The 72,089-nt window shown below is 38.8% G+C and overlaps 3 pseudogenes; all 3 read left to right on the plus strand.

Annotated features, from left to right (window-relative positions):
- The first annotated feature begins 28,148 nt into the window (after nucleotides 1-28,148).
- LOC121450744 lies at nucleotides 28,149-28,902 on the plus strand (annotated as a pseudogene).
- Nucleotides 28,903-31,969: 3,067 nt separating this feature from the next.
- LOC121450619 lies at nucleotides 31,970-33,055 on the plus strand (annotated as a pseudogene).
- A 16,389-nt stretch (nucleotides 33,056-49,444) lies between these two features.
- Nucleotides 49,445-54,932, plus strand: LOC121464739 (annotated as a pseudogene).
- The last annotated feature ends 17,157 nt before the right edge of the window (nucleotides 54,933-72,089 follow it).

Below are 72,089 nucleotides of genomic sequence, written 5' to 3' on the forward strand. Positions count from 1 at the left end.
CTACAGTCATCTGAGAAGAGGGAACCTTTTGAAAAATTTCCTCCATAAGATTGGGCAATAGATAATAATTTAGAGCATTTTCTTACTTAGTGACTTATGAGAGAGTTCTCAGCCCATTGTGGATGGTTCCTTCCCTGGGCTGATGGTCCTGGGTTGCAAAGAAAGCAGACTGAACAAGCTTTGTGAGCAAGTCAGAAAGCAGCACTCCCCCATGGCCTCTCTATCAGCTTCTACCTCCAGATTCCTGCCCTGTATCAGTTCCTGTCCTGACTTCCATTAATAATGAACAGCTATATGAAAGCATAACCCACATAAACATTTTCCTATCTAAGTTGTTTTTTTTGTCATAGTGTTTTATCATAGTGATAATAACTCTAACTAGGACAATACATTTATTGTATGGGTTTATGTGTGTATGCACATTCAAGCATTTATATTCTCACATGATACATCAGTGCAAGTCACAGCACACATGTATCTCTTCACATCCACCATTTGGGGATTGAAGTTAGGTCATCAGGCTTGGTGGAAGGCACCTTTACTAACTGAGTCATCTTACCGAACCCTAGTACTTTCCTTTCAAACTCCATTTTCTTGTACTTGAATGATTTTTTTCTTGTCTTTACCTATTCACCACAGACTTTTCATTTTATACCTTGTCTTAGTTAGAATGAATATTGTTGTGATAAAACACCATGACAAAAAAGCAAGTTGGGGAGGAAAGGTTTGTTTGGCTTAAACTTCCCCATCAATGAAGGAAGTTGGGACAGAAACTCAAACAGAGCATGAACTTGGAGATGGGTTGATGCAGAGCCCATGGAGACTTTATCTTCATGGTTTGCTCTACTTGTTTTTAAATTGACGTCAACTGAGGGTGGCAAGATCAACCACCTCTAAGGTTGATAACAGCCCAACCTTAGAGACATTTTCTCAATTAGGGCTCCTTCCCCTCCAGTGACTCGAGCTTGTGTAAAGTTGACATAAAACTAGCCAACTCCTACATCAACCATGAGTGTACAGTCTCTGGGTCTATTCTAGCTTATTCCAGCCCAGGACCATGAAAAGAGGACACAGTGGATGCTCTGTGAGTGTAGCTCAAGGCCAATCAATGCTACCATAATGCAAAGCTGAAAAGAAAGGGAGAGAAAACATGCTACTGTTCTTGTTCATTTTACTTCATCTTATTTCCAAGTTGTGGAAACAAGGAGTGCAGAAAATAAAATGATTCTATCAGCAACATTTTTCTCTTTCCATTAGGTATGGAAACTGATATTAAAAGTATGCAGTGTTGGAACCTTTTGTATAAAAGCAAAGTAAGTATTTAAGAATTATTATAAACAATTGGAAGATGAGTGAAGACATGTTTTCCACAGACCATGCATGGTCACATGGATCTACACTTTTCCTGAAAGGTCAAACTTGTCAATGTTTTAGACTGAACGTTCTGTGACTTAGCATCTGAAAGCATGACCTTATCACTGCATTATTAAAATGAATAGATTCCTGAACACAAATTTATTATCTGATAAATTTCAAAGTACAGCTACTTGGAGATGCCTAGTACATATATCCTTTGAGGAAATAAGGTGACTTAAGGGATTTTCTGTAGACCATGTGCAAAAATCCTTATTTGGCCACTCAAAAGGCCAGTAAAACTTAATACGGGAATCCTCTTTTGAATCTCTATGCTTCAGACCTATACATTAAAGCAATTATCAAGTAACTACTACAGGTGTGAACTGCATTGATAATATGCCTGCTTAACACTTGACAATATATTTGTTGTTTGTTTATACTGTCAGCATTTCTTTTGTATACATTTTAAAATTATTTTTTTAAATTATGCCATATCACCTTTCTTGCCTTTCATCCATTCAAAGCCCCATATTACTCACCCCCTTGCATTATCCACCTTTTGTGACTACAAAACAGAGGCAGAAGCCTCATTAAGAATGTAAGTAAAACTAGACGATAATTAAAGCTGCACAAAGGGGACTCAGCATGAGCCTCCACCCATGTTTTGATTTTCTAAAATTGGATACTCAGTCTTGCTTAAGTGGCAATACTCATCGGTGCTTTAACTCTGATACTGAGTCTCTTAGTTTTGATATTATAAATTCAGTTGAGGTTTTGATCTGCATTATCCCTTATAATTAATTGGTTATTAATTATAACTAAATTGATCTAATGGTATTACAGATGGAATCTTTAGTGTTAGTGTATTTCTCAAAGAAGCCAGGAAGGAGATTTTGACACTTTGATCTTACAAGGATCCAGTTAGATGGAGCCCTCCAGTGTCTAGAACATTGCCAGATTGAGCATCATCTACCTCATGCTTCAGACATGTTACAAAATAAAAAAAAACAAAAACACAAAACTCAAGCTTGGAAAGCATATCATAAAAGTAAACACGTGTAAGGGGAGAATATATCAAAATGAAAACAAACAAACAGAAAAAAATACTTTATAAAGCAGTATGATACAAAATAAATACATGAGTAAATAAATAACCCTCCAAAATGCCACTGTTACTTTTATGTTGGCCTTTTACTACTGGGCATGATGTCTCATCTTCAGAGTGGTTTGTTTATGCAATAAGACTCTAGTGGAGAAAGCTATTCTCTCTCCATCCCTTCTTCTATTGCAGCTCTATCCACCCTCCAGAGCTGTCCTATTGTAGTTCTACCCCCCCCACACACACCAGAACTGTCCTATTGAAGCTCTACTCCCCCGCCCCCCAGATGTCCTATTGCAGCTCTACCCTTCCGGAACTGTCCTATTGTTGTTCTACTCCTCCAGAGCTGTCCTATTGCAGCTCTAAGTATATCCTGGTTTCCCAGTATGTCAGGATATACATGTAACATTATTGTAACACAATTCCCTACACTTGCTAATTTAAGTTCCTTCATTCAGAGATTATTTTAAAATTACCAGCTGTCCTTCTATTTTTAAGGTCATTTTTTGTCTCTTGGAATGAGGTATTATTCATTAAGCAAAATGCTATTATCTGCATTTGAGAGTTAATATGTTGAGGTTCATCGATAATCTATTGATAACTTTAGGCCCCATGGAAAACTTTTCCATATTGAAGTAGAGCATAGGTCTCTCAGAAACTTCTTCTTAGAGTCAATACGCTCTACAGTATTGGGAGCCACCTTTTTGGTGTGCCTTCTGCCCTGATCCTAGCCACAGTATGTTCATATGTTCCAGGGTACGGGCATGAGGATTTGAAACATTAGGTAGGAGGAGCAGAGATAAGAAAGAAACACAGAGACATGCGATAGTACCAGGGAGGCAACTCAACAATCCTGAATGTTGAATTTCACCCAAGTTTACTTTGTAAATATTTTTATACCCCAATACAAAAGTGCAAGAGAAGGCAAAAGACAGCTCTAACATGATACAAAGGGCAAGCAGGACAATTACTTGCTCCAATACTTGAGCCATCAAGCAATTAATTCCTGAGAAAAACATTTGATGTCTAGAGTAGTGAAAATGCCCTAGTCCAAGTATCCTGCTGGCAGTCACTCCCTAAGTCAAACAACCTATTTTAAAAGAAGAAGCAGAGGAGTGCTTGAATTCTCTGACCTTTAGCCAGGGCAGAGCAGATCTATCCCTATGTGCCTCCTTAATGTCCAAAAACACCAACTAACCACACCCTAGGTCAGGGTATATAGCTACACTTGTTGTCAACAACTTTGAGAGAACAAAATAAACTCAAACTCTCTGACCTTCAGAAAAGGTAGAATAGGCTCACATTTTTAGATTTCCACACTACACTCACTGGAAAGTTTTCTCTAAGTCATGACAATGTGGACTTAGGGAAGTCAAGATTCCACTATGGATTGAGTATTAGTCATAAAACCAGACAAATTCTGGGAAGAGGACTTCTCATTTCCAAGTTTCACTTAACTACATCCTTTGATTGCTATCTCTGAATATAGTTTAACTGAGCATGTTAAGAAATACCTGGGAAAACCAAGCAGCAATTTCACACAGTGATTGACTTATGATGTATGGTTTTGGGAATCTTTTTAATTACATGAGGTCTTAAAGATGGAAGGAGGAAGAACCCAGCTAGCTGGTATGCTCCACTTCACCCTGACACCCCTTCCACCATCTAATGATGCAGGAAGACCCTCATTTCAGGTTGACAGGTACTAGCACAATGTGCTTGAACTCACAGGTCTCAGAGATAAACCAGGTAAATAAATTTATGACTTTATAGACCATTTCGTCTCCAGGAATTTGCACTGAGACAACACTGACACTGAAAAATAAGAGAAGGCAATAGCAATTGCTAGAGATGAAGTCTAATCAAAATGCACACAAAGACCATGCAGCAAGATCCACAAAACCTCAGGAGTCTTTATTTACCTCGTGGTGGCATCTATCAGCCCTCAACATTGTTTTATAAAGTAAACTCACCTCTTCTATAGGTGGTACTAGAAAACACCATTTTATTGCCTACTGATGTTATGGTTACTTCTAAACATGTAGAGGGTCTCTTTTCCCATTATCCACAATCATTGTTTCCTATTGTATTTTAGGCCCAGTGTCTTATCATTTTAACTGATGGTGCTCCCATGCTTCATTGGATATATTTCATTGGCCATTTTAATTTGGTCCATATAAGTAGTTAAATGATCAAGCATAATGTGTAGATATTGTGCAAGTAAGTATATGTGCATACATGTCTGTGTGTGTGTGTGTGTGTGCATGTGTGTGTGTGAAAGAGAGAGAGAGAGAGAGAAGAGAGAAGAGAGAAGAGAGAATGTGTTTGTGTTTGTATTCCATTCATTCGGAAAATTTGATATTAATTTTCAGGGCAAAAGCGAGTAGATGTACAAGGAAGCCCTGATCATCTCTAAGGAATGTTGCTCATGACCATGGCATACCTGTGGTTATCTCACATCTCTTCTGGACCTTCTCATATATGTATACATGTTGCTGACCTTCTGTGCTGTGTTTTTCTATCTCACTCATTTAGCAACAAAACCAGGTAAACCCATGCTCACCATATTTACTGATTAAGGCAGTATTTCAGTCCCCTGCCTACCAGCTCTTGTCTACTGTTCAGCTTCTCTAGTCACCCAGGAAGTACTGTGGTCATTGAGAAATCAAAAGCCACTGACGTTTCTCGCTCAGATTCCAAGAGAATATCTTCTCCAAATCACCCTGACCTTTATGATCAAGACAAGACTATGAGCAGGCATTTATGCTTCATTTTATTCATGTTCAGTAAAAAACAGATCCATCTTGTTTTAAGAAACATAGTATCAATAAGTTTACTGCAGAATGAAAGGAAGACTGTAGCAAGGATAATAAAAACCCAGAGACAGATACTGAGGTTCAATCTGAAGTTCACAAAGCAAAGCAGTCAAGCTACTACAGAGATCTTACCTTAATGAGACCTTCAGACTGAAAAAAGAATGAGTTCCTGTCTCATTCTGCCTTATATTCCTCTCTAATGCTGGTACTAAAGGCTTGAACCAACACTGCTCAGTCTCTATGGATAACTAGTTTGTCTCCTGGAATTAAAGGTGTGTGTAACCAGTGTCTGGCCTGTATGACTGACTAGTCTGGCTGCTTTGCACTGACCTTCAGGCAACCTTTGCTTATTAAAATACACATGAAATATCACCACATTTCCCTTTTTATCTAAAATAGAAAGGCTATAACTAATATAAGGGAAAACTATATACAATAAGTATAATAACTATATATAATATTTACAGGCAATAAATGCATCAACAATGTCTAATCCATTGGCATTTGACGAACTCAGAGAAAATATTCCATATCTATCCTATCTTGGTGAATCCAAAGTCTTGTACCTAATTTAATTTCTATAATAACTTGCTTTCTGCATGTAAAGAAAGAAAACTGTAACTACCCAGTCTTCAACTCCTTTAGAGTTCAAGAAGGACATAATATTACCTGAGTAAGCAGGAAGTACAAGCAACTTCTAAATAATGTGAGAAATGACATAAAGAGTTGATTTTTTGGACAGTCACCCAAAGCTCTTCTGCAACAGTGGAGCATTAATCTCTTGCCTACAGACCTATAATATCTTACAGACTTTTTATGAATCAGCAGGGCTTTTGAAGGACTGCCCCACCTTATCTGGGCAAGGTTTGACCGTCACTCTCTTTTGTGTCCTGCTTGTCATGTTAGGACAGCATACAGTCAGCAGTTGAGGAAAGGGCACTTTCTTGCCCAGTGTCTTACTTTTGACACAAAGAAATCAAACTCTATGTGGAGTTTTATCAATGCCAATTATTTTCTCTGAACTCAATTGGTGCAGCCAGGAACAGACATGACTCATCATCATAAAAAAAGAACTGATGTTATTTAAACATCTTAAATGCCATATTCTTTAGATATTGGAAGTGTTTGAAGATGATCTATTTAAAATATATCTCTGTTTGACCTTGAAAACATACCTAATGTGGCTTCAAGTTTGTTGTAATAGGCACCTAATGACTAACCTGCATTTTCTTCTTATCCTAAACAGCTGGTAATAATAACTTTCAAAAACTAGAAATTTGTATAACATTATTAAATGAACTGTGTATGTATGATATCTTGAACAAGATTAGAAACACATGTACAGGTATATCTTAACAAAATTTATCTCAAATCTGCATCAATATACAATTTATACAATTTATAAAAGTCCAATACAAAGTAAAATATTTAAAACTAGTAGCTGTTTTTTTTTAAAGTAGATTCAATTATCTACCTTTTATTTTTCAGATCTATATCCTCTTCTTTTTCTTTTCAGAGTAGATTCAATACTCTATCCTTTGGTAGTTGTTGTTTTGTTTTTAAAGACAGGGTTTCTCTGTAGCTTTGGAGTCTGTCCTAGAACTAGTTCTGGTAGACCAAGCTGGCCTTGAACTCACCTTTTTATCTTATCATATCTATATCCTCCCTTTTTTCTTTTCAGAGTAGATTCAATAGTCTAACCTTTTATCCTAGCATTTGTATATCCTTCATTTTTCTTTTCGAAGCAAGAACCTAATTCCTTTTGTTTAGCTTTTTTTTTGACCATTACCAATAATAGCTTATAATCAACACCCTGAAACAATGAAAAATATTCATAACCCATTGAATGACCAGAAACCACTCACCCAACCTCTTAGGAGTGTTGGTATTGTATTCTTAAGTCTACTTCCTGCTGTCTGGGGGTATTTTTAGGGGGTCATGAAAGAAGCAAAAATGGGTTAATTGTCAAGTCTTGGGAGAGGTAACTGTATCATTTTTTTGTCCAGTATTTGCACAATGGGAAAGTAAAGGGTTTGTTTCAAGTCTTGGTTAGATTAGTCTATTAGACTGGATCATCTTAGCTAGCCACCTTGAAATTGTTCTGAGCAGTTTATAGTACAAAGCCAATCTTTAACTGGTATTTTTCAGCTTCGGGGCATCATCATAGTCCTTGAGGAGTCATCATGTGGTGCCCATTCCTCGTTTTGGAGACTTCAAAAGTCACTATTAGGCATGCTCATGGTTCACTGCAGAGAATTGATAAAGACTCAAACATAAAATCATGTATAGGAAGGTAGATGAAATATTTTTTCTTGAATTAGTTAGTATTCTGTATGATCATTAATATCACAACAAAATCTTATAAATGTTATACCTGAAGAAAAGCTGTTAAAGAATCAGTATAAAACCAAAAGATTATGAGATTAGTAGAAATAAAATAGTCCTTAAATTGTTTTCTTTCTTCTGTCCCATATCAGGTGGCTTTTCTGACATGAGGCAGAGATTTTGGATTTCACTTTAATAAGGATGCTTGGATTTAGAGACCAGAGTCATACTCCAACTTCAAAGACAGGGTTGATTTTTAATCAGACTGGAGCTACAGGAAAAAGACAATTTGCATTATATGCCTGTAGAGAACAGCAGAAACAAACATTTGGGAAGATTTATAAAATTTTACATTTTTGGATGTGTGATATAACAATAGGCCAAATTACTCCTTTTTGGAAATACTTTTTCAGGATTATTTGTCCTTTTTCTTCAAATATTTCATTTGTCTAGTTATCTTCAGATTACTCAGCTGGATACCATTATTCTCCTGAAAAAAACAGAAACAAAATTTGTCCCCAACCCTAATTTTGGGGAGATTCCTTTTGGCAAGTTATTTCTGATCAAATTAAAAGCAGTCACTACTTTTATTGGTTAGTTTTGATTAAACAACTATCATGAATTATCATCTCTTATAATTAAGAGGTGTCTCTTGTTCAAATTGAATTTTCAGCAATTTTGATGGTATCCACAGCTTTTCCTCTCCCATAGAAACAAAAGCAAAGCCCCTTCCCCAATGTAACACATGTCCTGGCTTCCATTCTGAGGTTAGTGCATCTTTAACGTATATTGGCTGTTTTAACTTTCTAGTTTTTTCTACTATCTTCTGTCTCCCAACAGCTGTTATTCTTTTCTCATTAGCATTTATAAAATTCAAAGTTAATAAAGCATTATGAAATCTGTTTCTGGGGATATTTACCACCCCTTTTTGTTTATCTAACATAACCTTCAAAGTTTCATTTGATCTTTCTATTACTGTCTTCTATGTAGGATTATGTGATATACCTGTAATATGCTTCATATTATAGCAAGAAAACCCTTTCATTTTCATAGAGACATATTCAGGAGCATTGTCTTTCTTTCTTTCTTTCTTTCTTTCTTTCTTTCTTTCTTTCTATGCCTGATTTTTGACAAAGAAGCAAAAAATAGAAAACGAAAAAAGAAAGCACATTTAACAAATGATGCTGGTATAACTGGATATCAACATGTACAAGAATGAAAATAGATCCATATCTATCACTACACACAAAACTCAAGTCCAAATGGGTCAAAGACCTTAACATAAAACCGACCACACTAAGCCTCATAGAAGAGAAAGTGGGAAGTACACTTGAAAGCATTGGCCCAGGAAACCAATTCCTAAATATAACCTCAATAGCATAGACACTGAAATGATTCATAAATGGGACCTCCTGAAACTGAGAGGCTTCTATAAAGCAAAGGACTTGGTCAACAAGACAAAACAACAGCCTACAGAATGGTAAAATATCTTCACCAATCTCACATCAGACAGAGGTCAGTCTTTATTTCTACAGGTATATCCACAATGGTCAAAATGTCTAGCAAATGCACAATTACTGAATTAGCCTTTTTGGAACTCAAAGCAGTTTCCCATTGAAAACCAGAATAGGTATCAATGGTGTGTTGTACATATTTTAGTTTTTCAGATTCTACAAAATGAAACACATTCATCTGTCAGATTCCATTCCTTTGATTACCATTGTGCTACTTTCTGTAGGTAGTGGTGCTTGGTTGTATAAAAAACAAGTATTTCTTGTCCGGTTGTCATGTAATGGAAAAGCATTTTTAAATATTTTTGTTATTGACATGGTGTTTTTGAAATACTGAGACTTTTAGCATATTTTCAATCAATAATAGATCTATTTCTGTATTACCTTGTGCCAGAGGACCTGGCAGACTCATGTGGTATCAGATGTGTGTTATGTATATAGGATGATGCCTATTCCTGATTATATATTGTAACTGAATAAATTATGAAGTCAATTTTCTATCATCTGGTATAAATTCAGTGGTTTCAATATGAATAACAACACTTTCAGCATATTGCAATGGGTAATTATGTTGAGATGTTCTTTATAATCCCTTAATACCATCATGAGAAAAACATATAATTCTGACATTTTGACAGAATCATAAGGGCTTTTACATACTTTACTTAAATTTTCCGATTTGTAGTCTGCCCTTTCTGATTTAATTTAATTGTAGGGGCTCCAGTTAATGTTGTGTTCTGTACAATACAAGGAAGGATCCAGCTAGTTCTTTTTATATAAGATGAATTCTCTTGCTTTTGGGATAATTGTTGCTAATCTCTCCCCCCCAAAATAGTACAAGTTCTTTGTCAGGGTTCATTTTCTTTCCATAATTTGTTAATTCATCATTATTAAAAGTACTATAATTTATCCTGTTAATTGACAAATTCTCAGTTTTCCTTTTATAATTAACTCAGAGACCTTTTCCACACAAGTTAGTTATTTTTTACTCAGTTCATGTAGTAAAAAGATCCATTATCCCTTTGCATTAAAATTCTGTAGGGTAATGTTTGGAGGGTAACATGAGCAAAATGCAAGTAAGATTCTGGTCCAGATTAACCACATGTACCTTCTGTAATTTCTTTTCAATCAAAACTCTCTCAACTTCAGCTGATAATTCCCTAGGACTATTTAAGTCCTTGTCACCATATAAGGTTTTGTTTAAATTAACCAGGTCATCAGGACCTATCCCAATAGTTCATTGTAGATGGGAAATGTCTCCTTGCATTCTTTGGAAGTCATTAAGAGTATACAATTGATCTTTTCTAATTTGTGCCTTTTGGGGTCTAATGTTTTGTAAAACTATTTTATACCCTAAATAACTAATATAATCTCCTCTTTGTATTTTGTCAGGAGCAATTTGTAGTCTCCAACAAGATTTTTTTTTTTTGCTTCTTCAAACATTATTTCTAATGTATCTACATTTCAATCATATTGCAGAATGTCATCCTTCTAATGGTAAACTCTCAGTTCAGACAAGTGCTTACATATCATTTAAATGGCCGACTTACAAAATATTGGCACAGGGTGGAACTATTTGACATTCCCTGTGGGAGAAGATTCCACTGATATCTTTTAGTAGGCTGAGAATTATTATCAGTAGGCACTGTGAAGGCAATTTTTCTCTGTCCTTTTCTTGTAAAGATATAGTGAAGAAATAATCTTCAAAATCAGTAACTATTAGAAACCAAAGAGGTGACAGACTGTAGAGAGTCCATTGAAGGAATGAGCTTATTAGCAGCTTTTAGATACGTTTTTCTCATTTTTTTTCTTTTTAACAACAAATACAGGAGAATTACAAGGGATGGTTGATTCTTTAATATGCTGAGCATCTAGTTACTCTTGCACCATCTATTTTAAAGCCTGCAATTTTTCTATTGTTAAAGACCATTGCTTACCCCATATAGGTTTGTCTGTCATCCCCTTTAAAAGTAAAGCTGTTGGTGCCTTTGAAAAAATAAGCAGTTATTTTCATTGTTCTTGTACAACCTGAACTGTCAGTGATGATTCTTTATAATATTGTGTAATACTCTTCCTAGAAATATACTTTAATTTATGGTTTGTTTCTAAGATTGGGGAAATGTTAATTTAACTCATAGTAGAGTGAAAGAGAGAGAGAAGAGAGAGGGACAGAGAGAGAGAGAGAGAGAGAGAGAGAGAGAAGGGAGAGGGAGAAATCTGACTGCCTGAAAAATGCACAGGGGTTCAGGAAAAATTATGTGTCCTGGGGGGCTGCCTGAAGGCAGAGTCAGTCAGTCTATGGCCAGAGAGTCCTGTGTCATTTGGATCCCAGGTGCTTCTGGAGGTTTTTTTTTTTTTTTTTTTTTTTTTTTTTTTTTTTTAGTTTTTTCGAGACAGGGTTTCTCTGTAGCTTTGGAGCCTGTCCTGGTACTAGCTCTTGTAGACCAGGATGGCCTCGAACTCATAGAGATCCACCTGCCTCTGCCTCCCGAGTACTGGGATTAAAGGCGTGCGCCACCACCGCCTGGCCGCTCCTGGAGTTTTTGTGGCACCTGGAGTCTGTTTTAGAAAGGTTACAACAGTAAAATCCCAAACTTGCTCAGAGACTTTGGGAAAAAAAAAAAGAAAGAAAAGAAAGCCTAGCCAGGTGTGGCTGGAATGCCATGTGTAGCTCCAGGGGAACCTGCAGCTCCAGCCTGTGCTGGTGACTAAAATGCCACAAGCAAATGGCTTTTTCATTAATTCATACCCCAAACATTGGACTCCAAATATAGCATGAATAATAAAAACCACAACCGGATATTGGTTGTTTTAAAGATATGTTTGATTTTTAAGTGTGTGTGTGTGTGTGTGTGTGTGTGTGTAGAAAAGTATGTATGTATGTGAGTACAGACACCCTCAAGGTTAAGAAGTTTATATTAAATTTGTTAGAACTGTAGTTTCAGGCAGCTGTGAGCTACCCAATGTGGGTTTTGGGAACCAAGTCACCTGGAAGATATCCAAATCTGTTAACTGTTAATCCATCCTTTAGCTCCACACAGTGGGATGTAAACACTTGAGAAAAAATGATAAACTGAGGTGAAGGACTGAAAAAATATTCTGATTTTTCTCTTTGCACAGCCTATACCTGTATATAAACACTATACAGGGTGCCATTAATGTATATAAGGCATTTCAAATAAAATAAAATTTACTTGAGATGAAATGCACAGTGGATCATCAAGTAAATTCATAACCACATCCCTGTTCCTTTTTGGTATCTCAATGGTTTATTTTTTAACTTATGTTAAAAGTAAAACATATTTATGCATGTTTGAACTTATGAGGCAATTTTATCTGAAAGAGAAAATTACATTTTCCAATTTTAAGTTCTCTTCTTTAGGTTTTATTTTCATACTCTTACTTGAGCCTGGGATTTTTTTCCTCAAAGAAAATCAATCAATTATATTATAATATATAAAAAGGCATTCATTTTATTAACTGATGGAACATTGTTATAATCTAGCAGTTTTGTGTAACTACAATCATAGTTAAAATAATAACATTACAGTGCTAGTTGGGGCTTGGAATTTCATCCTCTCATGCAACTATGCTGATCAGGAAGACAGAAATATCTCTGGTCTTGGGGGTATTGGGAAGCATGCTCTATCTAACTTTTCCCCTCAGCGAAGCAGGTATTTACTGTCTCTGGGATTATGGTTCTAGAACCTCTTAGGATCCATCTTTTGCCTACATCCTGCTACTCATTCTCCTGTGGCCTAAGAATAGTACCATTATGATTTCTCACAGAAAGTCCAAAAATCTCCCCTACCTTGGGTTCAAAAGGGCAAGATGTCTAAAGTTTATTTTATCTCTTAGTCATGTCCTTTCTGTAGCTCAATTACAACAGTATACATTTTGATCTCTGTCTAACCCCTAACCCTCAAAAAGCCCACAAAATTATAACAAGAATCACAAAATTCCTCATATTTCTTGCCATTACAGGTCTAATGGTCACTTTCAAAGGCCCTTGTTAAAGTATTATTTTATAATAAATAAGAGTGGTAAGAAGTACAGTTGTTAAATGGCTTTAAAAGAGGTAGACATAAAGGCGTGAAGTATCACACTTCTCCACAGGGTGATGGACAGTGAAGCAGAGGTGGAAGTCTAGGTCTGGCAATATAAGACCACACTGTAGGAAATCTGAAGACTCCTAAAGTGCATTTGCGTAATTGAACTGAAGAGATGGCACATTAACTCTGAGAAATTAACAGGAAACCTTAGTTCTGCAGGTGAAGATTGTCAAGACTTTGACATTTTTGCCATTACTGAGATCTCTTGCCTCAAGGTACCCAAGGGCTCTGCTTCTCTCTAGACCATGGACCCTCATGCAAATAACCCACTTAAACTGAGGTAGGAAACTTTCCCCACATTTTCACAGGAAATTTGAAGAAATTTAAGAAGCAGTGTGCATAATGAGATCTTTGGCTGCCTGAGCAGCTAAGAGTCCTTCACAGCAGTAATGAGTTTTTAACATTTTTCTGCCTTTGTTATTTGCCTGGCTTGTTCTATATTAGCAGCTCTTTAGCTTATATTATAGTGGCCTGGAAAGCGTAGTCCCATTCATTCTGGTAAATATGCTCGCGGAGTAAGTCCAAGGGCTTTGTCATCATGCTGCTATGGTCCTCTACCTACCCTAAAAATCTAAAGGTCTTAACACCTAGTTTCAGCAGAGAAATTAGGTCAAAGTAAAGCACTGGTGAAATTGGGTTTTATCTTGAATCTCTGAAATAAAAAGTTTTAGCAACGATTTTCTCTTTATGTATAAGACAGTGATATCAAAGAAGGTTGTAGTAGGCATAGATAGCAGGAAATGAGCACAGAAGTGAAAGTTATTAAGAATAATTAACTAGACAAAATTGTATTTGCTTCATTTTGTCTCAAACCCTTGCAGCAGGAAATGAGCACAGAAGTGAAAGTTATTATGAATAATTAACTAGATAAAATCATATTTGCTTCATTTTGTCTCAAACCCTTGCTATTTACTGCTTAAAGCTTAGAGATGTGCAGTCATCAAGGCAGCTGTGTAGAGCTAAGTAAATATGTCAAAGTCCAATGTCTAAAAGTAAGGTGAAAGTCTGACCCAGTTTTAAGGAGCTTTTTCTAAGCATTGCTGTTGTGTCAGAGTGTATGGTGTTTGAACGAGCAAAGTTTTTGGAGGTATAGGTGGTTTAGGTTTGCTCAAGGAACAGCCTCTATGGGCTTTGAGATTAGAAGCTTGCACAGCTCTCAGTTCTCTCTCTGCTACATATCTGCAGTCCAAGATGAAAAATTTCAGCTCCCTGTTCCTGCTGCCATGCCTGCTGCTTGATGCCATGCTCCCCTGAAAGGATGGACTAACCTTCTGGAACCATAAGCCACAATATACTCTTTCATAAATGGCATTTTTTCATGATATTTTATCACACAAAAAAAGGTGTCGGATATCAGTATTCTTGGTAGATGTATTAGTTGGCATATTGACAGAGACATAATATAGCAAACAATAAGGTGTGGGATAAAGTTCTGACTGGAACTCATGAAATGGGCTAAAACCCTAAAGGTCAGGATAAATTCCATTCCCATGTCTTCCTGCCCATTCCTTTATTATGACTCAAATTTGATCCTGTCAAAATTGTTTTTTCTCACCCATCCTCTTCATTATTGTCATGTGCCTATCATAGTTGGACTAGGCAGTGCCCAATACGGTAGCATGATTAGTAAAAACCCCGAGACAGAAATTGGGGTTAAACCTGAAGGTCAGAAAAGCAAAACAGCCAGCCACTGGATCTTGCCTCTGTCTCAATCTGAAATGGAGATTCTTCCTCCTGGAACCTGGGATGAGACTGTGTGAGAGCTGTCTCCTCCCATCTTATATTCCTCTCTAGTCCTGGGATTAAATGTGTGCTTCACTACCACAGATTTCTGTGGCAAACTAGTGTGGCTGCTGGGATTAAAGGTGTGTGTCACCACTGCCTGTTCTGTAAGGATGAACAGTGTAGCTGTTTTACTCTCCGAACTTCAGAAAAGCTTTATTTATTAAAAATAAATGAAATAGCACTATACAGTATCAGCAAGATTTCTGTCCCATTGAGACTTGGTCAACTTGAAGCATGTAGTTTCATTCTTTTTTTTAATAAAACCTTTAAAAATAATAACATTTTCTCCAAGGAGTATGAATATAATTAAGAGGAATTTGAATTGGAATGAGACTTCATAAAAAGCAACTGGTTAAAAGAAGTCAGCCATTGTAGAATAATGGAGATTACCTTGAAACATAATTAGTGCTGTAGGTACAGAAACTTCAAGCAATTCAGTTGTCCTTGCAACTCCCCAATACACACTAAAGGAGACTGGAAACATATTCTATTCCAAAGAAAGAGAAGGATTTCATCCCAACTACCACTTTGGCGTTGGCCTCAGAAGACTGAATACCCCCTTGGTATCATGACTGATCACCCCTTAGGACTTGTTTTAATCTACTAGGACTGTGACAATTGCATGGAAACACTGTACATTAACGTCGGGTTGTGCTGCAGGATGAAAACTGTGAACTGGTTCTCCATGTGGCTGTACCATTCCTCTGATAATGTCTAAGAGTCTGGGTAGCTGGGTGTCCTGAGCAGGGCTGGGTGGAGCTTTCAGTCACTCTTTTCCTGTCTGTTTTTCTTTAAGATTGTCCTCTGTAGAAGGGAGATGTACAAGACCATATTCTTGTTTCTTAGTGGGGTTTTTTTTTTGACAAGATATCAATTAATGCTCTCTTCCTGTTTGTCATGGTGAATAATAAATGATCAGTTTCCAATAAGGACAGTGGGACAGAGTCAAGTTTGATAACAATGCTTGGGATATAAAAATAATGGGCAAATCATTCTGAGGAAAGACACATGCATAAGGCCTTCACCTGGAAGTTGAACAGTAAGAGTTGGGACTATGGAAGGAGTGGATGAAAGCCATTGATAAAGCATTTGTAACAGATGAGAGCAGTCTCCTGAAAATTCATGAGGTTCTCAACAGTAAAAATGGGAACAAATAAGAGCTACCAGGTTTAAGAAGAACAAAATGATAAAGTTACAATAATAATACTCTTTGATTATAGATTTGTGATATTCAAGTTATAATGAATCCACATTATCAAAACCAGATTCTCTCAAGAGTAATTCATTGCAAATGGCAATTCAGGTGCCAACATAATTGTCTGACAATTGAAATATGAATGAAAGATTTTAAAAACATAAGGAAGGAATTATTTTAAAAGTAAAATAATACATTAAATATTCCTCATTGCCTCTAAAGAATGCTATTGAGTACAGAAGAAAGTGTTTTGCATCAGAGCAATTTGAGCACATTGTGGAAGTGTTGCGTACCCCAAGTATCTAGACAATTACAAGAGCACCTTATGCCTGAGCGTATTTGATGCTACTTGGGCTACCGCACTTGCAAAGCCTGGGGGACTGTAGGGATAAGTCCTGCCCCTTAAGGGGCGTGTTCGCCTCGGGCTAATGTCTGCCTATAAATTTGGCGAGCAAGCTCCGAGCTCTCGCTTCTGCTTTCCTGGTCTCCGCGGGGAACGGTGGTTCTGTAAGTCTATTTCTACATTAAAGCTATATATGTATATATTTATACTCTGTCTGCATTCGTTTACGCCGCTACATTTTGGCGTCCAATGTCGGGCTATTTTGCCCCCGACTCAAGCGGGTAGCCCACTAGCTAACACAGCCCCCCCCCCCCCCCCCCCCCCCCCCCCCCCCCCCGCCGGGTGCTGTTTTTCAGTTCGTGACTCCGGCCCCAGTGCCGAGTCCGAGACACACTTGGCAACACAGGCCCATTCTGCCTGCCTTGGCTAAGTTTTGCAGCTGAACCCCACTGCCTGAATTAGCAGAAGCTCAAGTACTTGCGGTTTTGCAACAAAAGCTGCCACAGTGTCAGATTTGGTCTGTTACAAAGTGACTTGGCCGGTTGTGGTGGCGCACGCTGGTAGGATTTGCTGAAGGAGGCAGAGGCAGGAGGATCACAAGTTTGAGGCCGGCCAGGCAGTGGTAGAGCACACGTTTAATCCCAGCACTTGGGAAGCAGAGGCAAGCAGATCTCTGTGAGTTTGAGGGCTGCCAGGCCTTGGTAGTGCACGCCTTCAATCCCAGCACTTGGGAGGCAGAGACAGGCGGATCTCTGTGAGTTCAAGGCCAGCCTGGTCTACAAGAGCTAGTTCTAGGACAGGCTCCAAAAACACAGAGACCACCACTGGCAGGAACCGATCATTGCAGGTAAAAAAATTTTCTTTTATAAATAAAATGTCTGAACACATTACTGTTCAAGAATTTAATGATTTTTTTAATTGTACCATGTGGGAGATTTTACAAGAGGTGTTTATCACCCCACATATATGGATCCTTCTGGGATTCGTAGTTTTCATTGGCACCAAATGGTTTGATAATAGAAATATGATAAAGTCTTTACAAGACGAATCCAGGATTCTTAAGGTAGAGATTGAACGCTTAAAAACAATTGAGAATGACAACAATCTTCTCAAAAATCAGTTTGAAGTTCTCCAGGCTGATAACAATCTTCTCAAGAATCAGGTTGAAGTTCTCCAGACTGATAACAATCTTTTCGAGAATCAGTTTGAAGTTCTCCAGGCTGATAACAGTCTTCTCAAGAATCAGGTTGAAGTTCTTCAGGCTGATGTTAAGGAGAAATTCATTACTATGGAAGAGGGAACAGCTGATCTGGACCATAAGATTCAGTCCTTTTCTGTAGGAAATGAAACATTAACTGAGAGAATCAAAACTGCTGAATGTGACAATCGGATTTTGTCTAAAGCTTATGACAGATTGACGGAAAGATTGTCAATACAAGAAGGCACGGTTTATGCCATAAAAATTATGTCCAGAGATGAGATGTTATCTCTAACGGACAAACTTCATACATTAGAATCCTCAATGAAGGCTTTGGAACATAATTCTGGACAGGAGATTCAGACATTGCAGAAGGCAATGGTGAATAGAATTGAAAAGATTGAGGAATTTCTAAATTCTGATGAAGAAGAGCAAAGGGTAGAAAGGCAAATTTTAACTACATCTGTGGGTAAGTCTCTCCGGGACAATTTCCACAAAGCTCTACCTACAGCTCTACCTGCCTTTCCAGTAATAACAACAGAGAAGGTGATTGGTTCCAAAAACCCTAGGGTCATCAAGGAGGATACATGGGAGCCTGTGCGTATGAATGATCTCAAGGAAATAAAACAGGCTGTCATGACTTTTGGGATGCAAGCCTCTTTTGTTAAAGAGATGCTAAAATCTTGGGCCACGACAAGCAGAGCAACCCCCTCGGACTGGCTCCAGCTGAGCTCTGCGGTACTCGAGAGTGGACCGCAATTGAAATGGAAATGCTTATTCAGGCAAGAGGCTAGACTCTTAGAACAGCAGGAAAAGGCGAAGGGAATTGACATTTCCCTAGATCAAATTCTAGGTGAAGGGCTCTTTTCTGATCCTCAGGAACAAGCTAATTTGGATGAAAACACACTCTCCATGTGTACTACAGCAGCCTTAAGGGCTTGGGACAGGGTACAAGACCCAGGACAGAGAATGGAATCATTTGTCAGAGTTAAACAGGGTCAGAGAGAACCCTTTAGTGACTTTTTACAAAGATTAACTAAGGCTGTACAAATAGGAATATCTGACCCAGAAGCAAGACGTATAATGATTGAGTCTTTGGCTTATGAAAATGCAAATGTGGAATGCAAAAGGATTTTGGGTCCTTTAAAGCTCAGATCAGCGCCGTTGGAAGAATGGGTCTTGCATACACTCAATGTTGATACATTTGATTATGGCACTGAAGCATGGGTAGAAGAAGCAATTTCCAATGGTAAAAGGAGACACCAGAATACCAAATGTTTTAATTGTGGCAAAATGTGTCATATGAAAAGGAATTGTAGACAACGGGTTTTCAGAAATAATAATAATAATAATTATAATAATAATTATAATAATAATGCATCTTTCAGAAATAATAATAATAATAATAATAATAATGCATCTTCTAGAAATAACAGAAATAGGAGGACTCAGCCTTCAGGTTTATGTAGAAGATGTGGAAAGGGCAGACATTGGACGAATGAATGCAGGTCTACAAGAGATAGACAAGGCAACCTGATACAGCCGGGAAACGTGAGAGGGGGGGGCCTCACAGGCCCCCATGGCAAACATGGTTCAGTCATATCCAGTTTCTGCAGAGAACGTGCCTCATCAGGACAATTAGGAAGCCCCATGCCTACTGTTACAAGCAATAATGATCAGAAAGATAAGTTACGTGTGTTTTGGCAAACTTCTATAAATGATCAAAGACCTAAACTGAGAGTGTGTGTAAATGGCATTTTTATTACTGGCCTGCTGGACACAGGTGCTGATGTAAGTATCATTACCCCAGAATCTTGGCATCCGTATTGGCCTCTTCAGAATGTAAATGTTCAGCTCCTGGGAATTGGAACCCTATCTCGAGTAAGGCAGAGCACGAGATGGGTTGAATGTATAGGGCCAGAGGGACAAATAGGAAAATTAAAGCCATATGTAGCCAATATTGCAATGAATTTATGGGGTCGTGACCTATTACAACAATGGAATACTGAAATTAACATTCCTGCTAAATCTAGAGCCTATATTTCTGAGAATAATATTAAAAGATATTACAAACTGAGAAAACCAGCCATTCGGGCTGTAAAAGAACAAGCAATTGATGTCCCTTCAGAGATACCAACAGCCTTGCCTCTAAAATGGTTGACTGAGAAACCAATATGGACAAAGCAATGGCCTTTAGCTGAGGAAAAGTTACAGGCTTTAGAACAGCTGGTACAAGAACAATTAGATGCTGGACATATAGAAGAATCTACCAGCCCTTGGAATTCTCCTGTATTTGTGGTTAAGAAAAAATCAGGTAAATGGAGAATGGTGACAGATCTCAGGGCCATCAACAAGGTTATTCAACCTATGGGCCCTCTGCAATCTGGAATTCCTTTGCCCTCTTTATTACCAAAAGGATGGCCTCTCATAGTTATTGATTTAAAGGATTGTTTTTTCACTATACCTTTGCAAAAAGAAGATAGAGAAAAATTTGCCTTCACAGTGCCTACTTATAACAATTCTCAACCTTCGAGGAGGTACCACTGGACCGTTCTCCCCCAGGGTATGTTAAATAGCCCCTCCCTGTGCCAATATTTTGTGAACCAACCATTGCAAATAATACGCAAGAAATTTCCCAAATCTATAGTATACCATTACATGGACGACATCTTGTTATCTGATTCAAACATGGATACCTTGAACAGACTGTTTGAAGAAATAAAGATACTTTTTACCTAAATGGGGATTGCAATTAGCTCCTGAAAAGATTCAGAAGGGAGATTCTGTTAATTATTTAGGTTATAAAATAGGTTTGCAAAAAATTAAGACACAAAAAGCACAAATTAGGAGAGATCGCCTACGGACTCTTAATGACTTTCAAAGACTGTTAGGAGACATTTCCAGTCTACGACCAGCTATTGGAATAACACCTGATTTAATAATTCATTTGAACAAAACCTTGGATGGTGATAAAGATTTAAACAGTCCCAGAGAATTAACAGCTGAAGTAGAAAAGGAACTGACAATGATTGAGGAAAAATTACAACAGGCACATGTGGACAGGGTGAATCCAGAGCTCGATTGTATTCTCGTCATACTACCATCAAAAATTTCTCCTACAGGAATTTTAATGCAGAGAGATGATATTATTTTGGAATGGATCTTTTTACCACATAAACCAAGTAAGAAACTGAAAACTTATGTGGAAAAAGTCTCTGAGTTAATTATAAAAGGCAAGCTGAGACTTCGTCAACTAGCAGACATAGACCCAGCAGAAATTATAGTGCCTTTCACTGCTGATGAACTAATGAAATTATGGGAAGATAATGAACCATGGCAAAGAGCTTGTGCTAATTTTTTGGGAGACATTAATAACAACTATCCAAAAAGCAAGCGGCTTAACTCCATAAAGAGAACTTCTTGGATTCTTCCTCGAATCGTCCGTGATGCTCCAATAACTGGAGCCCGTACATTCTATACTGATGCCAATAAATCAGGGAAGGCAGGTTACAAATCAGAAGACTTGGATAAGGCGGAACAAAGTCCGTATACTTCTGTCCAGAAGGCGGAATTATATGCCATTCTTATGGTGCTAAGGGATTTTAAAGAACCTATTAATATAGTTACAGATTCACAATACGCAGAAAGAGTTATTTTACATATTGAAACTGCTGAATTTATACCTGATGATACTGAACTAACCTCATTGTTCCTCCAGGTTCAAGATTTGATCAGGAACAGGCTTTGCCCTATGTACATAACACACATCCGATCCCATACGGGTCTGCCAGGTCCTCTAGCACAAGGTAATGCAGAAATTGATCAATTATTGATTGGTAGTGTGCTACAAGCCTCTGAATTTCATAAAAAACATCATGTTAATAGCAAAGGTTTGAAGAAAGAGTTTTCAATTACATGGCAACAAGCTAAGGAGATTGTAAAGAAATGCCCTACTTGCTCTTTCTATAACCAAACGCCACTGCCTGCAGGGGCTAATCCAAAGGGCACCCAAAGGAATGAAATCTGGCAGATGGATGTGTTCCACTTTGCAGAATTTGGCAAATTAAAATATGTACACCACACCATAGACACGTATTCAGGTTTTCAATGGGCTACTGCCCTGAGCTCAGAAAAGGCTGATTCAGTAATCACACATTTATTGGAAGTTATGGCCATCATGGGTATACCTGCGCAAATAAAGACAGATAATGGTCCAGCATATGTATCTAAGAAAATGAAACGCTTTTTTGATTATTATAATATAAAACACATTACAGGTATACCAAATAATCCTACAGGTCAGGCAGTTATAGAAAGATCAAATCGTACTATAAAGGATATGCTGAACAAACAGAAAGGGACTGAAAATACCCCCAGAAATAGATTACATAATGCTTTACTAACCTTGAATTTTCTTAACGCTAATGAGAAAGGAACGACAGCAGCAGAAAGACATTGGATAATGGAAAAGTCTGCTGAACTAAATCAACCGATTTATTTCAAAGATGTGCTGACCTCTCAATGGAAGCCAGGAGATGTGCTACGTTGGGGAAGGGGTTTTGCTCTTGTTTCCACAGGAGAAGAAAAATTATGGATACCATCAAAATTAATAAAGTTTCGATTTGAAGAGGAGAAACCTCTTGGAAAGGAGAAATGACAACTCATCCACAACGATGATATTCATACAGGTGGTAAGAAAAACATATAGAATGGGGGCAGGGTTCTGTTCTTATCTCCACAGGAAAACACTCATCTTTGAGAAATTCAAGGGACCCTGGATGTTTGGATACTGACAGATGGAAAAATACCTGCCCAATAGGAAATATCAAGACAACTGAATGGGTTGTGTAAGTAATATTAAACCATATTTCTAAATTTATAAAGCTGGTTTTGAAGTTGGACTCTGGCTCAGTCCCTCTCCAATTCCAAGCCTGTTAGTAAGAGAAAAACCCAGAGTTTCTGGAGTTTCTGTCTCATGTCAAGAGCCATGATATGGGACAGAAAGAAATATGAGTTTAGAAAACATCTTTGCTTTTCTTCATATCTATCATACTTTTCATTGAATATATCTATCACGTCTTTCATTGAATATATATATATGTCTATATATGTTTATATGATTAATGTTTAAGTTTTTCATAATGAACAATGAGTTTTTCCTGAAGTGACATTTGAAGTTTCCAGGAAGAAGATGGGGCCCCATAACAACAACTCCACCTGGTTGATATGACGTCATGATACTGATAGCGCTACTACAACACCTGCTTTGGGTACCAGCTGCACAAGACAGTTCCAACTTGGTTAGCTGAAATGGTGCACATCTTATACAACATTTTGGCCAGACCTGCACGAAAATACTCAGAGACTATTTGCAATTTTAAAAGACATTATCTTGAAATTTAACCATCATTTTACTTTCACAGGATCCCCCAGAAAGAACGTCGCCCCTATGACAGCTGGAAGTAATTCTAGAGAATGACGTCCCCTCTCCCAGTAAAGTTTGCCCTTGGGTTTAGGGACATCATTTAGGGGTTGATTATAATTAGTATATGATTGAGGGTTGGGGGAGGAATTTTATAAGCTCAGGGATCATTTTGAAAAAAAAAAAGAGGGATGATGGGATAATAGACAAATATATTGGTATAGATTCTTGTATATTGATACAAAGTTAAATTATATTGACTATTGTACGCATGCATGTTTCTACCTCTGTTTAAAACATTTTTATGTATTGACATATATTGTATTGATATATATATATATATATATATATATATATATATTGTATATATTTACCATATTGCAGTGTACATTTCTACCTCTGATTAAGATACTTATATAATATTTGTGTATTGATATATATTTACCTACTGCAATGTATATTTGTACATTGTTTATATTTGGAGGTCATTGTCCTCATTTGTTTCACAGTCGTTTATTGTCTTAGTCTTTAAGTTAGATAGATATTGAGAATTATATAGACTAATTGTCATCTAAGTTTGTCATTTATAATTAGACTAATCAGGTTCTTTAGATATATAGAGATTATACTCAGTATAGATAGATAATCTTCAACCTCTTCAAAGAGCTGTAGAAAATGGCCTTTAATCTAACTCAGAGTTTCGTGATAGTGAGACACAATTGCTCCTGGCAACACTGCTCTATTCCCAAGAGAATGTTGAGCACCAAAAACACTCCATCTGGAGCCTTTCTATTTGGCAGAACTGGCCTTTGGGCAAAGAAATGCCCATACCTCAACCACTGACACAGATACAGAGCGTGCATCAATGGATAAAACAGGACTGTCATATCCTGCCAAGACAGGGTAAGATATTTTTGAAAAGTTCCTTGCCTTTAATAATGGTATGTCAGTTATGTTAGGCCTTAGCCAAAATTGGTTGACTCAACGTTGCAAACAAGACTTTGGGTGATTGCCCAGGTAGTCAGTTGTCTCTGTCAATTGTTGCACATTTTGGATATATCTCGTTTGTTGAGTAGTGTTTATTCCCTTCTCAGATCTTTGACTGAGTTGAAGATTATATAATTGTAGTTACTCTTTACATAATTTGGACTTCTTGAGATAGAATGTTTAGCAAAGCTTTTGTTCTCAATATTGTTTGTTGTATTTATTATTTGTTGTTATTGTATGTAGTTGTATTTGGTTTAGTTCTGTCTTATTTAGACAAAAAGGGGAGATGTAGGGATAAGTCCTGCCCCTTAAGGGGCGTGTTCGCCTCGGGCTAATGTCTGCCTATAAATTTGGCGAGCAAGCTCCGAGCTCTTGCTTCTGCTTTCCTGGTCTCCGCGGGAACGGTGGTTCTGTAAGTCTATTTCTACATTAAAGCTATATATATATATATATATATTTATACTCTGTCTGCATTCGTTTACGCCGCTACAGGGGACTATCATGTTCTGTGTTAGTGCTGGGCAACTGTATGTAGCTGGTCTGAATGTAAGATCCTGGAAGAGTTTCTTGGCTAGATTATCTGATACTGACACATTACATACTGAACTGATCTCTCAGTAACTGCAGTTTTGTGTGTGTGTGTGTATGTGTGTGTGCATGTGTGTGTGTGTATGCGCATGTGTGTATGCATGCATGCGCACACGTGTGTTTTCAGGCTTCTGTATTTCTGTGCAAGTATATATCTGCATGCATGTATTTGTGCATGTTTGTATGTATGTGTGTATCTAGGAGTATGTGTATATGTGTATATCTATGGAGAGCTGTATTTGTGGTCATAAGAACTGTATTTCCTAGAGATGTAGTTACAGGTTGTTAGGTGATTCCTGATATGGGTGTTGAAACACCAACTCTGATTCTTCAGAAACTCAGCATGTGTTCTGGAATGCTGAGCATCTCTCCACCCCAAAATGGTTAAAACTTGAGTGTTTAATTAGTTAAATCTTGATTTGTACATAAAATTAAACCCATATAAACCATTCAATAATTTATATGCCATAACCACCCAAAGTGACTATGAGTTCCTGCCCATCTCCGGACAGTCTATTTTCTGATGTCAACTCCATGCTAGCTCTACATGTTTCAAAGATTCCTTCTGAATATAGAGTTTATGAATGAAAGCAGAACAGGTATATCTAATAATCTAGGGGCAAGACAGAACACTCCTTAGCACATTTTATATAAAAGATATTTAATGTGTTGGAAGAGAGACAAAATGCAAAAAAAATGGAAATAAGTTAAATTTCAGGATTACAGGTACAAACTTTCTCTAGAAAACAAGTCTATGGTGTCTTAGAATTAAGGACAGCTAATTCAGTCCTCAGTTATTGACTGTTCATAGATTGTTTTTAAGTTCTCCATGCTAATCATGTGTCTTTGCCACATATTAAGCAAATGAAAATTTTGTTAAAAGAGAGAGAAAAGATAATGTCCAGCTTAGCAACTTGGAGTAGAAAAAAGAAGAGAACTTCTTTTCTAAGAACCCATCAAATCTGAGGGCTGTAGAGATGGCTCAGTAAGGAAACACTTGCTGATCTTGCAGATAACCTGAGTTCAGTCCCCAGAACCTACGTCAAGTAACTCTGGAAAGCTTGTAACTCCAGCTTTGTAGGATCTGATGTTTTCCTTTGACCACAATGAACAACTACAGTCAGATGCACATAAAAGCATAGAGAAGTACAAATAAGTATATACATTTTCAAAACAAGAACTAAACAAATCAGGGGTTTTAAGGAAAGAATCTTCGTAAATCTGGAAATTGTTAAGAACAGTTTCATAAGGTTTCTGTTTTTAAGTCAGTGTCAGGCTTAGGTTTACACTCACACTTTAATTGCAGTTCTCACTTTGACTTTAAATTGTATATACAGATTGTACTTAGGTGTCTACACCTGCCCTCCATTTCACAAATGTCTGCATTCACACACACACACACACACACACACACACACACACACACACACACGAAAGACAACCTCAACACCTTGAGAAAGAATACACTGAGTCTGGAACTTACTCTGTCTAGTTTTTTATTCAGTGTCTTCCCAGAATGCACTAAAGGAATTCTCATCAAATAAGCTATACAAAGCCAGACAGTGTGAGATAAATTATTACAAGTCACAGCTTGACTAGTTGCTCAGTAAACTTGAAATGCTATTGCCATCATTGCTGGGTTAAAGGAAACCTGACACCACACACAATTCACATAAAGTGAATACAAATACTTAAGAATATAGTAAGAGCTCTTCCAGAGTTCATGTATTTTCCATATACTAAGTCAGGAGGAATATTATGTTAAATCAAGCCATCAAAAGAGATCCTGACATATTACCTAAGCAAACAAGAGATCCTGACAATTTGACACATAGTTTGTTTTCTGTGATAAAATACTGACAAGAAACTTGGGGAGAAAATGATTTATTAACATTATGGAGGGAAGCGAGGGCAGAAGCTTAAGCAAGAAGGTAAAGGCAGAAGCTGATGTAGGGGCCATTGAGAAACGTTGCAAAAGGCCTTTCTCTGCACCACTGACTTTTACTTTGCCTTATTGAGTCTTATTCCTCCTGTTTGGTTGTTGTCTCTTGGAGGCATGCTTTTTTTCTTGGAGAGAAAGAAAGGAGTTATGGATCTGGGGGAGAAGAAATTAGGGGGACAAAGAGTTAAGGGAGGGGAACTGTGGTTAGGATGCATTGTATAAGAGAAGAACCTACTTTCAATAAAAAGAAGTTTGCATAAATAAATTATACAGTATGCAGGGCTTGGGAGTTCAGCATCTTTTTAAAAAAGAAATATTTTTTTATTTAAACTTGTTATTATTTATCTATGTTTATGTGGTTTTTTTTGTATATGGAATATATACTCAACATCACTTTTCTTCCTGTAGTGTATAATTCCTAGTATTGAAACCTGTGGTGGTTATACAACTTGTCTATCAACTTTCTCTATATTGTACAGTTAGTTCAGTTTTAATTTTTCACTCAACAAAAATATTAAGAATATTGTATGCATGCATAGACATGTGCACAGTGTTTCATTTGCTTAATTATTCTTAAAAGTGCATTGCCTGCTGGGCAGTGGTGGCACAGACCTTTAATCCCAGCACTTAGGAGGCAGAGGCAGGTAGAGCTCTGAGTTCAAGCCTACTCTGGTCTACAGAGAGAGTTCCAGGACTGGCTGTATAGCTGCAGAGAAACCCTGTCTCAAAAAATTCAAAAAAAAAGAAAAAAAGGGAGGGCTTTGCCTTTGTTATATGATAGAACACTGACTTTCATGGACATCGCTAATTGTTTCTCAAAGTCTTTCTATGATTTTTACATATCCTGGGATGTTTCAGTAATTGTCATAGTTCCATGCCTCTGCCGGATGTCATGACAATTCCAGCTTTATCCATTGTAGTAATTGTATAGAAATATATGATTGCAGCTTTAATATACATTACCTTGATGATTTAGTTTCAGCTGCCTTTTTTTAACCATTCGTGCAACTTCTTTTACTAAATATGTATATAAGCCACACAATCTAGCATTACTTAATTGTATTGTTTTCATATTTTAATCATGATACATTGCATTTTTATGTTTCCAGGTTGACTAATTTCCTCTCCGTGCAAGCAGCCTCATTAACCCTTCTCATAATATAAAAATACTGCTGTGAATTCTTAACTTTAGATTTTGCTGTGGTGCTAAAATACATTTTCCAATTTAAAATGATCAATGATCAGGAGAAATTATCTCACTTTATTTCTTTGAAAGATTTCTAATAAAATACACCATGATGTAGCCTCTTACTTTTGCATTGTTTGTTTTATGTTTTTCATTATTCATTGGGCCCTTGGGAGTCAATTATCATTTTAGAATAATTAAAATGATAAAAATGGATTACACAGATGCTGCTCAAATTACAATAGTGTTATGTGCTAACTATATATCGTAAAATAAAAAGGACCTCAAATTGAAAATGCGTTTACTTTCCTTTTTCATCAAGAATCAGAGCTGAGAGACGTTCTCGCCGGAGTCGCCGCGGTTTCCTGCTTCAACAGTGCTTGAACGGAACCCGGCGCTAGACCCCTCCGACCCCAGCCGGCTGCTCCAAGCCAGAACCCTCTGCAAACTCGTCGCTCTGCCGCTCCAGCGTCGCCAGCCGCCGCAGCCATGACCACCGCGTCTCCCTCGCAAGTGCGCCAGAACTACCACCAGGACTAGGAGGCTGCCGTCAACCGCCAGATCAACCTGGAACTGTATGCCTCCTACGTCTAACTGTCTATGTCTTGCTACTTCGACCGGGATGATGTGGCTCTGAGGAACTTTGCCAAATACTTTCTCCACCAATCTCATGAGGAGAGGGAACACGCTGAGAAACTGATGAAGCTGCAGAACGAACGAGGTGGCTGAATCTTCCTGCAGGATATCAAGAAACCAGACCGTGATGACTGGGAGAACGGCTGAATGCAATGGAGTGTGCACTGCACCTGGAGAAGAGTGTGAATCAGTCACTACTGGAACTGCACAAACTGGCTGCTGACAAAAATGACCCCCACTTGTGTGACTTCATTGAGACACATTACCTGAGTGAGCAGGTGAAATCCATCAAGGAACTGGGTGACCACGTGACCAGCTTGCGCAAGATGGGCGCCCCCGAAGCTGGCATGGCAGAGTATCTGTTTGACAAGCACACCCTGGGCCACAGTAATGACAGCTAAGCTGACTTCCCCAGAGCCACAGTGACTTTACTGGTCACTGAGGCAGTGTGTGCATGTCGGTCTGCCTTTATCTTTTCTATGAGTCGCACCGAAACATCCGCTTAAGTTCTTTCATTTGTACCATTTCTTTAAATAAAGAATTTTGGTACCAAAAAAAAAAAAAAAAAGGAATCAGAGCTGAGCCTAACCTTAATCAACTTTGCTATGAACATTTACAGTATCCAACAGTGGGGCCAAGTGGAACACAGAAAAACAGCTCATGGATATACAGACACTGGCAATTTTAAATATACTGGGATCTAAAACACTGAGCAGAACATTCATACAACACTGGAAAGACATTCTACTGTGGGATACAGGTTGATTCTTTCTGTGAATACCTGGCACGCTGCCAGCTTTGGGAGACTGCCCTGTCCAAAATCCAGACGTCATTCCCAGTAGCCTCTCCTAACTGCAGAGTGCTGCTCTTCATTGCCCACTCAGAATTCAAGAGTGGCACTCACTTCCCCCAATTCCAGATCCTGAGTGTGCCCCACATGGACTCCCCAACATCGTGTATTTCTTAGTTGCATACAACTTGGTTATACAATAATAAAAAAAAACACTAAATTTCAATCCTAATTTTACTGAATGCAGTTCACTTTTAGAGTACAATACTGAAAGAAATTGAAAGACAGTTTTATAGTTAGGCATCTGTGCACATATCTGAAACCTGGTCATTCCTGAAGCAATACACTTACTTGTGTGTAGCTAATCATCTCAGGTCATGAATCCTCTTCAGAGAAGCTTTCTTATATTATGTGTTTCAAATATTCATAATCTTTGTTTTTATTTAATTATTCAAACAATTAATTAACTTGTTATTTGAAACAACATCTTGTGTAGCCCAGTTTAAATTCAAAGTTGTGTGGATGAGACCACCTTTGAACTCCTAATCCTCCCATCTCCATAAAGGGCTGGAATTACCAGGATATGACTGCCAACTTATTTGATCATTTAAAAAAGTTCTTATTTTTCATTTATTTGTAAAATATATCTCCTCTTGATATGATGATTTGTATTGACATTAACTTTCATTTAATACCTCATTACTTCAACACTTTCTGGCTTGCTAGTTTACAGTGAGAAAATGGCTATGATACACAATTTTATTTTTATGCTATTTGACTTTGAGTACTTAATTAACAAACAATGAGTCTTTATCATTTTCCCCCTCACTTATCCACAAATAATCCCATGTCCCCTTCCTCTCACTTCCAAATTTATGACCTTTTCTTCCTTCTTACAGTTACACAAACATGTGTATATGTATGTATGTATGTATGTACATATGTATGTATGTGTGTATGTATTAACATCTACTGAGTTCATTCAATGTTCTCATATATTTGAGTTTAAAGCAGATCACTTGGGATTGGACAATTTTTACGGAGACAGTCCCTGAAGAAAACTTCTCACTCAGCAGTGTTTGACTTCCTTTATCTCTTCCATCATTCAATGTTTTATCTATGTCTAAATGACTTTGTGCAGGGACCTCTGCAGTAGATATGTTAACTACATTAGTATAGAGTTGGAACAGCTAAGAAAAGAATCCCTGGGGAGGCAGAAATTGATTAAATACATAGTGAAAAGCACAAACCAAGCAAGAAGAAAGAGCCAATGATACAAGCTCTGTGGGAGAATATCAGGTTATTATATGGAGAGCATTTGGGGTTCTTCAGCCACTGGTCTGACACCCTCAAATTTAGCTACCAGTGGATTCAACATATTTGCAACACTATTTTTGTCTGAATGAGAGCAAGCAGCTTTTCTTATCACTCTTATCTGTGGAACGCAGTGTAACAAGCATCTGTGTGCTGTAAGGTTAATAATCTACATGTGACTGAGGCACACTAGGGGACATGTACATGTAAGCCCAGTACCATGTGTACAGAGATTTGAGTGTGCACAGGGCTTGCTCTCCTGGAGACAGACATTCCAGATTCAGAGTGGAAAGAGCATTTATGCTGCGTGTATTGTTTGAAACTGTCCATGCCTACTTTGGTCATTCTTTGATGTTAGAAGCTTTTTCTATTGTCTCCTTAAGCAGGTTTTCCTCTCCTTGCTCACAAAGCTGTTGCAGAGGACTGGATATCACTCAAGAGTTTTGTTTCAGGGCTTGTACACTGCCTTTGCTGTTAGCTTTTCACTCTTAACTCTTTTTGGTATCACTTTAGTATGGCGGATTTCATTGGTTTCTATCCCTTCAGTCATATTCCTTAATTTTCAAAATCCTTTGGCCTCAAATAGTTTTCTACCCCTCCCAAAACTCATCCTTCTTTTTCACAAAAACACATTTTAACTAGATGCTTAAAAAAGATGAACCATAGTTACTTTAAAAATCAATCTAATAGCTACAACATCCGAAGCAGCTCACAATATGTCTCTATTATTTAGTGTCAGACCATGACTCAGTGTTTGATACAAACTATAAGAATGGCCTGAAACATTGGTTAACCCCTCACACACTGAGGCAGCTGTCTTAGGGTTTAGTGCCTGTATTAGTTACTTTTATGTTTCTTACGATAAAATACCATGAAAATAACAGATTAGGGAAGAAACAGTCAATTCTGGCATACACTTTCAATAAGAATGGGCCATGCCTGGTCAGGTGGCCTATCCGCTGGAGCCCTGAGAATGCCTGGAATTCAGAAAACACACTGATCACATTTATGTACCTGCAGAAGCAAGAAAGAACAGGAATGGAACAGGCTGTAAAACCGCAAAGAGGGCAGCCGGAGTACCCGCAGCCTGCGCCCTCCCCAGCCCGCCTGCCCGCCCTCTGCCCTCCACCCTCCCAGGGGGGTCTCTTTCCCTTTCCTCTTCCTCCACCTCCCTCCTCTACCTGCCAGCGGGGCCTCCCTCGCCTTCCCACATGCCCCTATTGTTCCGCCCCCGGCCTCCCGCTGTTCCCCTTCCCGCCCACTCCTCTTTCCCCCTCAGTTGACTCTTGCCTCCAGTTTTGGCATTCACTCCCACCGTGACCAAAGACTTGACCACTCAAAAGTCCAGCTCCCTGTAACTACTAGACATGGACACCGGTGTGATTGAGGGTGGATTAGATGTCACTCTTACTATCAGGCTGCTTATGCATGGAAAGGAAGTTGGCAGTGTCATCGGAAAGAAAGGAGAATCTGTTAAGAAGATGCGCGAGGAGAGTGGTGTACGGATCCACATCTCAGAAGGGAACTGTCCTGAGAGAATTATCACTTTGGCTGGACCGACTAATGCCATCTTCAAAGCCTTTGCTATGATCATTGATGAACTGGAAGAGGACATAAGCAGCTCTATGACCAATAGCACAGCTGCCAGCAGACCCCCAGTTACCTTACTGCTCATCTCGTGGTCCCTTCTAGTCAGTGTGGCTCTCTCATTGGAAAAGGTGGTTGCAAGAGCAAGGAAATTAGAGAGAGTACAGGGGCTCAGGTCCAGGTGGCAGGGGATATGCTCCCCAACTCAACTGAGCGGGCAATCACTATTGCTGGCATTCCGCAATCCATCATTGAGTGCGTCAAACAGATCTGCGTGGTCATGTTGGAGACTCTCTCCCAGTTCCCCCCGAAAGGGCGTGACCATCCCATACTGGTCCAAGCCCTCGAGTTCTCCAGTCATCTTTGCAGGTGGTCAGGACAGGTACAGCACAGGCGAGTCTTCCCCACACCACCTGTCCATGTGCCTCAACCCTGACCTGGAGCGGTATAGGGTATAGGCACCTCTAGAGGCCTATACCATTCAAGGACAGTATGCCATTCCACAGCCAGATTTGACCAAGCTGCACCAGTTGGCAATGCAGCAGTCTCATTTTCCTGTGACCCATGGCAACAATGGATCCAGCTCTCCAGAGGTGAAAGGCTATTGGGCAGGTTTGGATGCATCTGCTCAAACTGCTTCTCATGATCCAAATGATTTGATTGGCTGCATAATTGGGTGTCAGGGTGCCAAAATTAATGAGATCCGTCAGATCTCTGGGGCGCAGATCAAAATTGCAAACCCAGTAGAAGGATCTACTGATAAACAGGTCACCATCACTGGGTCTGCTGCCAGCATCAGCCTGACTCAGTATCTAATCAATTTCAGGCTTTCCTCGGAGACAGGTGGTGTGGGGAGCAGCTAGAACAGTACAGATTCACCCATAATCCGTTTCTGCTGGTCACCACCAGCCATGATCCATATGTGTAGTTTCTGACAGTCAGCGATTCCAAGTTTTAAATAGTTTATAAATTTTCAGTTTCTACACACTTTATCATGCACTCATGATTTTTTAATTAAAAGCATTTTAATTATTTCTCTGTTCAGCAGTTACGCTGAGATATCCGTATTTAGTTTTATAAGCTTCTCCTCCCTTTTCCTTTTTTTTGTGGGGGGGGTTGGCTTATGAATTTTTGTTTGTCATGGAAATGTAAGAGTGGAATATTAATACATTCCAGTTCTGTAATCTCAGGAATTTTAAAAAAAAATTAAAAGATGGACTGGAAAAAAAAAGAACCCGCAAAGCACAACCCAGTGGCATGCTTTCATCAAAGCTCCAGCTCCCAGACAGCACCGCTAGCTGGGGATTAAGTGTTTAAACACACAGTCTGTAGGGGGATTTCACAGTCAAACCACAAGAGTGTGTCCTTCTTACATGAAAAAGAGAACTTGGAGCTAGAAATGAACTAAGACATTCCAATCTGCAATTCTTGCTCCATTGAATGCCAGAATCTTCATATGCCAGAATGGTTTTCAGTTCAGTCACGTGGATAGCTTTTTATACTGACTTTCATGATGGCTCAATCATTTCATCTTCATTGGATGATTATTTCTTTAGAACTGAAATAATTTTGCGGTTCTCTCTGAAAATACTACTAGTAGTGGAAAAGAAAAAAGAACTTGCAATTTGTTATTAGCGCATGTCTTTCTTGTCTTGTCATAATTCTGTATTTTTATAGGCCAAATAATACAAGAGGCAAGTCCTGAATAAGGAATACCTCTCTCTCCTCTCTCTTTCCGAAGGGACCCTTTGCCAGCAAAGGAGCAGCAGTTTTTGTCAAATCTGAAGAGCACAGGTTTAGTACTCAGTAGTGACAGCGTGCTAGGATTTATTACTGCTGTCTTTGTCCTAAATTTTCTCACAGTGAAGAGCTGTCATGGTTTGAAAGCTGAGGAAATGTGTTTCTTTCAGGATACATTTTGATAGAATGCAGACCTTCACCACTTTGATCCTGATAATTCTGCAAACAATGCAGGAAATAACAAACAACTCAAAGCCTTGTTCGTAAAACAGTGCCATAGAGCACCAGAGCATGGAGCATAGATTAATGCTCATTTAACTTTGATATGTAAGACTAGAAAGAGTTGCTTTAAGTATGATATGGATCAATTGATTGTATTTCTTACTATAATTTAATTCATCAACTATATTCTTGCATGTGCCAAATATTATCAAAATTCTGATTCCACTCAAGTACGTAAAAGTATATAGTAATATCAAAAAACAAAAATAATAGGAAAAGCATAAAATAAGATGGCAATTTTGTCAATTTCATTATCTTTAAACAGAAAACCCACAATTTAGTCCAAAATGCCCTGACTATATTCTAAGAGCAACCAAGAGTTGTAAACACAACAGTAAGCAGGCTATAAACATTGCTTTCGACTCAGGAGCTTGATGCTGAATGCTGTGGGAAAAGAGAAGAAATGATATTTGGCCTTATCTTTGATGATTATTCATATAAACAAAACAATCGTATACAAAATGGGATTGTTTATTTTTCTGAACTACTTAGATAAATTGTCACTTTCTAGTGAAAGTTCTTCCTATACATCTACCTAGTCATATTTCTGAACTGCCTATCTATCAATAAAGGCAAAAATAAAATGTTACCACCTATAACACATTCTTTCACTTGAACACTGGGTACACGCAGTTTTCTATACTTGAATCACCACTCTTTAATCTTTCCATAGCACATCTTCAGCCATATGCAAGATCATTCATATGCATCTCTTCTCATGGAGAATTTGAGTCCTGCTTTCATACAGCCCATAACGTGGATCTCCTGTCGAACAAACTGTATAACACATGATCTAACCTTGGAATCTAACCTCTAAGTTTTTATTAGTTACAGAGCTGTTTAACATTCTTCTTCAGCAGTAAAAATGAATCCCATCCATTTTCTTCAGAGGACACAAGTTTAGGGCCTAGTATTCCTGTAAGGCAGCTCCCAAGCATCAGTTTCAGGAAATCCAATGCCCTCCTCTGCCATCCATGGGCACCTGTGTATACATGGCATACACCCATAGGAGTAGACAAATGCACATGAGTACACATAAGTTACTGAAAAAGAGAGAGAGGATTCTTAACCACTATAATAAGAAAACCATGACAGTAGACTTCACATGGTCAGAATCAAATCTATGACATAACTGGAGAATAGTTCTTCCCTATATATCAGTTTTCTATAGAATGGAACTGTTAGTATAACAAATAAGTAGGTGGAGATCTGTGAAATTTAAACTTTTCTGCAGTGGCAATTAGACCTCATGAAAAAAATCTATGTATTTTATTAAATGTAATATGAGATGAAAATATCCAAGATAAATTAAAATTCATCTTAAAATCAAAAAATAAATAGAATTAGATGTAACTGGGTGCTTCTATAAAATCTTCAAGTTCCCGAATAACCACTCTGAGGCTTAATATTAATTGATTAATAAACTAGTTTTACCTATTTACTCAGGTTTATTATTAACTAGTTCTTACAACTTAAATCAACCCATTTCTATTATTTTATATTTCACAAAATGCTCATGGCTTGCTACCTCATATCTTGCTTCTTTGGTGATAGCTAGCATCTCCCCAAGCTCCACTTTCTTTCTCCATTTATCTTTGCTTGAATTGCCCATCTGACTGTTTTCTGCCTGACTATTAACCAAATCAGATTCTTTATTGACCAATGGTAGTAAAACATATGTACAACATACAGGAGTATATCCCACACTACCTCCCTTGTTCTGTCTAATTAAAAAGAAAGTTTTAGGGTCTCCTGTGTCCTACTCGACCCCTCCCTGTTCACCCTTTTGTCCGTGGTGTCCCAATGCTACCAGGCTTCCCTATTTCAGTGCTGAGGAGTTCCATCTGGACAGGTGAGTGTGTGCTATCCCAGGGCAGCCTGTCCCGGGAAAAGAGCACGACCCCCCTCCCCCACCTCCTGCTTCAGGGGTGTCTTTGTTACACTAGATCCAGCCTCTCCCAAGCCTGCCCTGTTGTCTGCAAGGTCCTAGGCTCAGGAACTGTTTCCTGCTCCTGCAAGAAGGGTCCCCACTACTCAGAGGGGTGAGTGTCAGCCTGCCGGGCAGGGCAGGCCTGTAGGTTCCCGCAAGGGAGTGTGGGCACTTTCAGCATGGGCTACAGGGTTCTCTGTGTTCTACTTGGCTCCTCCCTGCCCCCCACGTTCACCCTTTTGTCCACAGTGTCCTTTGGCTAACAGGCAGCCCTGTTTCGGTGCTGAGGAGTTTTATCCTGACAGGCTATCCACCCAGAGGGGAATACCAGGCATCCCTGTTTCAGTGCTGAGGAGTTCCAACCAGACAGGAACAGTTCCCTACACTGAGGAGATTCACCCAGAGAGTCAGTCACGGCAAAGACTGGACCAAGACACCAGGCCTCTCCTGGCTCCATTTGAAAGAAGAGTGGGCAGGTGCCAATGAAAGAACTCCTCCAATTGGAAAGGCAACATGACATCACCAGAACCCAGGGATCACGAAACAAGAAGAATTGAACACCCTAATTCAGAAGAAATAGAAGAAATCGACCTTAAACGGAACTATATGAAAATAATAGAGGACCTTAAACAGGAGGTGAAAAACTGCCATAAAGAAATAGAGATGACAAACAAAAAGGTAGAGGAAATGAATAAATTTCTCAAAGATACCCAAGAAAAATAAGAGAAACAAGAAAAAGCAATCAAACAAGTAAGGGAAACAATTCAAGACTTGAAGAATGAAATGGAGGTAATGAAGAAAACACAAACCAAGGGAAGGCTGGATATGGAAAATCTAGGTAAATGAACAGGAACTCCAGAGACAAGTATTACCAACAGATTACAAGAGAAAGAAGAAAGAATCTCAGACACTGAAGATACCATAAAGAAAATAAATTCAGTGATCAAAGAAAACAGCAAATCCAACAAATTTTCATCACAAAACATTCAGGAAATCTGGGACACAATAAAAAGACCAAACCTAAGAATAATAGGGGTAGAAGAAGGAGAAGTACAGCTCAACGGTCCAGAAAATATATTTAATGAAATTATAGAAGAAAACTTTCCCAACCTAAAGAAAGATATTCCTATGAAGGTTCAAGACACATACAGAACACCGAATAGAGAGGATCAAAAAAAAAAATCCCCTCACTATATAATAATCAAAACACAAAACATACAGAATAAAGAAAGAATATTAAGAGTTGCAAAGGAAAAAGGTCAAGTTACTTATATAGGTAAACCTATCACACTTACACCTGACATCTCTATGGAAACTATGAAAGCCAGAAGGTCCTGGATAGATGTACTGCAAAAACTAAGAGACCATGGATGCAAGCCCAGACTACTATACCCAGCCAAGCTTTCATTCACTGTGAATGGAGAAAATAAATTTTTCCAGGATAAAAACAAATTTAAACAATACGTAGCCACAAATCCAGCCCTACAGAAAATAATAGAAGGAAAATCACTAACCAAGGAGTCCAACAATGACCACAATAACTCAGACGTCTAGAGACCCTTCACCAACACAACTCAAAGAAGAGAAACACAAAAACTCTATGACTAAAAAGGTGACCGGAGTTAACAACCACTGGTCATTAATATCACTTAATGACAATGGACTCAACTCATTTATAAAAAGGCACAGGCTAAGAGATTGGATAAGAAAACAGGATCCAACATTCTGCTGTTCACAAGAGATACACCACAACCACAAAGACAGACATCTACTCAGAGTAAAGGGCTGGGAAAAGGTTGATCAAGCAAATGGACCTAAGAAACAAGCAGGTGTGGCCATACTAATTTCTAACAAAGATGACTTCAAACTAAAATCAATCAAAAGTGATGGAGAGGGACATTTTATACTCATAACAGGAACAATTCATCAGGATGAAATTTCAATCCTAAATATCTATGCCCCTAATATAAAAGCACCCAATTATGTGAAAAAAAAACATTACTAAAACTCAAGGCAGTCATCAAACACACAGACTAATAATAGGAGACTTCAACACTCCTTTCTCACCAATGGACAGGTCAATCAGACAGAAACCTAACAGAGAAATAAGAGCATTAATGGAGGTAATGAATCAAATGGACTTAACAGACATCTATACAACATTCCACCCAAATAGGAAAGACTATACCTCCTTCTCTGCAGCTCATGGAACCTGATCAAAAATTTACCACATACTGGGTAACAAAGCAAACCTCCACAGATACAAAAAAATTTTAGTGACCACCTGTGTCTTATCAGATCATTATGGAATAAAGTTAGAAGGCAACAACAATGCTACCCCCAGAAAGCCTACAAAATCATGGAAACTGAACAGTCAAGTACTGAACCACCCCTAGATCAAGGAAGAAATAAAGAAAGAAATTAAAGTCTTCCTTGAATTCAATGAAAACAAAGACTCAACATACTCAAATCTATGGGATATTATGAAAGCAGTGCTAAGAGGAAAGTTCTTAGCACTAAGTGCCCACTTAAAGAAAATGGAAAAAGCACACATTGGATACCTAACAGCCCACCTGAAAGCTCTAGAAAAAAAAGCAGAATCACCTAGGAGGAGTAGAAGACTGGAAATAATCAAACTGAGGGCTGAAATCAACAAAATAGAAACACAGAAAACAATCCAAAGAATCAATGAAACAAAAAGCTGGTTCTTGGAGAAAATCAACAAGATTGATAAATCCCTATCCAAACAAATCAGATGACAGAGAGAGAATGCACAAATTAATAAGATCAGAAATGAAAAGGGGTAATAACCACAGACACAGAGGAATTTCATAGAATCATTAGATCTTACTACAATAGCCTGTATGCCACAAAATTAGAAAATGTAAAAGAAATGGACATTTTTAAAGATCAGTACCATATACCAAAACTAAACCAGGAACAAGTAAACAACCTAAATAGACCTGTTAGTTGTGAAAATTTGAAGCTGTTATCAAAATCCTCCCTACGAAAAAAAGCCCAGGTCCAGATGGTTTCAATGCAGAATTCTACCAGAACTTCCAAGAAGACCTAATACCTATACTCCTTAATGTATTTCACAATATAGAAACAGAAGAATCATTGCCCAATTCCTTTTATGAAGCTACAGTTACTCTGATACCAAAACCACACAAAGACTCAACCAAAAAGGAGAATTACAGGCCAATCTCACTCGTGAAAATCAACGCAAAATTCCTTAATAAAATACTGGCAAACCGAATCCAAGAACATGTTAGAAAAATTATCCATTATGATCAAGTAGGCTTCATCCCAGAGATACAGGGCTGGTTCAACATGTGAAAATCTATCAATGTAATCCATCATATGAATAAACTGAAAGAAAAAAAAAACATATGATCATTTTGTTAGATGCTGAAAAGGCATTTGAACAAAATTCAACATCCCTTTATGATAAAGGTCTTGGAGAGATTAGGGATACAAGGGTCATACCTAAATATAATAAAAGCTATTTACAGCAAGCCGACAGCTAACATCAAATTAAACAGAGAGAAACTCAAACCTATCCCACTAAAATCAGGAACACGACATGGCTGTCTACTCTCTCCATACCTCTTCAATATAGTGCTTGAAGTTCTAGCAATAGCAATAAGACAACATAAGGGGATCAAGGGGATTCGAATTGGAAAGGAAGAAGTCAAACTTTTATTATTTGCAGATGATATGCTACTGTACATAAGTGACCACAAAAACTCTACCAAAGAACTCCTACAGCTGATAAGCACCTTTAGTAACGTGGCAGGATACAAGATCAACTCAAAAAAATCACTAGTACTCCTATACACAAAGGATAAAGAAGCAGAGAGGGAAATCAGAGAAGCATCACCTTTCAAGATAGCCACAAATAGCATAAAATGTCTTGGGGGTAACTCTAACCAGGGAAGTGAAAGATCTATTTGACAACAACTTTAAGTTTTTGAAGAAAGAAATTGAAGAGGATACCAGAAAATGGAGGCATCTCCCTTGCTCTTGGATTGGGAGGATCAACATAGTAAAAATGGCAATTCTACCAAAGGCAATCTATAGATTCAATGCAATCCCCATCAAGGTCCCATCAAAATTCTTCACAGATCTTGAGAGGACAATAATCAACTTTTTATGGAAAAACAAAAAACCCAGGATATCCAAAACAATCTTATACAATAAAGGAACTTCTGGAGGCATTACCTACCCTGACTTCAAACTGTATTACAGAGCTACAGTATTGAAAACATCTTGGTATTGGCATAAAAGCAGAGAAGTTGACCAATGGAATCGAATAGAAGACCCGAATTTTAACCCTTAATCATATGAACACTTGATTTTCGATAAACGAACTAAAAGTATACAATGAAAGAAAGAAAGCATCTTCAAAAATGGTGCTGGCACAACTGGATATCAACCTGTAGAGGAATGAAAATAGATCCATATCTATCACAATGCACGAAACTCAAGTCCAAATGGATTAAAGACCTCAATATTAATCTGAACCTGATAGAAGAGAAAGTGGGAAGTACTATACATCATATGGGTACAGGGGACCACTTCCTACGTATAACCCCAGCAGCCCAGACATTAAGGGCAACATTGAATAAATGGGACCTCCTGAAACTGAGAAGCTTCTGTAAAGCAAAGGACACTGTCACTAAGACAAAAAGGCAACCTACTGACTGGGAGAAGATCTTCACCAACCCTGTAACAGACAAAGGTCTGATCTCCAAAATATATAAAGAACTCAAGAAACTAGACTTTAAAATGATAATTAAACCAATTAAAAAATGGGGCACTGAATTGAACAGAGGATTCTCAACAGAAGAAGTTCAAATGGCCAAAAGACAATTAAGGTCATGCTCAACCTCCTTAGTGATCACGGAAATGCAAATCAAAACAACTTTGAGATACCATCTTACACCTGTCAGAATGGCTAAAATCAAAAACACCAATGATAGCCTTTGCTGGAGAGGAATTGGAGTAAGGGGTACACTCATCCACTGCTGGTGGGAATGAAAACTTGTGCAACCACTTTGGAAGTCAGTGTGGCGGTTTCTCAGGAAATTCGGGATCAACCTACCTCAGGACCCAGCAATACCACTCCTGGGGAATACACCCAAGAGATGCTCTATCATATGATAAAAGCATTTGTTCAACTATGTTCATAGCAGCATTATTTGTAATAGCCAGAACCTGGAAACAACCTAGATGCCCTTCAAGGGAAGAATGAATGAAGAAAGTGTGGAATATATACATATTAGAGTACTACTCAGCGGTAAAACACAATAACATCTTGAATTTTGCATGCAAATGGATGGAAATAGAAAACACTATCCTGAGTGAGGTAACCCAGACCCAAAAAAATGAACATGGAATGTACTCACACATAATTGGTTTCTAGCCATAAATAAAGGGCATTGAGCCTATAATTTGTGATCCTAGAGAAGTTAAATAAAAAGGTGAACCTAAAGAAAAACATATAGTTATTCTCCTGGATATTGGATGTAGACAAGACTGCCAGGTAAAAATTGGGAACTTGTGAGTGGGGTGGGATGGGGGTAAGCGGAAATGTGAATAGAAAAGTGAGAAGGGAAGGATGGAGGGAGCTTGGGGAAATGGGATGGTTGGGATAAAGGAAGGGTGGATATGGGAGCAGGGAAGTTTATATTCTAATTAAGGGAGCCATCTTATGGTTGGCAAGAGACTTGACTCTAGAGGAACTCCCAGGTGTCCATGAAGATGTCTCCAGTTAGTTGCTTGGGCAACTGAGGAGAGGGAACCTGAAATGGCCCTATCGTATAGCCATACTGATGAATATCTTGCATATCACCATAGAACCTTCATCTGGCCATGGATGGAGATAGAGACAGAGACCCACATTGGAGCATCGGAATGAGCTCCCAAGGTCCAAATGAGGAGCAGAAGGAGGGAGAACATGAGAAAGGAAGTCAGGACTGCGAAGGGTTGCTCCCACCCACTGAGACAGTGGGGCTGATCTCTTGGGGGCTCACCAAGGCAAACTGGACTTGTTCTGAAAAAGCATGGGATAAAACCAGACTCTCTGAACATGGTGGACAATGAGGGCTGATGAGAAGCCAAGGACAATGGCACGGGGTTTTTGATCCTACTGCATGCACTGGCTTTGTAGGAGCCTAGCCTGTTTGGATGCTCACCTTCCTATACCTGGATGGAGTGGGGAGGACCTTGAACTTCCCACAGGGCTGGGAACCCTGACTACTCTTCGGACTGGAGAGGGAGGGGGAAAGGAGTGGGAGAGGGAAGAGGAGTGGGGGGAGGGGGAGGGAAATGGGAGGCGGGGAGGTGGCAGAAATTTTTTTCAATAACAATAATAATAATAATAATAATAATAATAATAAATATCTCACTCTTCATATCCTAAAAGAAGAAAGGTTTCACCTTTAACATTGTAAAATTACATAAAACAAAGTTGTTATCAAGCAAAAATTAAAGTTATAATATTTGTTCTATTAGTATTTGACAAAATTAAAGAAAATACTCTATCATCTATCTTATCTTCATGAATCTAAAGTTTAATATCTAATTTAACTATCATAATAATTAAAGCAAACTATAATTATTACTTACTCATCTCCAAATTCATCAAAGACCTCAAAATGATATAATACTACATGAGTAAACAGGAAGTGCTTTGTAAGCAACTTCAAAATTTCCAGAAATACAGAGATATCTAGTATGTGGGAGAGAAACACCCAGTTGCACTAAGATTAATATGTACACAATTCTGACAGTGGGAGTTCCTCCTCAGTGGATACTGACAAGTGGACTGCATCCTTGCTACTGATACAATGCTCTATTTGCTAATTATCTTCTAAAAGTCCAGAGACATATATGTTCCAAGAAATATGGTGTGACTTTTACTTGCCTCTCTTTAGTGCAGCCTTTAATGTAATATTTACTATCAGGTTTACATCTATGTAACCATGGCATTTTTCTAGGGGAATGTTGAAAATCATAAAACTAGAATAGCTGCTTTAAAAGTTCCAGAGAAGATAAGTCACATGCAAGGATAATAGACCTGATGCCCTTTATTTTTGGTTTAAGTCTCTGTAAGTTAAATTATTAGGGAGCTATTAAAATAATAATTCATTCATGACTTTTCTGATAAAAAATGTTTCTGTATCCCCATGAAAATGTCTTAAGTGTACTCTCCCTGCTTTCTGGGAAGGACCCTTAGTTTGACCCTAATTTCAAACTAAGGGTCAAACTAAGAGTATCGCCCAGAAAACATGAAGAATCTTTTTTGTGCTTTGGAGATTGTTATCTGACCCTATTTAAACTCGACAACAAAAATTATATATATATTATATATATATTCTTATATAAATATAATTATATAAATTATATATATATTATATATATATAACAAAAAACCCAGGATAGCCAAAACAATCCTATACAATAAAGGGACTTTTGGAAGCATCACCATCCCTGACTTCAAATTTTACTATATAACTACAATAATGAAAACAGTCAGGTATTTGCATTAAAAACAGATAGGAAGACCAATGGAATAAAATAAAAAAGCTTTATATCAAGCCACACACTTACCAACAACTGATTTCTGACAAAGAAGCAAAATTATAAAATGTGATATCTTGAAATTTGCAAGCAAATGTGTGGATCTAGAAAACATCAGATTGAGTGAGGTAATGCAGACCCAGAAAGACAAATATCATATGAAATCATTCATAAGTGGCTTTTAGACATAAAACAGAGCAAACCAGCCTACAGTTTACAATCACAGAAAACCTAGACAACAATGAGGACCCTAAGAGATACATAGATAGATCTAATCAACATGGGAAGTAGAAAAAGACAAGATCTTCTTAGTAAATTGGGAACATAGAGACTATGAGAAAGGGTTGAAGGGGAGAGGAGAGGAGAAGTTGGGAGAAGAGAAAAAAATGTATAGCTCAATAAAATCAATAAAAAAGAATTAAGAGCATCTTCAACAAATGGTACAGGAATAACTGAATATCAACATGTAGAAGAATGAAACTAGATTCATATCTATCACCATGCACAAAATTCAAGTCCAAATGGATCAAAGACCTCAACATAACACCAACTACACTGAACCTCATAGAAAATAAACTGTAAAGAACATTTGAATACATTGCCACAGGAGACCACTTCCTAAATATAATTCCAGTAGCATAGACACTGAGAGAAACAATTAATAAATGGGACTTCCTGAATTGTGAAGCTTCTGTAAAGCAAAGACATGGTCAAAAACATAAAATGGCAACCTACAGAATGGGAAAGTATCACCAACCTTACTTGGAAAGAGAACTGATCTCCAAAATATAAAAAGAACTCAAGAAATTTGACATTAAAAGAACAAATGATCCAATAAAATATAGAGTACAACCTAGACAGAGAACTCTCAACAACAAATCTCAAATGACTGAAAGACATCTAAGATATTCTCAACATCTTGAGCCATCAGATAAATGCAAATCAAAACAACTCTGAGATTTCATCTTCTACCTGTCATAATTTCCAAGATCAGAAACACTGATAACAGTTTATGCTGGGGAATACTGCTGCATTGCTGGTAGAATCACAAACTTGTACAGCTGTTTTGTAAATTGGTATGGTGGTTTCTCAGAAAATTAGTAAAAATCTACCTTAAGGTCCAGCAATACCACTTTTGGGTACGTACTCAAAGAATGCTATATATATATCCATATTTGGGTATATATGTATATTTGGTATATTTAAATGCTAAATCAGTTTTTAGATATTGCCGTATAGTGATGAATAGCAATTATTCCTGGGGAGCTGAGCATGCCAATTAGTTTCTGAACCCTCTAAGAAGTTCACTGAAGTTTTTCCCCAGAATGGAAATAATGATTGCAAATTTTTCAATAAACAACCCACAAAGTAATAAAATAAGAATATAACTGCAGCATTTTAATTAAAATTAAGCAGCTCACTAAAATTTCCCAATGTTATAGACACTAACTTGAGATTTGCACATATTCCAACTGACTATGATATTGTTATTTATTAAAATAGCTTGTCTAGTAGGTATAAGAAGATACACCATTTAAAAATGGAAACAGTAACAATGAAAATATGGTGATGTGACCTTAAAATGTAGAAGGTTGTCTACTTCCTGGATCAAGAAAGGGTCAGTGAAATAGAAGGAATACTATGAACTGGATAAAAAAAAGAGTTTAAATGCAACATGTTTACAAGGGACTTTATTAAGCTTATATCCTAGAACTGGATAGTTCAAATTTAGAGTTCATTTTGTTTAGATTCGTTATTTTAAGTGCTGATGAAGCTACAGGTCCAAGAAGCTGTGAACCTCACCCAATTTTTTACAGCAGAGTATATGGATGGCAACCCAGTAGTGTTCACAAATTAATGAACTTTACAATACATAACTTTGTACCATTGAATTTGGAGGGAAGATGCTAGCAATGTTTTCAGCTCTCTTTGTTTCTTTATTAACTATTCAAATCCCTGTATTTGCTTTTCTTGTGTCCTCACTTATTCTGTGCAACAATGAATTAATCTTAATAAATGAAAGCATCGTTAACTTTAATAACAGTTACCTGGAAGAAAATAAATGTTATAGTTCTACCCAGGTTGGAGGGAAATGATATTTATGCGGGTATATTTTGTTAAAGCTTTTATTCATGATGGAAATATAAGTACAGTAAATCAGATCAAGTTCCATGAAAGAAAGATGACAGAGTCATAAAAATACACATAAATCTTTATTAGAAAAATTTGACTTGCACAATTTGAGATATTTAGAAAAGAAAATGTCCATAGAGAATATAATTAGGGCAGACTATTGGAATTCCTAAGGAAGAAGAAGAAAATACTGCCCACAAGTGATGTGGGATTCCCCTCTGTATGTTGTGAATACCATTGGCACCCACGTTGCCAACTAAAATCCACATAAAACCTAAGAGGGCTTGGATAGAAATTCTAGACACTAAAAAACAAAGTTTAGCCACATTTTTTCCTGAATGGGTTTTGTTACCTGGCAGCATGCTGAGGCTCCTTTAAGAGAGGTCTTACTAATTGAGTGGTAGCAGAAAAAACTCCATGAACTGTTTTAATACTGCAGCTCTCTGGGCCATGCTGCCAGTGCAAACTTTGGCTCTTTCAGGATGCCAAGCATTTAAATGGGTTTTGTGGGCAGGCTTAACAGCAACATAAACACACTGTGTTTTCTTTCTCCCAGAATTCAGTTCTGTCTCCTCTGCCTACCTAAGTTCTATCCTATCAATTAGGTCAAAGCAGTTTCTTTATTTGTTATCCAATGAAAGCAACTCATGAACAGGAGAACGTCCTATACCATTTCCCCTTTGCTGTTTAAACAAAAGGAAGGCTTTAACTTTAACATAGTAAAATTACATATAACAAAACAGGTATCAAATAAGAATTACAGTTATAATACTTATGTATACTTTATCTTTTATCATAGCTAAAGAAAACTATAACTATTAATTCTTCAACTCCATCCAGAAGGCTATATTACCTAAGTAAACAGAAAGTGCATTGTAAGCAACTTCCAAAACTCTAGAATTAACAGAGACATCTAGCTGCCTGGACAGTCACCCAGAGTTTTTCAGTACCATTGGGGAATCCATATTTGGCCTTCAGGCCCATAGTATCCAGCAGACTTTTCCATGAAGCAGGAAATTTCAAAGACAGTTCAGTCACTATCTTCTGTGTCCTACAGAATGTCTCACAGACTCTTTCATAAAGCAGGAGCCCTGAGGAACCATCTCACCTTTAGGCAGGTTCAGTAATCATCTCTCTGTGGGTCCTGAACGTCCAGTGAAGCAGTCCAGGCAAGAGCAGTTTATCACCCAAGTGAAAAAGGAGCCTCTTTGATGCCCATCTTCCTCTCGAAGTAGCTTAGTGCTCCAGGAGCAGATATGTCTCACTGTCATGAAAAGGCTCTCTATACTCGTTTTCTTCTCTCTCCCAAGCCTAAGTACATTTTCCAGCACTGTGACCCATTTACAGGTCATTTATGGCTGAATCTGTCCTATTGTGAATCTGTAATTCTTTACTGTCCAGGAACGCTTTTTAAAATGCTAAGTGCTTCGTAAAAACTTCCAGTGCATCCTTGTTGGGGTAATATGGTACCACCTGTTTGCCTGCCCAGTCTAAAACTTTCTTTTTTTGGTTTTTCGAGACAGGGTTTTTCTGTAGTTTTGGAGTCTGTCCTGGAACTCCCTTTGTAGACCAGGCTGGAAAGCTGCACTGTAATTATGATAAACATGGTCTTTCCTGCCCCACCCTGCTCTGCACAGTCCAGCATGGTGGAGCCAATTGTGCCTCAGAGCCATGTACAATGCCCCAATTCCAAGCATACAGCCATTCCAAGTTGCCATCAAGCAAGCTATAGCAATCTGCCCACAAACCCCTTCCAAATGCTCTGTTTCCCGCAAGAGACAGAGGTCACGCTGGCAGCATAGCCCTGAAAGCTGACATTTTAAAACTGCCACTTTTTTTCCTGTTGTGGCTACTGAATCAGGAAAATCTCTCTGCAGCAGCTGCCAGCAAACAGTAAAAAACTATGTTAAACTCTATAACTGCGTCTAGAATTCCTTTTCAAGCTCTTTTAGGTTTTATGTGGAGTTAGTCGACCACATTGAAGCACCAAGTGTTGATGGAGAGAGGGCCTGCTTTTCATCCCAGCTGCGTGTCTAGCTTACACCTGAAATAACCACGCAGAGATTGTATTAATTAAATCACTCCCTGGCACATTATCTCTAGCCTCTTATTGGCTAAATCTCACATCTTGAATTAACCCATTTCTATTAATTTGTATATTACCATGAGGTCATGGCTTACTAGGAAAGGTTCAGCATGTGTGACCTGGTGGCTCCATGGCAGTTCTCTCAATCTGTTTTCTTTCTCCCAGAATTCAGCTCTGTCTCCTATCAATTAGGCCAAAAGAGTTTCTTTATTCATTATCCAATTAAAGCAATACATTAACAGAAGAACCTCCTACACTATACAATAGGACAGATTCAGACATAAAAGACCTCTAAATGGGTCACAGTGTTTGGATAAATGTGTGTAGGCTTCGGAGAGAGAAGAAATAAAGTATAAACAGTTAAAAAGAATGGTTTTTAAAAAAATGAAACAAAATCTTTAAAGAGACAGAATACAGACAATCATAGATTAAAGGAATAACGATAATAAAATAAATATTAAAAATTAATAGAGTAAAAACAAATAAACCATGTAAAGATGGAAAAATTGCAGAGAGTCTAGATTATGTACATTATTGTGTTCTGAGTTTTTTGACTGTGAAGGAGTGAAGTAAAGAGAGACATTTCATTGTTTGGGCTTCTAAGCTAAACCAGCATATATGTTCTAAAGATATCATGACTTCCAAACTTGGGTCTGAGGATATGTTGCTTTGGAAAAGAGGTTCTTATTTTGTTTCCACAGAAGATTAACACCTGTGGAATCATTCCAGGCTAATGTGGTTTGATGCAAAAAGACCCCCTGAAAGGTCAATGTGGACACCCAAAAATTACTTTGCCCATCAAAAAGCAGGAAGCAGTAGGGAAAGAACTACACCCAAAACCCCAAATATTGCTTATAAATGTTTGTTTACATTTAAAGGGGAATATTCTTGTAGAGATTTGCATTGATATGGATCTTGGTTTATTGATATAAATTTAAGGACAATTTTGTTATACTGTGTATATGTATTTTTGATCTTGATTAAGATATTGTGTTTGTCCAGCTCATTTAAAAATGTATTGTATAGTTAAGAAACATATGTTAATAGATAGTCATCTATAATAGTCAGGCTTGTAGTCATGTTAGGTAGGTTTTCTAGATGTGCAAAGATGTATTCAGATGGACAGGCAGTCTTCAAACCTTTCAAAGACTATGGAATATGGCATTTAAAATGTTTTATGAAGATTGGGAGCTACAAACCCCCAGATTCTGAATTTCTTGTAAACAACTTGTTTTTTCCTGATCTGAGCACCTGCAGATGCTCTGAGCAAGAAACCCTCAAGAGTTCCTGATGGCAGGAGAGTAGTTTCTGGTGAGTTTGGCTGGGGCTTGGCTATCCCTATATAAGCTGCCCTTGGACTCAATAATGGGGTCATTCTTGGGGCATTCTAGCTTCAATGACCCGTGTCTCTCTCTGCCTCTGTGTCTTTTTATGTGTTTCAATCTCTAGCCCCTTGCCCAGCTCATGACCTGTTTGGTGGTACATACAGCACAGATGGACATAATATGCCGCAAAGAGCTTAAGACACTTTATGACAATAAGACACAGGTGCTGCTGGCAGCACCAAGTTATTTCAAGAGGATGATGGACACCGAAGAAGCTGCTTATGGAGTTGGATAGCCATTTGGGCAAGAAACTGTCTTGCATGGACTGCTTGATGAACTGGACATGCAGGGCCCACAGAAAAGGTGAGAGTCCTTCAGTGTTTCTGCTTCACTAAAGAGTCTGATAGACATTCTGCAGGACACAGAAGAAAGTGAGGACAAACTGCTAATAAAGGCAGAACTGTCTTTGAGATTTCCTGCTTTGTGGAAAAGTCTGCTGGATACTTTGGGCATGAAGGCCAAAGATGGATGTCCCATTGATATCAAAGAAGTTTGGGTGACTGTGTAGCAAGATGTCTCTGTCAATTCTAGCGTTTTGAAAGTAGCTTACAAGGCACTTCCAGTTTACTTAGGTAATATTGGATCCTTCTGGAGTCTTTCATGGAGTTGAAGAATTTATAATTATAGTTTTAGTTTTCCTTAGTTATGATAAAAGATAAAGTAAATATACATATTGTAACTTTAATTCTTGCTTGATAACTTTTTTTATATGTAATATTACTATGTTAAAGTTAAAGCCTTCCTTTTTGTTTAAAGAGAAATGGATATGTGATGTCATATTCCCCTCTGTATGCTGTGAAAACCATTGGTTAATAAAGAAACTGGTTTAGCCTGATAGGGTAGATATGTGGGAAAAGCTAAAATGAATGTTGGGAGAAAGGAGGCAAAATCAGGTAGAAGTCATGTAGCCCTGCCAGAGGCAGGCGCTGGAACTTTACCCAGTAAGCCACAGCCACATGGCAATACACAGATTAACGGAGATGGATTAATATGTAATATGTAAGAGTTAGTCAATAAGAAGTTAGGACTAATGGGCCAAGCAGTGATTTAAGTACTATAGCTTCTGTGTGATTATTATGGAGCTTAGCAGCCAGGGACCAACAAGCGACCTCCTTATAACACACAAGTAGACTTACTCCACCTTGAAATATCCCATATCTGTCCTTGAGACCCTCCAATAAAGGGATGTCTCCACTCAGACAATCTAGTTTCTACTCTGTAACGTTAACTGAACATAGGTGTTAAGTTACTTTAGGAAACACCTTCACAGAAACACCAGAAATTTGTTTATTTGTACACATACATACTACATGTTCATAAATTGGCATACAAAACGACTCTCACATGTCACAGAAGGCATGCTGATGCAAATATTCCTGTTATTGTGAGATGCCAGATTTCAGCTTGCAAACATTGGATTAGATAAATAAAAGTGACACATTAAAGATCTATGAAATAAACAATGGAAGAATTTGTATCTTTGAAGATGGGTATAACTCAATGACCCACTAATTCTCTTCAACTTTAGGGGTATATTCATGTTTCTATGTCTGTAGGTGTACCATGTGCATGCTTGAATGCAAGCTGAAGACCAACCTTGGCTGTTGTTCTTCAGGAAGTATGAAAATAAATAGTATTTGAACGTCTCTTAATAGCCTAGCATTCATTAAGTATGCTAGAATGGCCCACCAAATGAACCATATGATCTGCTTGTCTCTGTTTATCCAGTGCCAAGATTAAAAGTCTCCACTTCTATGCATGACTTTTTCTTTTTTTTTTAATGGAGTTTCTGGGTGATTGAACTCAGGACCTCATACTTATGAGACAAGTTCTTTTCTATCACCTCAGATCCTTTGAAAATGTGGCACATTTATACATTATTACTACTAAGTGGTAAAACATAATGACATCTTGAATTTTGCAAGCAAATGGATGGAATTAGAAAACACTAACTATCTTGAGTGAGGTAACTCAGACCCCAAAAGATGAATATGGCATGTACTCACTCATAAGTGAATACTACCTATAAACAAAGGATATTCATTATCCTGGAGAAGCTAAGTAATAAGGTGAACCATAAGAAAAACATATATAAATCCACCTGGAAAGTGGAAACAGACAAGATCACCTAAAAAAATTAAGAGCATGGGGGTGGGGGTAGAAGAGATGGTGGAAGGGGAAGAGGAGAGGAGAAAGGAAGGGGTAAGGAGAACTTGAGGGAATGGAATAATCGAGGAGAAAGGACGGAGATGAGGGCAAGGAAAGAGATATATTGATTGAGGGAGCCATTGCAGGGCTAACAAGAAACCTGGCTCTAGAGAAATTCTCAGGAATACACAAAGATGACCCCAGCTAAGACCCTAAGCAATAGAGGAGAGGGGGCCTGAACTGGCCTTGCCCTATAGTCAGACTGATCAATATCTTAAAATGTCACCATAGAACCTTCATCCAGCAACTGATAGAAACAGAGGCAGAGACCTGCATTGGAGCACTGGACTGAGTTCCCAGAGTCCAGATGAAGAGTGGGAGGAATGAGAATATGAGCAATGAGATCAAGACCATGATGGGGATACCCACTGAAACAGTCTACCTGAGCTAATGGGAGCTCACCAACTTCAGCAGGACTGGGAAGGAACAAGCATAGGACCAAACTAGTCCCCCTGAATGTGGTTGACAGTTGCATGGCTGGGGCAGACTGAGGGGCCACTGACAGTGACACCAGAATCATCTCTACTGCATGTTCAGGCTTATTGGGTACCTATTCTCTTTGGATGGATACTTTGCTCAGCCTAGATATAGTAGGGAGGGTCTTGGTATACCTCAAAGCAAAGTGCCTTACCCTCTCTGAGGATTGGATGGGGGTGAGGTGAGAGGGTGTGTGGAGTGAATGGGAGGAGGAGAGGAAGTGGAAACTTGGATTGGTATGTATAATGAAGAAGATAATTTGTTTACTTTTTAAAAAATAAATAAAGGGAAAAATAATTTATTTAGCCAAGAGACCCTGTTACTGTTAAAATCTTGTTCTTCATGCAACTAAAAGAATTCACTCAACTCCATTCTATGTCATCCAGCATAAGCAATTATAGAAAGCATTAAAATAGAAGCACTTGCAAAATTCCTGTGCTTTTTCATTCATTTCTTCTGTGAAGAGTAACCACAGCTATACCCAGGAAGAAATTGACATGTGTATCGCTTATGTGATTGGTTCAACAATCTGATCATAATTGGATTGTTCTTAGGAGCCAGCATACTTCCTATCACATTGTTTGATTAGTGAACACTCATTTTAGGTATCTCATTAAATACTTATATTTTTCATTTGGGAACATCACAATTAACAAAGTCCAAAGCCCTCTTAACAGCATGTGGCAAAACTTAAATTTTAAAAGTCAAAGTTAAAATCCACATATGAGAGGAAAGAAGAATGTAGTGTTTGTCCTTCTGAGTCTGCTACCTCACTTGGGATGACTGAGTTCCAGTTCCAGCCATTTACTTGCAAATTTTGTTGTTTTATTTTCCCTTACAGCTAAGTAAAATTCTATTGTGTATATCTACTATGTTCTCATTACTCATTCATTACAACAATTTTCATTACAACATTATTCAATGTTGATAGATGTTTAGGCTGTATCTATGTTCTAGGTATTGCTAGTAGAGCAGCAATGAATATGGATCACTAGGTATCTCTGAAGTAGGTTATAGAGTTCCATAAACTATTCATTAAGGTACTAATATCCTGCATCTTTGTCTGCATTTGTTATCATTTGTTTTCGTAATCTTAGTCATTTTGAGAAGGGTAAAATACAATCTCAAAATATTTTAAATTTGCATTCCCTAATTGCTGAGGATATTGAACATAGATTGCACTGAATCTATCCATTTCCTGTGGTGGGATGGCCGTTTTCACAGTATTAACTTTATCGATCTATTAGCATGGGGAATTCTTTCCATCTGCAGTCTTCCTTCTTTTCCTTCTTCAGAGAATTAACGTTTTCACTGTAGAAGTCTTTCATTTACTTCATTAAGCTTGTTCTGGTGTTTTTGTTGGTTCAAGATTATTGAGAATGGCAGTGTTTCACTGATTCCTTTTATGCCACATATGCTATCAGTATATTGAAGAACTATTGAGTTTTGTATTTTGATTTTATATTCAGGCATTCAGTTGAATGTATGGATCAGTCCTAGAAGTTTTCTGGTTGAGTTTTGGAATTTTGTGTGGACCTTAGTTTTAATAAGGTGTCTCTAGAAACAAAAAAGCATGATCATTTTTCTTTCCTATTTTCCCATTGTTTATATTCACTGTAGCGAGAAAGGGAAAGCAATAGAATCAAGAACTGGTTTGATTCAAGTGCAGAGAGTCGTTTATAGAGCTGTGGTTAACTCTGGAAGCTGCATTACCGAAAGCTCATATCCAGAATCTGTGAGGGCCAAGGAAGGTTGCCCTCTAGACTTCTTTATATGACTGTTATAATATTTTCCAGGACATTTTCCCAGTATTCAAATGGACCTCTTTTTTGGATAAAATATGATCCACTGGAATAAAAAGAGGTTGATGTGCCTTCCAGGTCTTCAGCAACAACAAATGGAATAATTTGTATAATATGGATTGTGTGTTTGAGGAACCTGAGTGGGTATAGATACTCAGAACACAGCTTCATCTTTACTCCAATTATCTTAACTCAGTTCATCAGAAATTGGTGCAAGATGTGAATGTATGACTAGCCAGCACAGGATACTTTGATAGGAAATATAAAGCCTTGATTTTATTAACCACTTTTGTGTTTTACTGAGCATTGACTATATTGAAAACTTTTCTGAACAATATAAGAATACCATATTGCTCTTTTTTGTGGTGCCTCCTAGGTGGTTGACTGTGTCCAGAAGAAGTTGAATGTTTCCATGCCCACCACCAGCTCTCAGAAACTCACTGAGTTAGGGAAGGAATGCAAACTCTGTGCTCTCTATAAGACGTGCATGACCATGGAAGTAGCTGCTGATACTCTGAGTGAAGAGTGGAAGGGTTATGTGTAAATCAGTGACAGGAATGACAAGCAAAGTTTTCCCATGAAGCAAGGTACTTTGTCCCATGGTAGAGTGTGCCTGCTGTTGTTATAGACCAAAGAGACCTGGGGAGAGGAAGAACAAGTCTGTCTGAGGATACCTTGTGGATGCCAATCTCAGTGTATTCAACTTGGTTATTCTAAAAAACGGAGAGAAGGATATTTGTAGATACAACTGTGCCTCATCTTTTGGGACCTAAAGGAGATAGCAGAATCTGGAAGCTTTTTAATCTCTCTACAGAAGATGATATACACCAACACATAGTCAGAATGCCCTTAAACAAAGAAGATAAGAAACCCATGACCAAAGCACCAAAGATTCAGTATTGTGTGACTCCACATGCCCTGCAGCTCAAACATTAATGTACTGGTCTGAAGAGACAGCATACTAAGAAAAGCAAGGAGGAAAACTTCAGCATTTGCTAAACTTTGCCTAATAGAATGAAGGCAGCCAAAGAAAAGCACCAGGAACAAATTGCCAGAAGACATAGACTGTCCTCATTGAGAGCTTCTACTTCTGAATTCAGTCCAAAATGAGTCTTTTAGAATAACAAATAACCTACAGATCTGAAACAGCAGGATCTTTGTGACACAGGACAATAACTGGACAGTCAAGAGGAGCCCCAGGGAGAACCCTTTATCAGTGGTGTAACAGAAGCAAGAGGCCTCAAGCCAGACCAAAAACTCATGACAATAAACACTTGTGAGTAAAGATGGACAAACTAAAGGGAAAATAACTGTGACTAAACTGGGCCACACTACAGCTTCCATAACAAGATTCCCCTTTGTGTATGTGTGTGTGTGTGTGTTGTTTTGTTTGTCTGGTTTAGATTTTGGTTTTTCTTTTAAATTTGGTTTTGGGAGGGGGATTGCAAGTGCAGAGGGTGGATGTGAGGGGACAGAAAGAAAGTGGAATTAAAATGCATAATGTGAAATACACAAAGAATTAATAAAAGCTAAAAAAGAGTAGCAAATAAATAATCACACCTTAAAATAAAAATACTGTCTTATCCTCAACTAATCATGTTTTCCATTCAACTGTGCAAAGTATGATTTTTGGGTAATGACATAGCATAGTTTTTTTTTTTAAATCAAAAAGAGTAGTGTCTCACAAAAAGGTTATCATGTAGGTGTGATTTTTCAGCTTTGAATCATGAGTGAATAACACTCCCAACACAATGTAGTTCAGTGTGAATAACTGAATATTGATTAATAATTGTAGTGAAGATTAAGTGGGATTTAGCATTAGTTTCAAGCCTGACTGAGGCAGCAGTTTTAAGGGAAATAACACTGCAGGGCCATTGCACTTTGCAAGCTTAGAGTAGGCGTGAATATGCTAAAAGAAGGAGTAAGGGGATAACTGACCCTTAAATGGGAGCTAAAAAGTAAATATCACTTAGAAAGTTAATTCATCCATATCATACATGCAGAGAAATATGACACTCAAAGACACTGAGCTAAAAAAGTTCTATTCTGGGGAACTTGCATCAGTGATAGGCAACTGTAGTGTTCCCTGGAGTGAGTCAAGGGAGAAACATTAGGGACAAAAAAATATATATGAGGAAAGGAAAGTACAGTACATAAACAAATTAAGGACAAGTTATAAAATCTCATGCTTAAAAAGTTTCAGATAGTATTTTGTTTTCTGGTTTGTTGAAAAGCGAAGTATTAATCCCTATAAATGTGACAGATATTTGCTTTTAATTTGTAATCTTAAGAAAATATCAATCTATTTTTCTCCTAGAATTCTATGAAAACTTCTTTATTAAAACAAAATCAGCTATATCATATTTTCAACTATATGGAAAAAATTGTTAGTATCTAGTTTCTGGCACTATGTCATGTTACTTTTTTAAAGTTTGGTTAGAATATTTAAGTGCCTCCATGAATATGTTAAGTTAGCATACTCAGTTAAATATTAGATTCACTCTTTATGTATTAGAGATTGTTTCTCATTAATGGGCTGATGATTTACAACAATTATAGAGGCAGTCAACTTCAGTTGAATGTGTTATGTACTAAACTGATGTTATTTATGTATTCTAAACAAAATTCAATTTAAAAATAAAAGTGTCTATAGTGAAAAAAGATAATTTTGAATTATTTAAAGGAATAAGAATACTTCTGAATGAGTTAAGCATAGGGGGGATGTGAAAAAGCACACTGAGGAAAAATTCAAGAAAAAAATAAAATGCTCATGAGTCACTGTGGTACATACTAAGTGTGCACTCCACTCACAAAACAACAATAATACAAATTTAAAAATTCCTAAGGTTGGGAAATAGATTGATGGGTCCCACCAATGCCTGTGTTCTAAGGTCTGGTCTTATGGATATAGTATTTCAATGAGGAAAGGGACATGAAAGGAGTCATTACCTAAAATTTGAAAAAAAATCTTGTTTTATGTAATGTTCTCTTCACAACAGTGAGAGATTATTCTGACTGACTGAGAGAAGGGTGAATAAAAATATTGTCTGAGAGACACAAGGATCTGACTCTGAGATAACTGCAGGCCTTCAGGAGCCAGGACCTGGGGACACTTGGCATCTGGAAGTCCAAGGAAATGAGTTATCATCCAGAGCATGGAGGAATGGACAATGCCTTAAGACATGGAGCTTTTAGACTAGTGGGACTCCAGCCAGGTCGTAAACTTGAGTGGGTTTAATCCAAAATTTTATGGAAATTTGTTAACAAGGCAACAAGAAACCAATACCTTGTGATAGTGGTTAAACTCCTTTTGTACTGAGGATCTGAGGTGAGGAAATGTGAATAACACGAGGAATCTTAAATTTCTAAACCAGCATGATAAGTAAGACACTCTACCCTTCTAAAAAACGTAAGGGGAAGGTAGTGCCATATTTCTGAAAGCTGCAATTAGCGACTAAAACTTTCTAATCATTTCAATCTAAGTCTTGCTGTTCTGATTGACACATCTTCAAGGGAGGAAATAAATACATATTTTCCCTCCCTATGAGATTATTACACCTAGTTAGGCTGATCAGATATGATGAAATAGACATTTAATGGGTTGTTGCCGAGACAATGCACTCAGCTAAGAAGAGCATAAAAATATCTACCATTCATTCTTGTTTAATAAGAGCTGGAGCTGTGCCAACATGCTCAAGGGTGGGATGAAGACAGGGAGAGAAGGTAGGATGTAGGGTTCAGAGAAGAGGAGAGAAACCTAGAAAGTATCCACAAGAAGCATCTCTACCATCAGATTGGTGTGGAGGTCATTGTGTCTATGTGTTGCTTTTATTGGTTGATGAATAAAGAAACTGCTTTGGCCTGTTGACAGGGCAGAACTTAGGTAGGTGGGGAAAAACTGGACTGTGTGCTGGGAGAAGGAAGGCAGAGAGAGATGCTATGGTGCCACCGCCAGAGTCAGACATGCTGAAACTTTGCCAGTAAACCACTGCCACGTGATGATACACAGATTAACGGAGATGGGTTAAATAAAGGTGTAAGGTAGGCCAAGCAGCGATTTAATTAATACAGTTTTTGTGTGATTATTTTGGGTCTAAGCTAGCTGGGTGGCCAGGAACTAACAAGCGGCCCTTCTCCTACATTAGATTTTATTCGTGTGATGCCATTGGATTGGGAAATCCCATTATGGAGACAAATATTTTGATTTTGGTCTCTACCTCTATTTTCAACTAGCTTTATTAAAAGACAAATGTCAAGTTATTTAAAAAATCAATTTCAATATTTTCCAAATGCCTCCAAAGGTAGAGTTCTGGGTCAGCACTCAGATTATCACCTAAGATACTATTGCTTTATTTCTTTTAGTGCATAATTTGCCCAACAGAAAGGTTGCTTTCAGGAGCAGTTATAGCAAACACTAACTTTAAGAATTAAAATGGTTGCCTTTCATCGCTTTTCAGTTTGACTGTAGTGATCTACCTTGCAAATATAATTATAAATATAATAACACTTTAGTATGCAAATTATTATGATAGACCTTGATTTTGAATAACTAAACATTTTTCCAATTCACATGTTTCAAAATAAATGTCTAGCATCTCGTTCTTATTCCTGGTAAACAATATATTTAGGTAAGGATAGTTTAATAAGAACCACTTTAAAATCCAAATGTTTTAGCAACCACAATTAAAAACAACTATGCTTTGTAGAGTGACCAAGTTGTGAATGTTGAAATTCACTTAGGACTTTCTGCTGAACAAACTATTATGATTTTGCATATCCACAAAGAAAAGAGTTGTAGACGGGGAGCTCGGGGGTTCCTTGGCCCCCTGTCCTTCTTGGGCTCTCTGCAGGGCCTCTACTCCCTGGGGGCTGCCTCTTTATTCCTGGCCTACCCAGCTTCCGTCCAGAGCCCTCCCCACTTTGGCCCCACTGCCCTCTTTTGGCGCGTGGCATCGCCCAGCCCAGCCTATCTGGGCGCTGGGTCCGAGTACTCGGGGCTCCCGGGCGGGCAGCAGTTCCTTTGTTTCTGTGGCCTGCCTGCACCAAGCAGGGTAGGCGCTTTGTTTGCGAGCTGCCCAACCAGCATGGAGGCCTGATCTTTCGGCGCCAGGAGACCCAGCATTGGGAACCTTCATCTGGTGATGGATAGAGATAGAGACAGAGACCCACACATGAGCACTGGACTGAACTCCCAAGGTCCCAATGAGGAGCAGAAGGAGGGAGAACATGAGCAAAGAAGTCGGGACCACGAGGCGTGCACCCACCCACTGAAACAGTGGAGCTGATCTACTGGGAGCTCACCAAGGCCAGCTGGACTGTGACCGAAAAAGCATGGGATAAAACCGGACTCTCTGAACATGGCGAACAATGAGGGCTGATGAGATGCCAAGGACAATGGCACGGGGTTTTGATCCTACTTAATGTGCTGGCTTTGTGGAAGCCTAGCCATTTTGGATGTTCACCTTCCTAGATATGGACGGAGGGGGGAGGACCTAGGACTTACCACAGGGCAGGGAACCCGGACTGCTCTGTGGACTGGAGAGGGAGGGGGAGAGGAGTGGGGGAGGGGGAGAAGGGTGGGAGGAGGGGGAGAAGGGTGGGAGGAGGGGGAGGGAAATGGGAGGCTGGGAGGTGGTGGAAACTTGTTTTTTGTTTATGTTTTTTTTTCTTCTTTTCTTAATAAAAAAAAATTTGTATCAGTAAAAAAAAAAAGAAAAGAGTTGTAAAACTCTAACACATAAGGAGATGAAACCATCTGTTCCTCACAATCTTGGGGACTTTGTACTTACCAAAAAAGAGGAGACACATTTCTTTAGTCTCTGTGGATAACTTAATAACATAAACGGCGACTGTGGTTCTGCCATCCTCTTTAACCCATGTGTGCTATGAATCTATTATTTTTCCAGGAAGTATCACATAAATAGAACATCTAATTACCATTTATCTACTTCCAATTAGTGTTCATAGTCGAGTATACAAGACAGATGTTAAAATTAGTCATTGCTAACACATTAAAATTGTTATACTGCAACCAGGTGGTGGTGGTAATCAATTTTAATCCAGCACTTGGGAGGTAGAGCAGGCATATTTCTGTGAGTTTGAGACAAACCTGGTCTACAAAGCAAGTTCCAGAGCAGTCAAGGCTACACAGTGAAAGCCTTTCTTGAAAAATAAAACAATAGTCAAAACAAAACAAAGTAAAATTAAAAAAAAAGAGCAAAAAGCAAAAAGAATGATATACTACATGGGTAAGAAAAAGAATAGGTCAAAATGAGGTTTTAGAAACCACCTTCATCAGAGTGAACAGGAAAAAAGATTCAAAGAAAGGAAATGAGGTTTATGAACATGTGAAGACTTCGATAAAAGCCAGAAGTGACAGGAAAGGCTCTGGTTTCACAGTGTGTGACAGTTTTCCTTGTACAAATTATCTCATTTAATCAGGTTGCTGGTTTCGATATGGGTGTTTTGATCATAATTATTTTATGCATAAGGTAATGAGACATAGAAATTGAGAAATTTGCCCAAAAGCTTGTGGTTTGAGGGGATGACTGAATTTTGACAGTGCCAGAGCCTGGCTCCAGAGCATCTGACCACTACTGCGGATGAGAAGGGAAGGGCATCCCTGGCAGAGGGGAGGTGCACAGGGCAAAGGCCTGGAATTTGATATTGGAAATATAAACATCTCAGTATGGTGGGCCAGAGCCTGTGACAGGAGTTGTAGAACAAAGGCTTGCAGGAAGCACCAGGATCCAGAAAACAGGGCAGGGGTGCACTCTTTGTGTAGAAGATGAAATAGGGAAATGAGACCACAATTTTTGCTAGAAAGAGAGGGAAACCACAGTAAAAGAAAAAGAGAAAAGGAAAGCAATGCTGGCATTCTGAGGAAAAGCAAAGAATTATAATAATGCAGTGAGCTGTCAGAGTACTTCCTGGCTTTGTGGAGTGATTAGATTTGTTAGAGAACTCTAGAATGGAACAGGGATTTGTATCTTGCTGACCTTTTTCAACAGTAGAAATAGAAAAGTGTTGGCTGGTTGTTGTAATAGGAGCGGCAGGCTGTGTCCTGCCACCCGGCTAGCTTTACCTGAAATAATTACACGGAAACTATATTCTTTTAAACACTGCCAGGCCCATTAGTTCCAGCCTCTTATTGGCTAGCTCTTACATATCGATCTAACCCATTTCTAATATCCCTGTAACACCACGAGGTGTCTTACCAGGGAAGATCTTAACCTGCATCTGTATCCGGTAGAAGAATCATGGCGACTCCTTGACTCAGCTTCTTTCTCCCAGCACTCTGTTCTGTTTACTCCGCCTACCTAATTTTATGTCCTATTAAAGGGCCAAGGCAGTCTCTTTATTTAACCAATGAAACAACAAATAGAAAGATGATCCTCCTCCATCAGCTGGTGGTGGCACACACATTTAATTCCAGCTCTTGGGAGGCAGAGGCAGCTGAATCTCTCTGAGTTCAAGGACAACCTGGTCTACAGAGTGAGTTCCAAGACAGACTCCAAAGCTAAAGAGAAACCCTGACTTTAAAAACAAAAAAGAAGAAGAAGAAAAAGAAAGAGAAGAAAAGAAAAAAAGGGAATTTTCAAGCATTTTACACTTGTTATCTGTCTGGGAAAAGTTGGGAGTAATCTTTGGATTTCTCTGTAACTATAAAGTCAATGAAAAATATTTACTATTACCAGAAAAACATGAAAGAGAGAAAAGATGCTTTCCTTTGACTGTTGAGGAATCACAGACAGTAGGATCCCTTCTGTAGGCAAGAAATGTCCCTTCGTACCCTAACTCTGTGAAGTCATAGACATTTGCCTCCATCCCGTACCGCTGCACAATCACAGATTCTGCCTTCATCACCAACTCAGTGAAGTCCCAGACATCAGCATGCAGTCCCCTCTGTAAAGTCATAGACATCTGCTTCCATCTCTGTGAAGTCACAATTATTTGTTTCCATCCCCCAGTCCCCGTGAAATCAGAGATAACTGCCTTCATAATCTATGTAAAGACATAGACCTCTGCTACTATCCCCCATCAATGTGAAGTCATAGATCCCTGTGTCCATCTCCCATCTCTGTGGAATCACTGACTCTGCTTAAATTCCCCTTCTCTGTGGAATCACAGACTTTTGCCTTCATCCCCATCTCTGTTTCTGTTTCATTTTCACCTTAGAGTCAAAGTGCAGCAAACTGCTTTTCAGTGAGACACACACTCTGTTTTGCAGACATTATCTCACCAATAGATGTTTCAGTAGGTGAAATAGTCCAGGGAACAATTTATTCCTATCTTTAAAGGGTAAAGAGGTTAAATGATTCATTTATGTAACTGAAAGTAGAGATTCAGCAGCCACAACTGGCTCTGTGTATAGGAGCATCTACCAAATGTCTTCCAGAAAGAGAGTGAGCTAAAGGTTATTGAAACTTTGTCAGGCATGAGTTTCCAGACACATCATTTACTGTAAACTAATAACTTGCAGATGAAGGGCAATGAGCATGGCTTATTCTAGGTACACAGCATATACTGAGGTTTTTGGTAAGCTTTCCTCTGAGATATGATTCTGTGACAGGAAACTGAAAGTGTCTTTCAGTTTCAGGGGATTGTCCACACAGGCATGTACAGAAATATCCTATGTTTTTAGCGTGCTTTATAATAGCCGTTATAAACTATGAGTTATAAGCTGAGTCTGTGAGGATGGATTAGGACAAGTCATGGATAATGCACGACAGTTTTATAAAGCCCAGAATTGTCTGCTTTGCAAACGGATTGATCCTTGCTTCTGCTTTGTAAAATAGCATACAAAAACTAAAAATTCCATTCCAAGTGAAGGAATCTTTGTGGAAAGATAACTTTTATTTTTTGAATACTCAAAGTATTCTCTTTTGTTGTACCTTTTATCTTTCTCTTGTGAAGTTATTGTTATTTGACACACTATTACGATTTAATTTACTTTATTCATTGCTAGTCTGTCCCATGTAACATGTCCCCTGGTCCCGGCAAAGAAAAAGCTTTGCACCACTCTATTTAAGAGAGAGTATTTTGATAAAGTTTATGCCTCTGTGAGGGATCATTAACTGATTGAAGGTAAACCATTTTTATAAATAGAATTATTAAAAATTTCAAAAGATGTGAGCAGTATTTTAGCAATATCTTTATAGAAAATGCCCATCATCTTAAAAGCCCATCGAAAACCCTTCTTCATGTGTTTCGTAACTGATTCACTTTAAAGTATGGAAGTTTTTGTTTAACATGGGTGCAAAATAAATTTTCTTACTCATTCTGTGTTTTTTTTTCACACTTGAGTGTCTGAGGTTTCAGAATGTAGTCTTCCAGATAAAATTAAAATCAAAAGTGGATTGCACTGTTTTCCAGGAGCCAAAATCTCAGCAATGTAGCCATGACCAGCAAATGAAGGCAGGGCCCGTGGCTCAGGGGCTTTCAGAATACGGGCACTGTACACATCTGAGCGTTCAGGTCAGCACAGCCGTCCTTTGCACATCTGTGCTCTCAGATCAGCACAGCCATCATTTACACATCTGTACTCTCAGATCAGCACACCTGTATTGGACACATCTGTGCGCTAAGATCAGCACAGCCGTCCTGTACACATCTGTGCGCTCAAGTCAGCACACCTGTACTGTACACATCTGTGCGCTCAGATCAGCTCACCTGTACTGTACACATCTGTGCGCTCAGATCAGCACACCTGTACTGTACACATCTGTGCGCTCAGATCAACACAGCCGTCCTGTACACATCTGTGTGCTCAGGTCAGTACAGCTGTACTGTACACACCTGTGCGCTCAAATCAGCACACCTGTACTGTACACATCTGTGCACTCAGGTCAGCACACCCATCTTTTGCACATCTGTGCGCTCAGGTCAGCACACCTGTACTGTACACAACTGTGCGCTCAGATCAGCACAGCCGTCCTGTACTCATCTGTGCACTCAGATCAGCACATCTGTCCTGTACTCATCTGTGCACTCATCAGCACATCTGTCCTGTACTCATCTGTGCGCTCAGATCAGCACATCTGTCCTGTACTCATCTGTGCACTCATCAGCACATCTGTCCTGTACTCATCTGTGCGCTCAGATCAGCACATCTGTCCTGTACTCATCTGTGCACTCAGATCAGCACATCTGTCCTGTACTCATCTGTGCACTCAGATCAGCACATCTGTCCTGTACTCATCTGTGCACTCATCAGCACATCTGTCCTGTACTCATCTGTGCGCTCAGATCAGCACATCTGTCCTGTACTCATCTGTGCACTCAGATCAGCACAGCCGTCCTTTGCACATCTGTGCGCTCAGATCAGCACACCTGTATTGGACACATCTGTGCTCTCAGGTCAGCACACCTGTACTGTACACACCTGTGCGTTCAGGTCAGCACATCTGTACTGTACACATCTGTGCGCTCAGGTCAGCACACCTGTACTGTACTCATCTCTGCGCTCAGGTCAGCACAGCCGTCCTGTACACATCTGTGAGTTCAGGTCAGCAACCTGTATTGTACACACCTGTGCGCTCAGGTTAGCACACCTGTACTGTACACATCTGTGCGCTAAGGTCAGCACACCCATCTTTTGCACATCTGTGCGTTCAGATCAGCACACCTGTATTGTACACCTCTGTGCGCTCAGGTCAGCACACCTGTACTGTACACATCTGTGCGCTCAGGTCATCACACCTGTACTGTACACATCTGTGCACTCAGATCAGCACACCTTTACTGTACACACCTGTGCGCTCAGGTCAGCACACCTGTACTGTACACATCTGTGCGCTCAGATCAGCACATCTGTACTGTACACACCTGTGCGCTCAGGTCAGCACACCTGTACTGTAGACATCTGTGCACTCAGGTCAGCACACCTGTATCGTACACACCTGTGCGCTCAGATCAGCACACCTGTACTGTACACACCTGTGCGCTCAGATCAGCACACCTGTACTGTACACATCTGTGCACTCAGGTCAGCACACCTGTACTGTACACAACTGTGCGCTCAGATCAGCACACCTGTACTGTAGACATCTGTGCACTCAGATCAGCACACCTTTACTGTACACACCTGTGCGCTCAGGTCAGCACACCTGTACTGTACACACCTGTGCGTTCAGATCAGCACACCTGTACTGTACACCTCTGTGCGCTCAGGTCAGCACACCTGTACTGTACACACCTGTGCACTCAGATCAGCACACCTGTACTGTACACATCTGTGCACTCAGATCAGCACATCTGTACTGTACACACCTGTGCGCTCAGGTCAGCACACCTGTACTGTAGACATCTGTGCACTCAGGTCAGCACACCTGTATCGTACACACCTGTGCGCTCAGATCAGCACACCTGTACTGTACACACCTGTGCGCTCAGATCAGCACACCTGTACTGTACACATCTGTGCACTCAGGTCAGCACACCTGTACTGTACACAACTGTGCGCTCAGATCAGCACACCTGTACTGTAGACATCTGTGCACTCAGATCAGCACACCGTTACTGTACACACCTGTGCGCTCAGGTCAGCACACCTGTACTGTACACACCTGTGCGTTCAGATCAGCACACCTGTACTGTACACCTCTGTGCGCTCAGGTCAGCACACCTGTACTGTACACACCTGTGTGCTCAGATCAGCACACCTGTACTGTACACATCTGTGCGCTCAGGTCAGCACACCTGTACTGTACACACCTGTGCGCTCAGATCAGCACACCTGTACTGTACACATCTGTGCGCTTAGGTCAGCACACCTGTACTGTACACACCTGTGCGCTCAGATCAGCACACCTGTACTCTACACATCTGTGCACTCAGGTCAGCACACCTGTACTGTACACACCTGTGCACTCAGATCAACACACCTGTACTGTACACATCTGTGCGCTCAGATCAGCACTGCCGTCCTGTACACACCTGTGCGTTCAGATCAGCACACCTGTACTGTACACATCTGTGCCCTCAGATCAGCACAGCCGTCCTGTACACATCTTTGCGCTCAGGTCAGCACACCTGTACTCCACACATCTGTGCCCTCAGATCAGCACACCTGTACTGTACTCATCCGTCCTGTACTCATCTGTGCACTCAGATCGTCACAGAAAAAGGATAAATAGCAAGATTTTTTTGCTTCCTTGAGAAAAAAATACCAAATATAGTAAAAGTTAAAAATGATGTATTACTTCATCATTTTTGATGACATGTCCATACAGATCTTTTGAGTAGTCTCCTAGGAAAATTTAACTCTTTCATATTATTAAAACTAATTACTATTTCTGTTTTAAGAAGTAAAGGGAAGAAAACTAGGCAAAAATAAGCTTTTTATGCTTTTCACTGCTGACTTGACAATGGCTCACTTTAAAATGGAGTAAGTTTGAGCTAACAGTACTCAATGTATGTACTAAGCACTTGGTCCTCTTCACCTTATTCGGGTGATATCCCTAATTATCCTTTCCATGACAGTCACACACACAGATGAAGCTGGATGACCCAGAGTGAGATCATGTAATCTGTGATGAAGATTTTAAGGCTTCTGTGATACCTCAAACCTCTGTTTCTTATTTTAATTTTATTGCCTAACCCACCTCCATCTGCCAGGGATTTCTCCGTTCCTAACACTAGTCTGTCATGAGTCCTTGTTCCAGCATCTCTCCCTGAAGATGGGGGTGGAAGCAGTGATTCTAGATTCTACATAATTTGAGAAGTGTATCTCGTTGCCTGCTGTCGGTGTCCAAGGAGTTAACTGAAGTCACCTTGATGATCATGTTCCCCATGTCCTGGAACTCATTTCCTGTCTTTCCTTTCTGAAATAGTTTTATTCCCATACAGAGTGTCCAGTCAGAGTCCAATGGCAAATGAGTCTGTGGGAGGGGAAGAAATTCTAATTAAGATCCATGTTCAGAAAGTCTGAACTGCAATATCTTAAGGCCACTTTTCAGTTCTGTTCTTATTGAAATAAAAAGACTGAGATTATTTCTGATACTTTCAGGATGCTGACTTCCACAAGCCACCTGCGTTTTGAGTGATTGAATTTTTTGATTCTAAGGGCAGTGCCAATAGTTCTCAGCAAAGAAGGAAGTGTGAACCCCAGCCCATGATTCTGAACCTCCAGCTCTGGGGAGGCTTAAAACCCTGACCTGTGCACTGGGTGGTTCAGTGTTTCAGCTGGTCATCAATATGACATGACTTCTCTATTTTTGGAATACAAGGCTCCTGAGAGACAGAGGTCCAGTTCCTTTTTCTGACCTGTACACACACTTAGTCTTGTTGATTTATTCATCTATGATGCTTAAATTAGTTGTTTAAATCATAGAGGAAAAGGCTCTTACTAGATGTAGGAAGGGCACTATCAGTCACAGACCAGAGACCCTGTGTGCATTAAGGGTTGCACACAAGAGGAAAAAAGCAAAAGAAAAAAAAGTAGCCTGTTTTGGATAAGGAAAAAAAAAAAACAAGTTCAGAGAAATTTAGAGTAATTAACTCTAAGGCAATCAGATACAAATATAGGATACAGAACACCAGGTCTCAATACCCTTTGCTTCTTCAACAGATTTAAGTGTTTCCACCTTTGTTTAAAATGACATTTTCAGCTTGTTTTTCCTTAGCTCTTTGTTTTAGTGTTCACTGACTGTACAGAGCAGTGTTTCACCATGGTGTACACCTGCCTATGGAATGTGCTCTGCTCAAATTCTCCCTGACTGACCAATTGTTTCCCCAGGCTGTTCTCTTGGTCCTCTTCCTCCTCTTCCTCTGCCTCTTCTTCCTTCTCTTTCCAGACATAAAGGAGGATCATTCACAAGTCCTCGGGAACTTCTCCTTGTTGTGCACATCTTCTGTGCTTTACAGAAAACCCTCACAACTTTAATTTGTGCCTTAGCTGTTATTTTTCTTTTAATGTGAAACTTACCATTTTAAAACTGTCTATCTCATAATCATTAACTTTTATTTTTCAGTAAAATATAAATCATTTTTCCTGTAAAGTTTTCTTAATCATTATTCTGATGTTCAAAGCTAAGTCACGTCTATAAAATGCATTTTGATTCATAATAACCCTTTGTAAGTCTCTGAGAACAATGCAGCCACATACTAAAAGATATGTTGCTGTGTGGAAGTCATTATTTTCCTAGTAACAAGCTGGATCTCCCACAAATAAGCAGCAGTCCTTAGTAACAAATGCCTCCTAACCCTATCTACAATGAGCTGCAGTTATAATTCCTCATTCTCACCTTTAGAAATCATGTCTAGGTCTCTAGGAGACTCACACCTGCCTCATTTGAGAGGAGTCAGCTGCTTTGCCTTTCCTGACAGTCATTTGCACTGCCTAGCAGCAGTCAGCCCACAATCAGAGTTATTGATGCTGAGGGTTTTCTCAATCTCTGCAGCAAAGTCACATGACACAGAAAGAGATGTAGCTTCATGCTTTCCGTCCATGCTGTAGTTTATGACTTCCAAATGAGGTGATAATAAGCATGTCTGCAATGTTATTTTAAGTAATTATAATTTGTCATAATTGTGAGTATCATTTACCAAGCCCATACTGTGTGCCGCATGGAGTCTTTATCACATTAACAAACTAATGATCCTCATAAGCCGTGCGGTTACATTGGTGTCAGTTTCAAGTCAACGAAGGACAAATGGAAACATGGGACAATGAGCTGAGATGCACACTGCTGAATTTACCCCAATTACCTAGTATTCATCACCTTACACGGAGAGTACCTCTGCCTAAATCCCAGGTACAAGCACCAGGTACCTCCCTTTGAGATGTTAGCTAAGAATATCAAAGAGACTCACAAAACACAGCCTATTGCTACAGCTCTTTGCTGCCTCCTAGAACTTCATAGTAAGACCCTATCACTGAAGCATCACACACTTTGGACCCAAAACATAGAGGAATTGAACCTGAGCTGACATGTGTCAGACCTTGATTCACGCATTTAACTATATTAGGGTTAAGAGAAGATGGCATGCAATAAAAACGAAGAGATGAGGCGAGGCCACATCAGATGAATTTGTATACAACTCTGTTATCCACATGTTTTATGTTTAAGAACACAGGTTTCTTACTTCTGAATTTTTCAAATTCTTTCAAATGTGAAGCCTTTAAAAAAAGAAAAGGACAATGAGGTTTATTTTAACTTACAGTTTCAGAAGAGATACAGTTGGTCATGGCAGGGAAGAAATGGGGACAGGAATGTGAGACTGGCTGATGGTCAGGAAGTAGAAGTATCACTTTTCACCCAATACAGGAAGTAAAGGGTGAGAACAGGACGTGGGGTCAGGAGATAAAACTCAAAGTCTACCCACAGTTTCTTTCATCCAGAGTTCACCTTTTAACTGGTTCCTTTCCCCCTTTCCTTTAATTAAAATAGATTTTTTTTTTCTCACACAATACATCCTGATCACAGTCCCCCCCCCATTTCTCCCACTTCCACTCTACCTCCACTCCCCTCTGGATCCCCTCTCTTTCTGTCTATCACTAGAAAAGAACCGGATTCTAATAGATAACAACCAAGTAAACCAAAATAAGATACAAGATAAAATTACGTCATCACATTGAGTTTGAACAAATAAACCCAACAGAAGGAAAAGAGCACCAAGACAAAGTACAAGGATCAGAGACTAACTCATTCACACACTCAGGAGTCCTACAGAAATACTAAATCAAAAGCCATAATAACAAAGAACCTGGTGCAGTGTTAGCCCTGGCCTGCTGCTTCAGTCTCTGTGAGTTCATATGAGCTTTGTTCTGCTGATTTAGTTGGCCTTGTTCTCCTGGTGTCTTCTATACCCTCTAGCTCTTAACGTGTTGTCTTCTCTTCTGAAGCATTTTCTGAGCTCTGAGGGGAAGGAAAAGGATTTGATGGACACATCTCATTGAGAGATTGTGTTTCCAAGACCTCTCTCTCTCTCTCTCTCTCTCTCTCTCTCTCTCTCTCTCTCTCCCCCCCTCTAATTTGCTATAGATGGAAGTGTCTCTGTAGAAGGCTGAATAAGGTACTGAACTATGAGTATAACAGATTATTTACAATTATTTTACTGTTACATTTATTTACCTATCTATTTATTTTTAATTAATTTTTGACCAGTAGTATTAGTTATACTCTGTTTCTTGGCTATCTAGTCTCTGATTCTTGGTTGCCCAATCAGTATCAGGAATGGGTTCCATTGCATTGAGTGAGCCTTAAGTCAAATCAGATATTATAGCATTTTTGTGTAGTCTTCACAAAGGAAAAAGGTACCCACACAAATCCAAAAAAAAATGGTCTCCAAATAATCAGTATGTTTGTGGACCTCTGTACCTTAAATGAACACAAACTAACACTCTGTACAGTTACCCTTAATATGAATCACTTGCATTCTTGCCCAGAAGTTCATGCAACAGTGTACTGAGACAGGAGCATAGAGATTCAACTCCTACATACTTCTGCTTGCTATGTACAGATTTAGACATATTTTTGTCTGCTTGCAGAAAACATACAGAGAGGTTAAAAAAATAAAATTACTGGGAGTTTGTTAAGATTTCTGCTCCAGACATATTGAGCTTCCTGGAGGAACCATGAGATTAACTAGCTGTTGTCCCTTTCTGGCCTTTTTCCAGCCTGGTTTAATTGCATTCTTAGATGAGGCAGTAAGCATGTCAGAATTCAACGCTCTTGTCAAATCTTGCTACCTTGGAAAGTAATATAAATTCATCTTTCTGTCGAAATCATTTTCATTTGCCCCAAAGTTAACAAAGATAACCATTTGCTAGAACCAGACCCACTTAACATCTTAGTAGCCCATCAGTGTCCCCATGAGCAGCTATGAAAATCATTGGGGTGGAATTTCTGAGCCACTGGGAGTTTGTAAAATCAGAAGATTTGCATTTTCACCTGTGCTCATAGAATTATTCTGCAGGTCTTGCAAAACTCCATATTGTTATCTTTTCCCAAATCAGTGCTTTTTTTCTAGCTGTCTACCATGCACACAGTAACAGTTAGAAATTACAAAGCATCTCAGAAAGGCTATGTCGATACAGCTCTGTCCACCAGATACCTAACACAGAGGCTGATTCATCAACCCTAGAGTGTTTATTTAGCTGTGAATGTATATGCTAGTAAAATGTTTGCTTCTCTAGGAGTCTGAGACTAAGAAGGTGAAGAACAGTAGCCAATTGTTGTGTTTAGAAATACTTGGCAAAACATTTGGGTACACTGGGTGTTTCTGGGAGGGTTTTCTATAGATGGCAAATTCAGATAATACTCTGAATATGATCAGCACTGTCCAACAGCTTGGGCTCAGGTGGAGCAAAAAAGAGGGAGGAAGTGTCCATTAGCTCACCTCTTCTTCCTGCTGCCATGAACTGAAATTCTCTCTTTCACCACAGGACCAAAGACAATGCTCCAGCAGCCATGCATCAAAACTTTTGCTACTGAAACAAAATTAATCTTTCTCCTTTTAATTTTTTCCTTCATGTATTTATGAAAGTTCCAAAATTGTGAGCTGCCCAAAAACCATCAGGGAAGCTTTGTTTGAGATCCATATGCCTCACCCCACCAAGAAAACTTGACTGAAAATCATTGTCTGCTTTGAACTCAAGTGTCATATTTCATATGAACTAAAATAGGCAATAAAGGACTGATTTTCTTGTCATAAATAATGTAATATAAAAATATATAATTGATTCTAGGCTTGTTTGGGGTTTTAGTTCTAAGAAACTCTACAAATACCACAACAAAGGTCATGTATAGTTTAGAACTTGCATTTGTCTTAAAAGCATCATCCCATAGGCCTTCATTCATGTCTATTGCTACTAATACTGGATACAAAGAACCTTTTTGCAAATGCTGTAAGTTTATGGATTAGGGTAAGAAAAAGAGCCTGCAAATGTTTAGAATCTCTTATTTGAGATATTTTCTTTTTTTTTTCTTTCTTTTTTTTTATTGCGAAAAGAAGAAAAAAAAACATAAACAAAAAACAAGTTTCCACCTCCTCCCAGCCTCCCATTTCCCTTCCCCTCCTCCCACCCTTCTCCCCCTCCTCCCACCCTTCTCCCCCTCCTCCCACCCTTCTCCCCCTCCCCCCACTCCTCTCCCCCCCCCCCCCCCTCTCAGTCCACAGAGCAGTCAGGGTTCCCTGCCCTGTGGTAAGTCCTAGGTCCTCCCCCCTCCGTCCATATCTAGGAAGGTGAACATCCAAACTGGCTAGGCTCCCACAAAGCCAGCACATTAAGTAGGATCAAAACCCCCTGCCATTGTCCTTGGT

This window comes from Microtus oregoni, unplaced genomic scaffold (assembly GCF_018167655.1).
Source record: "Microtus oregoni isolate MIOR12 unplaced genomic scaffold, Mior012 000000F_ref0000247, whole genome shotgun sequence".
NCBI lineage: Eukaryota > Metazoa > Chordata > Mammalia > Rodentia > Cricetidae > Microtus > Microtus oregoni.